The sequence below is a fragment of the Lynx rufus genome, unplaced genomic scaffold, assembly GCF_022079265.1.
Source record: "Lynx rufus isolate CCGP_SWC_20201006 ecotype Redwood Valley unplaced genomic scaffold, mLynRuf1.p SCAF_11, whole genome shotgun sequence".
Lineage (NCBI taxonomy): Eukaryota > Metazoa > Chordata > Mammalia > Carnivora > Felidae > Lynx > Lynx rufus.
The window spans coordinates 57,138,490-57,209,673 of NW_025814825.1; the positions used below are offsets into that span (position 1 = coordinate 57,138,490).

General features: G+C 46.9%; 2 protein-coding genes across 7 annotated transcripts in view; both read right to left on the bottom strand.

The window, feature by feature from the left end:
* Positions 1–1,959: 1,959 nt before the first annotated feature.
* On the bottom strand, positions 1,960–43,875 carry RGS10 (regulator of G protein signaling 10). Of its 2 annotated transcripts, none has more exons than XM_047073521.1 (5): positions 43,767–43,875; positions 30,863–30,981; positions 29,294–29,380; positions 17,497–17,640; positions 1,960–2,417 (listed from the first exon to the last, which is right to left on the bottom strand). In XM_047073521.1, exons 1-5 carry the CDS (start codon positions 43,813–43,815, stop codon positions 2,271–2,273), a joined length of 546 nt encoding a protein of 181 aa, XP_046929477.1. In that variant the 5' UTR covers positions 43,816–43,875; the 3' UTR covers positions 1,960–2,270. The 2 variants fall into 2 exon arrangements, with proteins under 2 accessions (XP_046929477.1, XP_046929478.1); XM_047073522.1 differs by lacking the exon at positions 43,767–43,875 and adding an exon at positions 37,731–37,752.
* A 19,355-nt stretch (positions 43,876–63,230) lies between these two features.
* TIAL1 (TIA1 cytotoxic granule associated RNA binding protein like 1) overlaps positions 63,231–71,184 on the bottom strand; it is a 21,611-nt gene continuing 13,657 nt past the window's right edge. For 4 of the 5 annotated variants that reach the window (XM_047073523.1, XM_047073524.1, XM_047073525.1 and 1 more), the window contains 7 exons: positions 69,799–69,874; positions 68,529–68,637; positions 68,120–68,215; positions 67,935–68,019; positions 67,577–67,700; positions 67,095–67,234; positions 63,231–66,038 (listed from right to left, as the gene is read on the bottom strand). In XM_047073523.1, coding sequence (XP_046929479.1) covers positions 65,912–66,038; positions 67,095–67,234; positions 67,577–67,700; positions 67,935–68,019; positions 68,120–68,215; positions 68,529–68,637; positions 69,799–69,874 — 757 coding nt within the window. In that variant the 3' untranslated portion in view covers positions 63,231–65,911. Of the gene's footprint in view, positions 66,039–67,094; positions 67,235–67,576; positions 67,701–67,934; positions 68,020–68,119; positions 68,216–68,528; positions 68,638–69,798; positions 69,875–70,335; positions 70,404–71,184 lie in introns of all 5 variants that reach the window. The other variant, XM_047073527.1, reaches the window with a different exon arrangement.

Genomic DNA, 71,184 nt, shown 5'->3' on the forward strand with positions numbered 1-71,184 from the left:
GCAGGAGCAAAGCCAGAGGAAGTGGCGTGAGTTCATGCTGGTAGGAGTGATCTGTGGTTAAACGTACGTGGCTCACATCCCACTGGCGCTCAGTTTTCCGGGCAACTCCTACGTGATAGGCTTTTCTTTTGGTAGATAATCTTCTGGCTAACTCGAGCTGTTTCCTTTAGTCAAGCACTTACAAAGAGACCACCACTCTTAAGGGGTTCTGAGCCCAGTGGTAAAAGGGTAAAAAGCCAGAAAGAGGGTTCCCAGCCCACCTGCAGTGCCTAGGACCAGCTCTGAAGGGAGCACCGAGCTGGTTGCTCAGCTCTCTGATGCTCCCCAATTACCTTACATCAGCAACGGTGGGGTGGGGTGGGCTCGCGTCCCTGCACCTTTCTGGTTAAGAAACTGCTCGTTGAGGGGCGCCTGGGTGGCACAGTCGGTTAAGCGTCCGACTTCAGCCAGGTCACGATCTCGCGGTCCGTGAGCTGGAGCCCCGCGTCGGGCTCTGGGCTGATGGCTCGGAGCCTGGAGCCTGTTTCCGATTCTGTGTCTCCCTCTCTCTCTGCCCCTCCCCCGTTCATGCTCTGTCTCTCTCTGTCCCAAAAAAAATAAATAAACGTTGAAAAAAAAATTAAAAAAAAAAAAAAGAAACTGCTCGTTGAGGATGGCCTGTCCCTTGGGTGTCTATCTCAGTGTCACTACCTCGTCCCAGGCAGAGAGAAGGCCTGTCTGGGATGTCCCGGGGAAGGCAGAGAACCCCATGTAAGGGGATCAAGCATTTGCTGTTTCTGATGAATGCTGAATGCTCGGACTTCGTTCTCAGCAGTGAATGACTCCCTGAAGGCATCCCTTCCCCAGGCCTGAGATGGAAGGACAGGAAACTTTCCGACCACAGTGAATGGACAATGATATGAGGGAATCTGGGGAAGAGCAGAGAGGTCACACTAGGGGAGGGTCACCATTGCAAACTGGTTCAATCAGAAGAGAACCACTCTATGTCTATTATCCCAGGCAACTGCTAAACTGACTTCCCTTCTCTCTCAAAGTTTCCTGGTTTGCTTAATAAACTACACAGCCACCCTCGACATCAGGGAATTTTGCAAATGGAAAAGTCTGAGTCGGAAAGCTCACAAGTAACAGTGTCTGGTCGCTCTGTTTGTACAAACATGAGTTTAAGGTTTGGCAAACATGCTGGAGAGGCCTGACAGCAGCAGATGGCAGGAGCAAGTAGCAGAAGGGAACTGTGTCTGACCTTGGGCTTTGTGGGCTCTGCCTGCAAAAGCGGGGGTGGGGGGGGTGGGAGGGGAACCTGGGCTCACTGGGACAACCCCAGCCAAGCAAGATTTCACTCAAGCTTCTCTACCCAAGAAGAAACTTTCAAAGAGGACTTCTTTCCTCTCGTTGAAGTGTCAAGCCCAGAGTCAACAAGTCCAGCAAGAGGGTAGGCACAGAGAAGCAAGGGTTCCAATGTGTCCTCACATGGGCTATGGGAGAACAGAATATCCGTATCCCACCAACTCCATCATCGGCACGGGCCACGGGCCACGAGCCCATTCAACACCACCTTGTGGTGTCACGGGGACCCTGAACAATTTCCCATTTGTCTTTCTTCCTGGTCGAGATCTTGTTTCTGTCAAGATGAACTATTTACCTGTGTGGCATGAAATGTCACGGATTATAGGCAAAACCGGGACAAATCCCCACACAAGGAGCAAGAACCCTCTGAGGATGCTCACATACAGCTCCCCAAATCTGTATAGGCTGTCAGTGATGAATTTTCTTTTCCCAGCACTGAACTCGTTCCCGAGAAGTATTTAACCACAAAGGTACCTGACCACCAACACCCCCGGGGGCCTGAGTTTGTCAGATCAATTCCTTCTTGAGCTGATTTGCCCAAGTGAATCTGTGGACATGCATGACCCTTCCCACAGAGGCCGGGCAATGACTTAAAATGTAAGAGGTGGCTCTAAGTTCACCTGGTGGCCTCGCAGGACGTTTAATCAAGATGCTCAAGGTGTCCGGTGTTTAAGGATTCTTCTGCGCGCGCGCGTGTGTGTGTGTGTGTGTATGTGAACTAAAACTTCAAAGCTATTTGTTTTTTTATGTAAGATTAGCCATCATGCAAAACTTACTGGTCAAGCAGTTAATAAAATACACATATCCCACGGAGGGGTTTTGCTCATTTCAGTCCTTACAGATAACAAAGCAATTATAAACCCTGCATGGTCCTGAGAGCAAGTTCCTTCGCTTCTGAAAGCCAGTCCTGCCAGCTCTTTGGGGACTCATGTGTTATAAATTCTCGAAGCCCTTTTAGCTGCAGTTTGGGCATCGGGCGGATCTTCTTCCTCTTCCTCGGTTCGCTTGTGTTTTAAAAACAAGTCAGACTTCAAGAAGCGGCTGTAGCTGTCATACTTCATGAGGTTGAAGATCTAAGGGGAAAATGAAAAAGAGTCTAAAGGAGGAGGCCAATCGGGCCGCGAATCATCCTATCAAGTGTTTATTTCGTACCTATCGGGTGCCAAAGAAGACACATTCGTACAAGACGCACAAAGCAAGTAAGTCGTGTCCTAGACCAGGAGGATTTCCGGGGTGGTTTTGGTCATTTTCAAATAGTCTCAATGGACGCTTAAATAACCACACGAACAAATCTACCCTTATTTTCCACGGAAGTGTAAATGCACACAGCATTGACTCACACCCTTGTAGCAGGAGGTCCGTTAAGAACTTCCACTTTATTTGGATAGGTAACACAGGGATGCCTTTTTCCAGAAACCTGAGATGGCAGAGCACAAACCGTTTCTGTAGAGACGGTCATATTGTAAAGGCCGCTGTCCTGTCAGATGATGCCAATATGGCAAGACCCCCAGAAGTCTGGAATCCAGGATCTCAAACAAACCTATTATTGTGCCAAGAAGCAAAATGGGGCTTGTTTAATGCAAGCAGGGGAGTGAAACCACAGCCCTAGCAAGGAGAGGCTCTGGGAACAGGCTCTAATTTAAAAAAGCAACAGCTGGCTGCAGCCTGCGGCCACCTGCACACTCACACAGGCCCAGGAGCCTGTCTCTGGGAAAGAAACAACTCTCAGGACCCCTGATAGAGCCCAAGTCCTCGGATTAGAGTGCTGCCTCCTGCACCCCAGGGCAGAAAGTTGCCCCCTCTTCTTAGCCACGGCCCCTACTCCTGGTATCCCCTCTCCCACCCTCCCACCTGATCTTTCCCCATCCTCCACCCTTGCCCTACAAAAACCAGTGGGGAAGAGAGAAGCACACACAAAAGCATTTTCCGGCTGTCGAGGAGTACAGTCTCTTCAGAAATCTCCCTCATCATCTCTCTCTCAAACCTTTCAACCAAATTTTCAGGACATTCTGCCGATGAAAAATCCACACCACGTACCCTGGTGTCTTCACTGACTGCATTACCATGGGCTCAACAAGTGGAAAGTTCCAGAGGCGTCTAGAATGTCGCTCGCTGCCAGGCGGGGTTATAAAGTGGGTGGTAAAACCCTGACATCTTTTAAATTCGACCTCCCCCAACACACACACACACACACACACACACACACACACACACGAACTATTTTGAAAACTAAATGTCTGATGGAGTCTTGGGACTCAGAACATCTGCCTGGAGATGGGAGAACTGGACCCTTCCACCTTTACACGTTCATCTTTCCAAGATGGCTTCGCTCACAGGAGAAGCGCCTAAATCATTCTTGCGATCCTCAGAGGCCATGATTCGGGCAAGATTTAGGACTTTGTGTTTTCCCAAAACTCTTACACTATTGCCTGCCCTTCCCTGGGTGTCCCCTCTGGTCTTGCCTCGGATCTGCAGCTGTTGAGGAAGAGCACGCCTCCCGTAGGTCCCCACCTGGTGCCTCTCCATAGCCGTCACCTATTTTAGAGCGATCTTGCAACCCTGGACTGATTTTGCCAAGGTTTGGAGAAATTACTCGTTTTAAAACAACAACGACAACAAAATAGCTCCCAGAAAACATAAAAATCATAGCCAAGGGCAAGGCAGGGGATGAGGAATGCCGCTATCTATTCGTGGCCTCTCACAAAGGCGCCTAGCAGGTGTTACCATCCCTCACCACCTGCATTATTCAGCTTTTCCAGGCACGGAGCTCCCAGAGGGAACCCTGTCATGCCCACCTTGCTGGAATTCTGGAATGAGGCTCAGAGTGACTAGCGAGAACCCCTTCGTGAGTACCCCTCCTGGCACCCAGCCCTGCACCCCCTCCCACACCAGGTCCGCGGCAGATGGGACCCACCACTGCCAGCAGGATGCGGTTCGACCCAAGTGTCTCGTCTGAAGTCTCTGCGTGTGGGAGGCGAGCATCCTGTTTGCCTGTCGTGCCTCTGAGGCTCACACTTCAAAGAAGAGAAGAAAAAAGGCCACGGCTGGAGGCACCCAGGGATGGAGGAGGCGGGGGCAGAGGGCAGGAGGTCGCTGCAGCTGAGGGGAGTGCTCAGGGGCTGGCAGGACTCAGCCTCCAGGAGAGGCCGCGGGCTCCTGGCACTCCACCGGTGCCCACAAGCTCGAAGGGAGGGGAGGCCGCAAACTATTTAACAGGAGCATAATGGCCACTCCCTGACATGGGCAGGTGTGAAATGCCCCTGAAGGCTTTCGGGCGAGGGCTTCCTCTGCCAAGAGCCTCCGCCTGCCTCCTGGTGCCGCTCCTGGTGCCGTAAAGTCACCAGGTGGCGGCTGCGGCCATCAGACCCTGGACGGGTTTGAAAAAGGAAAGGGACGTCGCTCCCAATGACAACATTTTCCGGGCGTGTGAGCTGCCTAATGGTTCATCACTGCCACCGGCAAATGGGTCCCCTGGGCACTGGCCTAGGAGCGCAGGGCAACAGGCTGCTCCCATCACAGGGCCCCCCATGGGAGGTGCTCAGTGAAAATAGCTTGGAGGATAGAGCAAGCACCTAAAAATCCCTTCCAGGGGCACCTGGGTGGCTCAGTCAGTGGAGCGTCTCTTGGTTTCATCTCAGGTCATGATCTCAAGGTCTTTGAGATCGAGCCCCACGTCGGGCTCCGCACGGCACACAGAGCCTGCTTGGGACTCTCTCTGTCTCTCCCTCTGCCCCTCCCCTGCTCACACTCTCTCTGTCTCTCTCAAAATAAATAAATAAACGTTAAAAAAAAACATCCTTCCCAAGAAAGTAGCCAAAAACAGTGTGCTCAGCTGCTGACCACAGGCCACAGCCTCATTTATCACAGGGCAAATGGCCATGACCGGGGTCCAGTAAATATTCGCCCCGTGCATGGACAGACAGCACCCAACGTGCAACCACAGAGGGCGGGCAAAATCCACCAGGGCGGTACCAACTCTGCCTGGAGCACCTTCCAACCAGCCCCAGGGAGCACGCAGAGTTATTCTCTCATATACTCCTCACGAGCCCCTAGGAGGACCTGACTGTAGAGAGAAGGAAAGAGGCCTCAGAGGTTCGGGGCTTTGCCCCAGCGGTCAGGGTACCCATCTGCCGGGGCTGTGACGCAGACCGCGGGGCTGAAACAACAGAACTTTCTCTCCTCATGGTTCTGGAGGCCAGGAGTTTAGACGACTTCTCTAGATGGCCTCAACTTAATGATTTTTTGACTTCACACGCTGGGCAGTGGCCACCACAGCTTGCAGTCATGCCCGGGACCACGAGAGCCGACAGCTCCTGTGCCGACAACCATCCTACAGCCGTGCAGCTGTCCCGTTTTCACTTTCGGCACAGTCTTCGATGCACAACATGTGACATCTAATACCGCATTGTAAAATGGGCTTTGTGTTCCATGACTTTGCCCAGCTGGCGGCTCCTGTAAGTGTTCAGAGCACGTTCAAGGGAGGCTGGGCCAAGCTACAAGGTTCGGTACGTTAGATGTACTAAATGCCATCTTCAACTTGCAATATTTTCAACTTACTGTCAGGAGGTACCTCCATATCGAGTCGAGGAAGATCTGTACGTGGCCGTCTCTCCCCTGTGTCCCCACACAGCCTTCTCTCTGTGTGTGGCTGTGTCCTCGTCACCTCTTCTTAGAAGGACACCAGTCATATTGGATTAGGGCCCACCCAATGACCTCATTTCACATTAATTACCTCCCCATCGTTAAACGCAGTCACATTCTGAGGTACTGGGGCTTAGGCCTCCAACGTCGGATTCTGGAGGGGGCCGTAGCCCTTCACAGCCCAAGACAGACGTGGGGGATGCAAACGCTGGCCACCTCAATCTCCAGCCCGCACTCCTAACCACTAGGCTGTCCTGCCACTCACCTGGCAGACCAATAGGACAGTCACTGAAAATGAAGTCTGTAAAGAGTTAAACATGAAAAAAATGTAATAATACGTGAATGTTATGTGACTGAACACTGAATTTTAAAAATTCAATAAAACAAAACACAGTGACCCCAAATATGTTCTTCAAGAGTGAATTTGTGGGGGAGTGGGGGGCACATGGGTGGCTCTGTCAGTTAAGCATCCAACTTTGGCTCAGGTCACGGTCTCACGGCGCGTGAGTTCAAACCCCACGTCAGGCTCTCCGTCCTCAGCACAAAGCCCACTTCAGATCCTCTGTCTCCCTCTCTCTCTGCCTATCCCCAGCTCGTGCTCTCTCTCTCTCTGTCTCTGTCAAAAAATAAATAAACATTTTTTAAAAAAGAGTATTTGTGGGGCGCCTGGGTGGCGCAGTCGGTTAAGCGTCCGACTTCAGCCAGGTCACGATCTCGCGGTCCGGGAGTTCGAGCCCCGCGTCAGGCTCTGGGCTGATGGCTCAGAGCCTGGAGCCTGTTTCCGATTCTGTGTCTCCCTCTCTCTCTGCCCCTCCCCCGTTCATGCTCTGTCTCTCTCTGTCCCAAAAATAAATAAAAACATTGAAAAAAAAAAAACTTTAAAAAAAAAAAGAGTATTTGTGGGGGCACCTGACTGGCTCAGTCAGAAGAGCATGTGACTCTTAATCTCAGGGCTATGAGTCCAAGCCCTATGCTGGGTGTAGAGATTACTTTAAAAAAATTAAAAATGTTTAACAAAAGACATGTATTTGTGTATATAAATGGGAAACAAATATCCCTAAAAGTCAGTGCGGTGGGTTGAATGGTGTACCCCCAAAGTGCACATCCACCTGGAACCTCAGAATGTGACCTTATTTGGAATAAGGTTAGTTGAGGATCTTGAGATGACATCATCATTCAAGGAGTGGTATCTTCATGAGAAGGAAGGACACCACAGAGGGACACAGAGGGAAGAGACCATAGGTCTGAAGACAGAAGCATAGATCTGAGTGATGCTGCTATAAGCCAGGAACACCAAGGAATGCTAGCCCCCGCCAGGAGGAGGCAGGAAAAGATTCCTCTGTAGAACCTTCCAGAGGGGCACAGCCTTGCCGACACCTTGATTTTGGATTTCTGACCTCCTGAACTTAGAAAATAGATTTCTGTTGTTTTAAGTGACTCAGTTCGAGATAGCTTGTTAAGATGGCCCTTGGAAACTAACAGTTGGCTTACTGATTTCAGCTCACTCCTACTTGAGCACGGAAAAGGAGATGGCCCGAGGTGTTCCAGAAGGTTCTACAAAACAAGGACTCTCAGATGGGGAGAACCGGCCTCACCGGGCCTGAACTGACAGCACACCTCAAGTTGTCTACAGGGAAGAGAAAGGAAGAAGGTGGAGACAAATCGAGCAGGCGGGGTGGGGAGGGCTCCAGGTAGGCAGACGGCATCAGAGCAGAGCTGGACAGCAGACAGACGGTCCTTCTGAGAGACAGGCGGCCGATGAAGCAGAAAACTTGAGTTGGCAGCTAAACTGCATTCCGTCCTTTTTTTTTTTTTTGGCCAAGGCAGCTGTGGCTCAGCAGGTTTCAGGTTTTGGCTGCCCCACATCTGTAAGTGGCATGCCTGGACTGTAAACTATTTAGCGTCGTCGTCTTGGGATCCATTCCTGCAGGCGACTGGAGGTGGAACTCTCGGTGATAAAGGCAAGGGAGGCTTCCCACCCGTGGGCATCCTTGCACAAGGTCCAACTACACAGCCACGCCCCCCCCCTCCAGATCCCAGGGCGATGACTGATTAGGATTTGCCTTTCTGCAAGGGAAAATATCCACGCGGTGCTCCAACTGTAGGTTGTGCCGAATCTGCGGCTCCAGGAAAGGACACGTTCCCCGAGGCACCCTCATCTGTGCAGAAAATGGGACGCTTAACTAGGCTTGAAGGCTTCTCAGTGAAGATTACGTCCCTGTGTCGATTAAGTGGGTTTCAAGCCTAATCTTTTAACGCTTCTCAGACGATAGGAACATTAAAAGACCAAAACAAGCATCCTCCCTCCTTTTCAAACCGCTCTGCCGTGTTATTTCAACTGGGTCCTTTAATGCAGCAGAGAGTTTTAGTAATGAGTTTTCATGTTTGCTTCAGGAGCTGGGTTCAAGAAGGTGGCCAGTGCTACGGTCTCTGAGCAGCACTTCTAGAATGTGCTGTCTCCCCCCACACCCAGACCCTCAGACATGCCTTCCTACCTACACGTACAAAGTGTGAAAAAAGCAAGCCCCCTCCCTCCAGCCCTCAAGCCATGAAACGATGCAGAATCAGCTGGGCGTTGCAGATGCTGTCGGGCAGGGCACACACAGAGATGTCCCACCCCCCAAGTTCAAGACCATCTCCCCATCTTCTGAGTGGGAATGGGGTGAAATCAAGAGAAGGTCTGAGGGCAGCCTGCAGACAGCAGCTCAGGTCAGCCCTCGTCCCAACGTGCCAGGCTGGGCCATGGAAGTTTCTTGTCACCCTGGACAGTGCTTCCTGGACAGGCTGCCAAAGACGGATGCCATGCTGGGTGGGATCAGAACTCCAGAAAGAGGGTGGACATGGACGGAAAAGGAGGGAGGCCTGCCCTCACAGGCCCACGGGGCTGTGCTGTCTCACTGAGCAGGGGACAATTGGTCAAATGCTCAAATCCTAGGCCCAAATGACATGCTTTCTACATGAGGTGAAAGTATTTCACTTTTGCCTTTTGCCATAAGGAAGAGAGTTAAAAGCTATTCTAGCACCCACCCACCTTCTTCCCCTAAATACCTTTTTAAAGTTACTAAAAAAAAATTTTTTTTAAATCTCAAAGTATTTAAATACTACCCTTCCGGCCCCTGCCCCGCCCCTCATAAGGCAAACGGCTGTGGTGGACGCAGGGAGCCAACTTTTCTTCCATTTGAATGAAAACCCACGACCTGCCCTCTCTGGCTTTGCACACTGGAAAATGCCGATTTCGGGAGTGGACAAATCTTAATCTTTGGGGGCAGAGGTCAGCTGGCACCCACATGACGGAGGCGCCCAGAATCCCCGGCTCCAGCCACCACCGCAGACTTGGAGCCGCAGGGGGGTGGGGGAGGGAGCAGACCCCCTATGACCCCGAGGCATGGCGGCCCCTCCCTCACTGCTGGGTCCCCACCAGCCGGTCCACCCCTTCTTCTTGATGTCTAAAAAGGAAGTGTTTCTCTCTACTTGGGTTCTGGGGAAACTCAAAGAAACGACACTGCTAAAAAGGCGCCAGACGCACACGGTTCCTTTCTCTGTCAAGGATGTGGCAGGGAGCACTGACATCTCGGTGAAGCCTTTTCTACATTGTTTTTAAACATCAGAGGCTGAGGGCTTCCTTTTCCGTGGAGGAGGCTGCCTCCATTGTGCCTTCCCCAGACAGACTTAGCACCAAGCCTGGGCGAGATTTAAGGAAGAAGAATGAGCAGCCTTGCGACCCCCCCACCCCAAACCTCCATCATGGTCCAAGAAAGCCATGGTCTCAAGTTGCCATGTGGAATGACCTTGGTCCTTCCATCGTCTCCAGTCATGCTCTTCTGTGGAATTCAAACAAGAGGCTTCAGAGCAAGACAGGTATATAAATAAGGTGGCGCTGAGAAACTTACAGGAGCAGAGTTTTGTTTTAAATCACTGACATGGCGCAATCTCAAGTCACTGAGCAGATTTCAAAGCGTTCCATTCTTACACGTTCGGGGAAGGGTCTGGAAGGATCCGAAACATGCAAGAGTTCCCACCAGGGAGTGAGAGGGAAGGCACGCCCTGGGGGGTTTTAGCTTCTTACTTCAGACCCCCTGGGTTACCTGAATTTTCTTTTCTTCTCAGCAGTGAACATGCACAGTTAAAAATAATTTTTAAGATTAACCTGCTCAGCATCGTGAGTGACACGGTAACAGGGTATGCTCACGGCTAGTGCTGGCTCAGTGGGCCCCTGGGCCGGCCTTGCTCCCTGGAGTTCCTAGCCCTGCGGGCGAGCAGGACACATGCGTCCAGCCCACTGAGCTGACAAGACCAGCACAGACGGACGTTGTCATTTCTTGTACAGAGATACGCTTGCTAGGCTGCTGTGACCGGTTTGATCCCTTCATGTTGTAACTGGCTCTGGGTACCTGAGTAACTGAGGTTACTAGGGAGGTTCTAGAATCAGCCAGGCTGGAGGTGCAAAAGAGCACAAGTGAGCCAGGGAGACAAAGTGGGAATGGAGAAGGTGAGAGCCCTGGCAGGTCTTTCAATGCCAAAGGCAGTGTCACTGTAAAGCAAGTGTGAAAGGAAAATGGCGGCCCAGACCAGGAGGAGCTAAGAACAAATACCACTGCTTTGCGCGAGGCGGGTTCCCATGGGGTGATGGGGAGGTGGGAAGAGTCCGGCTGAGCCAGAAGCCCTGAGCCCAAGCTGTTTCCCCCTCTCCCAGCACTGTGACCTCAGGCTAGTCACATCACCTTCCCATGGAGCAAACTCTCTCACTGGTAAACTGAGGTGCCGGGTGCCACCTTCCCCAAGACTCCTCCAGAGTCAAATGAGAGGTACCCACGAAAGCACTGTGTAAACTGTGTAAACTTAATGTTTTCCCAGAATTCCAGTGTAGAAACCAGACATATACATTATTTGCCGCTTTTTAGTTGGGGACCTGCGGCACATTGAGGGGAAGGTTGCGTGAACTCTGCTATGGTTCTGGAAGTCACATTATATCAGGATTTCTCCACCTCAGCACCACTGATACCTTGGGCCAGAGAACTCTGTGTCCTATGTGGGGCTGTCCTGTGCACATATTTAGCAGCATCCTGGCCTCTACCCGCTAGGTGCCAATGGAGCCCCCACCCCAGTTGTGACAGCCAGAAAGGTCTCCACACACTACCCAGTATCCCTAGGGGGCAAAATCATCCCCAGTTAAGAACGACTGCATGAAATTAGAGGCGCCTGGGTGGCTCAGTCGGGTAAGCGTCCAGCTCTTGGTTTCGGCCCAGGTCATGATCTCATGGTTTGTGAGTTTGAGCCCCACGTCGGGCTCCGTGCTGACTGTGTGGAGCCTGCTTGGGATTCTCTCTCCCTCTCTCTGTTGCTCCCATGCGCGCGCGCTCTCTCTCTCTCTCTAAATAAATAAATAAATAAACTTAAAAAAAAAAAAAAGAACTGCCTGAAATTAAAGTTATCTTCATGTGACGTTCTAAAGGACACATGCAGTTAATAACTTACGGAGTAAGTAAGCACTAAGTAAGCACTTCACGGATACGACTGCGTTTCATCCTCACAACTGCCTTATCATAACCTCTGTTTCAAAACAAATGAGGAAACTGAGGTATACAGAGGGATTGCATCTTGCCCAATGTTTCACAGCTACTAAATTCTAAAGTCGAAGAAAAGGCGGACAAAATCAGGTCTAAGGAAATCAGGTGGTGGCTAGCAGCAGCCACTTTTTAACATCAGGTTAAAAAGGTTTATGGACATTGAAGGTTTGTAGACTGCTTCGCTGTGCAGCTCCAAGAGGGAACAGAGCTTGCCAAAACCCCATGTTACAGATGAGGACACAGAGGCCACACTAAGAAAGGGACTCACCGGGGGCCAGACAGAGGCCAGACTGGAACATGAGCTCCCCCTTCCCCATCCTGGCTAACCCAACATACAGTGACAATGACAGTAAATCTGAGCTCAGCACCCAGGAAGCGATGGGCAGTGGGGGAGGGGAAGACGGCAGGTGTCAGGCCATCGGGGTACAGATGATGAGCCTCGGTGAGGAGGCTGCAGGTTCACAGCTGGTAGAGATGGCCCTGCACCGAGGTACCATCACTCTCTTGCACGGGCTGGTGAGGGACGGGTACAGCTGGAGCCGGGATCACAGCCAACGTGCCCAGCTTTTAAGAGGCCCAAATCTTATTAGCCTAACTGGCACATTCTATAAATAGTGACCGTTCAAGAGGCAGCTTGGATGGTTGGCTCAGTTGGTTAAGCCTTCAACTTCGGCTCAGTTCATGATCTCACGGTTTGTGGGTTCGAGCCCCATGTCAGGCTCTGTACTGACGGCTAAGAGCCTGGAGCCTGCTTCGGACTCTGTGTCTCCCTCTCCCTCTTCCCCTCCCTGGGCTCATGCTCTGTCTGTCTGTCTGTCTCTCTCTCTCAGAAATAAATAAACATAAAAAAAATTTTTTTGAGGGGTGCCTGGGTGGCTCAGTCAGTTAAGCATCCGATCAGCTCAGGTCATGGGTTTGTGGGTTTGAGTCCTGCATCGGGCTCTGTGCTAACAGCTTGGAGCCTGGAGCCTGCTTCACATTCTGTGTCTCCCTCTCCCTCTCTGCCCCTCCCCTGCTCACACTCTGTCTCTCTCTCTCTCTCTCTCCAAAAATGATTAAACTTTAAAAATTTTGTAAATAATTTTTTTAAATAAATAAATAAATAAATAAATAAATAAATAAATAGTTACCATTCAAAATCCTTGGAAGTAAACTGGTTACCGCAGCCTCGGGGCCTAACCCCTGCCAGTCGCTCCTGACTTACTTCCAGCCACACTGACCTCCTCCAACACACCTAGTGGATCCCCACCCCAGGGCCTTTGTACTTGCTATTGCCTCTCCTTGGAAGGTCCTGCCGCCTTTTCACCTGTCTTCCCCTGACCACTCAGGTCTCAATCACCTCTTCAGGGAGCCCTCCCTGACCACTAGCTCCAAAGTAGGCCCCTCCCAGTCTCTCTTAGCCCATCACCTGTAGTCTTTCCTTCATAGCACCTGTTCTCCTCTGTCCTCACGGTCAGACGGGTGCCGATTTCCTTGCTGCACACACAGTTCCTAACACGGTGCCCGGCACATAGCGGGGCTCTCCCTCAATATTGCAGCATAAGGGAGTGAAGGAAAGAACAAATAACCAGCAAACCAACCACAACTGAAATAGACCTGCTAGTAGTGCATTTTTAAGAGAAAAAAAAAAAAAAGACACTGCAGGAAATAGCACTTCATTGAAAAAAACCAACTCTTTGTAAGGTTGCCTCCTCCTTCCTGCTTCCCACAACTTAAATTTGTCCAACAGCAGCCTTTGATTCTAGGCTGAGGTTCCAAGGAAACAGCCACAGAACTACCCCCATCTCTCCTGGCCTTACCAGCATGTGCTGAGTACACGACTGGGCCATGTTTGCAGAACTGAGTTAAATCAGAGAAGGAGGGGCACCTGGGTGGCTCAGTAGGTTTAATGTCCGACTCCTGGTTCCGGCTCAGGTCATGATCTCACAGTCTGTGAGTTCGAGCCCCATGTCAGGCTCCTCGCTGACGGCATGGAGTCTGCTTGGGATTTCTCTCTCCCTCTGCCCCTCCCTGGTTTGCTCTCTCTCTCTCAAAAAATAAATTAATAAACATTGAAAATAAATAAAATAAATCAGAGAAGGATCTCTCCACTTCCATAGGTTTTCAAAGTAATTGTTTAAAGTTTAATTATTTGAGAAAGAGAGAGAGCACATTCGCAAGCAAGTGGGGGAGGGTAGAGACAGACAGAGGGAGAGAATCCCAAGCAGGCTCTGCAGTGCCAGCGCGGAGCACGATGTGGGGCTCGAAACCACAAATCTCGAGATCATGACCTAAGCAGAAGCTGGACATTCAATTGCTTAAGCCACCCACGCGCCCCTCAGAGTAACAGAGTTTTATGCCCCAAACTTCTCTTAAGATCTCAAACTTAAGATATTCAAATGTCTAACCTGTTCTTCACAGAATACGCTGACCACAATTTAAGTTTTGCCTGACGCTCTGGGGTATCAGGATCACTCATGGTGTCACCATCCCGTAGCACAGGGATGCCCCCGGGGCGGTGCGTGGGGCTGAGGGCCCCCGCGCTTGGTGGCTCCAGATATCGCTGTGCTGTGGTTTTGTGCTGACTTTCGCTTTTCTGTCTCCTCCCTGCCTGTCAGCTGTCGCCTCTTGCTGTCCAATCCGCCGTGACCTGAGGACCAGAGCCCGCTAGAACTGTGTGTAAACCAAGAGTAAATAGGACTTGAATGAAGACCCGAGAAGATGCACGGATGTCAGGTCTGCTCAGGGAGGATTTGCCCCCCTTCCAGGTTCCAGCTGCGCCCTAAAGCCCACGCTGCCCTATCAGCACCTCCAGGGCTGGAGTGCTGCTGCCGTGACAAGGGGCTGAGGTTCCCTGGAGTCTTCCTGGTGAACGGGGTGCCCGGGGGCACGAGGCAGGCTGCTCAGACGGCACTGCAATGAAGCCAACAGCGTGGAAGGAAGCCAGAGCCGCTGAGGGGATGGGGGGGGTTAAGTTAGGTGAAATCTTGTGGTTCTGAATGCGCTCCTCCCAGCTTCCAACTCCTTCACTCGGAAAAACAGGGCCTTCCTGGGGGCCTTCTAGGAGCAGAGAACCACAGGCCATGCTGAGCACACATGTTGAGGGTTACCAGCAAGGCCCCTGAGAGGGAGTTTTCTGAAGTGAAACAGAACCCAAAGCCCTTCCCAGGGACTCACTGTGGAATCAGCTCAGAGTCCAAATACTTTGTTTTCACCCCGTTGTACCTTTGGAAGATAGTTAATGCCTCTTTCTACCTCTCAAATAAATAAAAATTTTTAATGTTTATTTTTGAGAGAGAGAGAGAGTGCGCGAGTGAGCACGAGTGGGGGCGGGGCAGAGAGAGAGGGAGACACAGAATCCAAAGCAGGATCCAGGCTCTGAGCCATCAGCACGGAGCCCGACGCGGGGCTCGAACTCACAGACTGAGAGATCATGACCTGAGCCGAAGTGGGACGCTTAACCAACTGAGCCACCCAGACGCCCCTCAAATAAATGAATTTTAACAACAGCGTACAAAAATACTTTCTTTACATTAAGAACTCTGAACTGCATTGTGGCACAACAGTTACATGCACGTGCATGTACGTACTTATAGGAAAGAAAAGGAGGAAAAAATCTAGAGATCAGATGTTATTTGTGGGTTTTTTTCCAGGTATGGAATTATGAATTTTTTTCATCTTTATATTTTGATTTCCCAAGCTTCTTTGGTTAAGCATGCATGCCTTTTATAGTTAAGTAAATAAAAGTAACCTTAAAACATCTTTTTGTCACTTAAAAAAATCTGCCTCTGTCCCTTGTGGCTCCTCCCAACGTATGCCCGGTTCGCAGAAGCCCAGCCCCATTTTGAGACGTGCTGCAGACCTAACTGTAGGAGGTCTGGGTCCTTGGGAGCCCGAGATCCCACCGTGTGGAGGGACGTCAGCCTGGTGCATTCCTCACTGCTACCTTGGCTCCTGCAGTCCCAGGAAATGGGATTGTCTATTCACACAGCCTCCAATCTGTCTGCATCAGTTGGTCTGTTGGGGCTTTGAGGAGCTGGGAGAGCCCTCCAGGCTGTGAGCCCGCCACAGAGAGTGCGGTCTTTGAAGGCAGGTGGACCAGAATGAATCTGGCCTCCAGCACTTCCTGCTACCTGCAGGACTTTGGAATAACAAACCACTCAGTCTCCCTGAACCTCGCTTTTCGCATCATCAAAATGGGAATAATAATAATACTCACTGGAGATTAACGAGAGAATACATGCCAAGTGGGCATCAGGCACTGACAGGCACCCCTGAACAGTAGATACTGTTAGTACTGACAATACCTAGAACATGGGGCGTTCAGCACAGGTTCTCAACCCTGGCTGTACTTTAAGGTTTATTTATTTATTTTGAGAGAGAGAGAAAGTGCGGGCAGGGGCAGGGCAGAGAGAGAGAGGGTGAGAGAGAGAATCCCAAGCAGGCTCTGTAAGCACGGAGCCCAATTCCAGGCTTGAACTCATCAACCGTGAGATCATGACCCGAGCCAAAAGCAAGAGTCGGGTGCTCAACCGACTGAGCCACCCAGGTGCCCCTTTAGCTGTACTTTAAAGTACCCTAGGGAGTTTTAAAAGACTCTGAGGTCCAGGTAGGATAGATATCCTTAGACGGCTACAGCCACAAATTGCCTTTTCACTATATACTCTGCTTCCTTTCCCTCCATAAATCCATGTCCGTGGCATCCTTCCCATTGGTTCCAAACCACCACCTCCAGGAAGCCCTCAGCACGGCTCCCACACTCACTGGAATTCCTTCAATGCCAAAATTTGATTCAGGATTCACGCAGAATTTGCACCTGCCACTGTGTCGGTTGGAAAACACTGTCAAACCACTTGTCATATTTGTATTTTCTACCTGTATACTTGTTTCCTAATCTGATGCTGAGGAAAGATGGGGCGTCCTGGGTGCTGGGACATGCTCTGGGCTTGTGCACACTCCAGGCGATCAAAAAAGGGCCAACCAATGCATTGCACAGTTCTTAGATTGCAGTCCCAGGACCTGGAGCATCAGAGACCTTGTTAGGAAGGCAAAGTCTCAGGCCACCTGGGAACCACGAAAGTTGAAGATTACCTCTGGGGGTGGGGCCCAGGGTCTGTTTTAGCAAGCCCTCCAGACGGGCTTGCTCACCTTTGAGGGCTGCTGAATTAAGCTAAAAGCTAATTTCCAACTGTGTGCCAAGGAAGGCCTTCGCCCCCTCAGTAAGGCTAGGGTCAGCAGAAGTTGGATGTTCGTCTGCGTTCCATCATCTACAAGTGTGCAGATAACATTTTATAAGAACAGAGCACCCTCTAAATAGTCACATCTGCAAATTCCCGTCTAAGAAATCTCCGGAGTGTATTTTCATCCCTTTTCCTATTACCACTGGCGTATCTCATAAAAAAAACCTTGCCAGAAAACTAATTTAGCCCTCAGAGGTCCATTTTTTAAACTCAATTTTTCCTGCTTTAAATGGAATAACGTGCCAAACATTAACCTTTTCATTATAACTCATTATGAACTAGCTTATGGTCTTGGGCCACCAGAAATAGGCGGCAATGTGCAGATATTTGCATAAAAACAGCCTCAGGTCCCCTACCGCTTTGAGTGTTGCTTTCTAGATTTTTCTGTCTGTTCCTACCTTCAGCAGTTACATGCTGCTTCCTCAGTGTGGGCTCCTCAGATAGCTCAACCTCCCTTCTAATCTGGGTTGAGAAGACAGATAACCCTGTTGGTTCAAACTGTGTGTAGACCAAAAATAAGCAGGCCTGAGGGAGGTTCCTACGGATCAGATTCTGAGCCTGGCATTCTAGTCCCCTCTCGTTCACCGACCATGGCCCTTCAGTGTGCCTCAGTTTACCCAGCTGGAGGGGGCAGCTTCTGGGGTGTCTAACATTTAGTTTTAACTGAACTCTTCCAGCCTGGGAATAAATGTCAAATCAAGATGCAGGTAGGAAAGTTAGGTTACCTGGTCCTGGAGTTTCTGGAACATCAGTGGGTGTGGTTCTTCCAGTATCTTCTCATTGAGCCGGGACTGCCCCTCAACGTTGACTTGCGATGAGGCCTTACTGGACAGAAAGGTCATGTAGATCTCTTTTGCCTTTTCCTGCATCTGGAGGAGACACAGGGAGCCTGTTATCTGAGAGCCCAGCCCTTCCCACCCAGCCCGGTTCTCTACTCTGGCCAGGCCCAGAAGTTGCCGTTGCTGCAAGAGAAGCAGCTTTGTAGCCCCTGGAGGCTCTGGCTGCTGCCTCGGAGCTAAGCTCTACCTGGGAGGGCTCAGGCTTGGCCTAGCCCCTTCCCTCCCTCCTTCCATGCATCTGTACCCACACCTCCTGTCCGGAAATTGCTACACTATCCATTCGGAAATGAAGACAGAAAGAATCCTGGCCCAGAGTGAATGACAATTCTACACCATTCAGGACCGACCTGTGAAGTCTCCAAATTAAGGACTCAATCATTCATATATTGTTCAACCATAAAAAGAAATGAAGTTCTGATACAGGATACAGCACGGAATAACCTTGGAAACATTATGCCGAGTGAAAGAAGCCAGTGACTAAAGGCCATATACTACACGGTTCCATGTGTATTAAATAGCCAGAACAGGCAAATCCATAGGGACAGAAAGATGAGTGGTTGTCCAGGGCTGGGGGAAGGGGGAGATGGGAAGTGACTGCAAATGGGTAAGAGGTTTCTCTTTAGGGTGATAAAAAAGTTCTGGAACTGGATGGTGGTGACGGCTCTACCACATTGAGAATGTACTTAATGCTGCTGAATGGTATACTTTAAGATGATTAAAACAGCAAAAACGAGGGGCGCCGGGGTGGCGCAGTCGGTTAAGCGTCCGACTTCAGCCAGGTCACGATCTCGCGGTCCGGGAGTTCGAGCCCCGCGTCAGGCTCTGGGCTGATGGCTCGGAGCCTGGAGCCTGTTTCCGATTCTGTGTCTCCCTCTCTCTCTGCCCCTCCCCCGTTCATGCTCTGTCTCTCTCTGTCCCAAAAAAAATAAATAAACGTTGAAAAAAAAATTAAAAAAAAAAAACAGCAAAAACGAGAGCCCTAAAAAGCGATTAAGTGGTAAGATTTATGCTGTGTATATTTTACCACAATTTAAAAGCAAGTTAAACCATGCACACAGATTCCCAATCGGTTATCCAGCACCTACTATGCCCCAGACACATGCTAGGGGTTTTACATCCCTGAGCATCCAGCACAGTGTCATTTCCTGTTGGAGCCACTTCCGTGATGAGGACACAGAGGAGAGGTTATGTGGCTTATTCACACAGAGGGGAGGTTATGTGGCTTATTTGAGGAGCCTGCAGGGAGACTGGGGGCTATTTGGCTCCAAAGCCTTGCATCCCCCCAATTCCACGCCTGGTGAGATACATCACCCCCTCCAGGTATACAGTCTGTCACATTCCAGGACACGGATTCTTTGGTACTGGGATGTGGGCATAAGCAAAGGGGAGAATGCTCGCTGCTCACACTGAGAGCAGTCCCTCTGGAAAGCATCAGTCCTAAGTAGATGCAGGCCCTTAAAAGGCTTGTGAGCACAGCTGGACGAGGGGCACCCATCGGCACTCACGTTGCAGTGAAAACCTACGTGGCTGGAGCAAACAAAAACACGGTAAGTGCTCTGTCTTGAAAACAGCAGGGCGTCCCCAGAGGGTTCTATTTTCTCCCAAAGAAAGGAGGCACCTCGCTGGCAGCAAAGATGGGGCTTGGTTCTCTGAACATTACAGCCTGACTAGTACTTCATCCCCCAGAGCTGGAAACAAATGCTTTGGACATGCAGCCACGGAGCCATGATGGGGGCGGGGGAGGAGGGGCCACGGGGGCTTCGTGGGGCCTAAAAAACTGCCATTCTCTCCAGAGAGCCCATCTGGGATCCCACATAGGCTGCAGAGCTTGGCTCAGAAAGCCCAGGCTCTGGAAACCTTTGGCCTTATAGAAACCACCAGAAGGCTTCACTGCCTGGTGCTTGAAAGGAGGGGGAAGGCAGTTCTGTAACCCATTTTGGTTCCAGGCACTAGTTGACAAAAGACGCCATGGGGCCGAGGCCTGACCATCCTGTCCTCCAGAAAGAAAGTCTGGACCGTATATGCAGGAAGACTACCCATGTGGGGGCCAACGCCCAAGGCCATGGTGTCATTTCTCGATCAACTATTACTGTGAACAATTAATTGATGCCAAACTCAATGACGCAGCTTAAGTTAACCATGGCTATTCCGAGGGACAGGCCTGGAGATGATCAGAGACCCAGATAGGGCAGCACTTTGGAGTTGCTTGCCTTTCAAAGACCCCCCACTCCACAAAGTCGTGAGCTTCACTCCCACCCCACCCTCTGTCAGGGAGGAACATTCTTGGAAAACCACTTCCTGCTTGAACAATACTTTGAGAAAGTACACGAAATTTCAGCTAGTCTGGTGAACTCCATGCAGAGCTCTGGAAATAGAAATCTCTTTGGGTCTCCCCTCCCCCTTGAACATTCACACATATACACACACACGTTTTCCAGATGAGTCCAGGCTATCCTGGGTCTTCTGCAAAGGAGAAGTGCAATGAGTAGCCTGAGGCTTGGAGGGGCGGGGGGCGGGAGAGGTGGTGGAATTGGGAGAGGAGGCGGGTTGGGGGGCCTGTAGGTATCCAAGCCTCTGGGTGGCTCAGCACCACCCTGAGGTCCCCAGCCACCCCTCCTGAGTCTGGCTGGGAACGATGTGGGGTCCCCGAGGCACCCAGCCCAGGGCTGACCCGGCCCATGGCTGCCCCCACCTCCGACTGAACACATACAGGGGACCGGCTGCAGTAGCAGAGCTTATCTGGGCCAGGATAGGAAGCGTGACTGAAAAGGGAAACCCTCAGACTGCAGACCACAAGCCAGTCACGGGAAGGCCTGGTGTCCATGCTGAGAATCTTAACAAAAAAGAAGAACCAGGTCTCTCGAGTTATTCTGGTAGATGTTCCATAGCTTTGTTAACCCTATCCTAGCTCCTGTTGGAACAGGAACAGAACTTCCACCCCTGGGGAGCCGCCCGGGCCTACGGCTCTGGTTGTGATGGCCAGCTTCTCTTCTCCAGCCTTTACGGCCTCCGCCACAGCACCTGCCCTGCAGACAGCACCCCTGCCCAGCATCTGGCCCTGCCCCACCTGGGCCCCTCTGATGACTCCTGGCATCAACCTGAGGACTGCCTGTGGGCACGTCTATACTCACAGGAGCTTCTCCCAGCCACCCCGAGAGTCTGGGGCCCTTCTTCCTGCCTGGCAATGCGTCAGCCATAACAGTGCTCGGGCAGAAGTCAGCAGTCAAACGCCACTCCCCACAAATGCATGGTTAGGAGAAGCAAGTTCGCTTTAACGTCAGCCCCAGAAATCTAGCCAGAAGAAGGACAAGGCAGCAGCACTGCGAAGCTCAGAAGATTGTTGCTTCGTATGTTCTGGCTCCTCGTCCTCATCCATTAAGTGAGCTGAAACTTTTTCCATTGGGAAAATAAAACAAAACCTCCTTCTACTCCACGTGCCCCTGGAGTCGATGACTTCCCCACTCATGACTTCTGGTTGAAACATCTCCAAGGAAGAGCGTGCATTTTGTGTCTCCATTTTCTCTGTGCCGCCCCTCCCTCCTCAACCCACTCAGCCTGGCTTCCTCCCACCTGCCAGCTGGGCCTCCCAGCAGCTCACTGATGGCACCGGTGCCTAAGCCCCTCAGACCTTCTTCTGGTTCGCTCTCTGGCCGCTGGCCACCCTCTCGGGATCCTCTAACACCTTCCTGTTTCTATCTGTCTCCTTTGTAGGCTCCTGTCTCTCTGTTCCCCCATAAATTCCAGGGTTCCCGGACTTCTGCCCTAGGAAGACTGCTTTCCTAACCACATGCTCTCCCAAGATTTCAGCCCACCCTCTCCCCTCAACCTACTGACCATATAGAGCCAACTGACCTCTAGAAACGTGGGGCTGGATGTCCCGCAGACACCTCCAGCTTAACAGCAAGGAATGAAGTGGCCCATCCTGGCCAGCGGGTCCTGCAGTCTCTATTCCCAGAAGCTGGGACCCACGGTCCCCAACACCTGTCACCAAGATCCATTCGCTCTGCCTCATGCACATATCCACCTGGCCCGTTCTCCACTCCCGGGAGATGCAGACGAAGGGAGAGGCCACCCGAGAGAAATAAAGGGTCGAGCCACTACCTTCAGTCATAGCAGCTTCAGACAAAGAATGAGGCGAAGAAAATATCAAGCAGATGATTCGAGAATATTTCCGAGAACTGGCTCAGGAAATGGAAAGCAGTTGGAGGGACAGCAGATGACTCTGCAGAAAGCAACAAGAACAAATCTTTACCTGCAGGCGTGGGGAGGGAGTGCCGGCAAGGAAAGTCTGAAAATGGCAGGAACTCGGGGCATCAGGTAACCCAGACGGGAGGGATGAGGAGGACAGCAGAAAGAAGCCACTAAACTCCCAAGTCTCTGAGCCCCCAACCCTGAGCTGTTATCCCCGTCCCTTCTCCATGGGAGGCTAGACTTTTCTCCTCTACAGAAATTGACTCAGGGTGGGTGGGGGTTGTGGGGGTTGCCTGGGTGGCTCAGTCAGTTGAGTGTCTGACTCTTGATATCAGCTCAGGTCTTGATCTCAGGGTTGTGTGTTCAAGCCCCCCCACTGGGCTCCACATCCAGCATGGAACCTACTGGAAAGAAGGAAGGAAGGAAGGAAGGAAGGAAGGAAGGAAGAAAGAAAGAAAAATATTGACTCAGGAAAGCTGCAGAACAGAGGCATGAAGAGGACAAAAATGAGACACCAAACAGTTAAATGGAATTCTACCATAGGCCTACCAGCAAAATCGTCCCAACCCAATGCACTGGAGATACACATGGTTTGTAAGCATATCAGGCTTGTGGCCACCAGGAAGAGACTACGGGGCCCCAGTCTAGAGAAAATAAAAGTAGAAAAAAATTCTACAGAAGGATGTGGAAATGAAGTTGAAATCTCCAAAAGAGAAGTAGGAACAAAGAGCCAAAGAGATTAAAAAAAAATAGGAGGGGGAAAAAAGATAAAATGAAGGGCTCAGTCCAGGCGGGGGAGAACCATCATTGGGAAAGAGGCCAAAGAAAGTGGAGGGAAAGGAGTCACAAAAGGTAACGATAAACATAATAACACAGCATTCCCCAGAACTGCACACTGCCAGATTAAAAGGCTCCACCAAGTACCCACACGGTAAAGGAACCCCACCCCACCCCACCCCCAAGCCTCTGACTGTACAGTTTTAGGATATTGGTGACGGGAGTGCCTGACTGGCTCAGTTGGTGGAGCACGTGACTCTTGATTTCAGGGTTCTGAGTTTGAGCCCCACGTTGGGTGTGGAGATTACTTAAAAATAAAATCTTAAAAAAAAAAAAAAAAGAATATCAGTGATGAAAAGAGCCTATACTATTCCCGAGGAGAGAAAAGCAAAAGAAACCAAACAGGTTACATATAAAATTCTAACTCCTGACAAAAACGGAAGACAAAGGGACAGTGTTTTCGAAGTTCTGAGGGACTTTCAACCTAGAATTCAATGCTGTGTTCTATCACATTATCAGTGAATGGGGAAAGTAGAAAAAAATTCACTCAACCGGATCTATAAATGTCCACCTGTCACGTCCCCTGTCTCGAGATGCTACTGCTGGCCGTGCTGCACCAGCATGAGGGAGTGACTCAGGATGGAGGAGGGTCTGGGTCCCCAAAGCAGGCAAGGGGCCAGGGGATGCTGGTGGCGGCTAAGGAAGACCCGGGGATGCCTGGGTGGGAGCTGTGGTCAGAAGAGGATGGCCCTGGGTGAACTCCAGCTGCAGAGATAAACCAAGAGGCCCGAGCCCATGCAACACTGTTGAGAAGCGTTTCAGAGGGCTACTGGAGATTATGATGTTTTTCACGTTTATTTATTTTTGAGAGAGAGAGAGAGAGAGAGAGAGAGTGAGAGCATGAACAGGGGAGGGGCAGAGAGGGGAGGGACAGAACCCGAAGCAGGCTCCAGGCTCTAGGCTCTGAGCTGTCAGCACAGAGCCCCACGCAGGGCTCAAACCCACGAACCGTGAGATCATGACCTGAGCCCTTCGGCTCAGCAGCAGGCAAGAAAGAATAGTCTTAACCGTGAAAATACAGTCAACAGCGATGTGAGTAAGTGAAAGCTTAGCTATAGCAAGAGGAAGCTGGTAGATAGCATCTAAAAGTGCTGAGTTAGCTCAGAAGGAACAGGGGCGCAGGGCAGGCCAACGCCAGACCTAAACCACACCGGGAGCAGCTGAGCTCCGGTCAGACCAGCCTGGACCCAGCCAAGTTCATGCTGAAAGGCACAGCCCGAACCACAGGGAGAATGAAATCTGAGGGAGTACTGTGGGGTAAAGGGAATCAGCCCATCTTACTCCTGAAGGAACATGGGTCACTTTTGAATTTTTATTTAGTTTTTTTTTTAAGTCTGTTTATTTATTTTGAGAGAGAGAGAGAGGAAGCAAGCGCAGGGGAGGGGAGAGAGAGAGAGGGAGAAAGAGAATCCCAAGCAGGCTCCGTGCTGTCAGCTCGGAGCACAACTTGGGGCTTGATCCCATGAATCATGAGACCATGACCTGAGCTGAAACCAAGAGTCGAATGCTCAACCGCCCAAGCCAGCCAGGCGTCCCCACTTTTGGATTTTTAAATATTTTTTTTTATTTTTTTAATGTGTATTTATTTTTGAGAGAAAGAGAGAGACAGAGCATGAACAGCGGAGGGGCAGAGAGAGAGGGAGATACAGAATCTGAAGCAGGCTCCAGGCTCTGAGCTGTCAGCACAGAGCCTAATGCGGGGCTCAAACTCACGAGCCGTGAGATCATGCCCTGAGCCGAAGTTGGACGCCCAACCGACGGAGCCACCCAGGCGCCCCCAATAATTTCTTTTTTAATAAAGAATATGGCATTTAGCCTTTTAGAAAAACCTTCACTGGTACTTTAAATAAGAAGCTCAAACACTCTGAACCCTGGATCAAATTTTAGTGCTAAATAATATACGATAAAAATCATAAATACCATAGGCCCCTCTCCCCATAACTCTGTAATTCTAAAACACTGTAAAAATGCAAGGCATCATTATACTTAATTGCCAGTGCAAGTTGCTCTTGGAGCAATGGCTTTTATAAATCTGTACAAACCGCCATATCCATCTCAATCTCTGTCAGTGAACAAGCCCAGTATGCACATGCTGCCAGATGAATGAATGAGTGAAGGAATGAATGAAGGAAGGAACGAATTCAGGGATACCCAAAGAATGAACACTTGGTTGGAGCTTTTCCTGAAGTTTTATAACTCATAAATGCTGCCTGTTTTTTTTTAAATTTCTTTTAAATGTTCATTTATTTTTGAGAGAGAGAGAAAGACACAGAGTGTGAGCAGGAGAGGGTCAGAGAGAGAGGGAGACACAGAATCCGAAACAGGCTCCAGGCTCTGAGCTGTCAGCACAGAGCCCGACGCGGGGCTCGAACTCATGAACTGCAAGATCATGACCCGAGCCAAAATTGGATGCTTAACCGACTGAGCCACCCAGGCGCCCCAGTGCTGCTCAGTTTTAGAAGACAGACCCATCTCTCATGATAATTCATGGGGAAGAGGCACTTGATAGAAAAATTTCAAGCCATAAAGACATTGGGAAGGGAGAGAAGTGCTTTAAACGCTGCCTGAGTATGAACACCCCAAAAGGTACAACCACCCCAGGAACCCCAAGGAGGGCAGGGGTGTGGGGCGTCACCCTCCCAACTTCCTAAAGCCCAGCATCCCTGCCACACATGCACAGTGTCAAGACCGTCCCGATCTAAGGGGCCTGCCAGGAGGCGAAGCACAGGCCAGGGAAGACAGAGGGAGCACAGCACTATTCCACTGTTTGGAGTTCTGAGAACACATGTCCGTCCCTAAGGCTGTAACTGCAGTGTGAGGGGAGGGGAGGGGGGTGGGCTCCCATCCCTGGTGGGTCCTCAGGTGCCAGCTGACCTGAGTGGGGAGAACCAGAAGTCCACACTGCACCAGGCTGCTCTGGGTACTTGGAGACAGTGGGGAGAAAACAGACAACCATCTCAGACCCACAGAGCCTGCATGATAGAGGGACGAGAAGACACTATCGAAAGGAAATAAAGAAATAAAGATGCCAAATAAGTTGGTAACTGCTCTGGAGAGTTCTAGCTGGATAATCCTAGTAAAAGCATGAAAAAACAAGCCAGCACGGGTCCTATTTAAAATAATGGGGCAGGGGCACCTGGGCGGCTCAGTCACTTGAACGTCCAATTCTTGATTTCGGCTCAGGTCATGATCCTAGGGGCATGAGATCAAGCCCCACATTGGGCTGAACATGGAGCCTGCTTGGGATTCTCCCTCCCTCTCTTTCTCTCTCCTCCTGCCCCTCACTCCAACTTGTGCTCTCTCTCAAAATAAATACACATTAAAAATAAATAAATAAAATAACAGAGGCAAAGTAAGATTCACATCCATCCTGCCACCACCTTGGCTCACTGTAGAGTTACCCCCTCCACAGACTCCCCGCTGGACCAGACGTGACAAGTCTTGTGAAATTCGCTTGGGCCCACTTCCCACCCTCCACTTTTTAAAATTAGTGATTTAGAGTTGACTCCTGGTTTTACTTCCCCTGTAGCCAGACGCACTAGAGAATACCCAGGCCCTGCAGTCGGAGACCTGGGTCTGCACCAAGCTGGGCAGCCTCGGCAACTTCTGTGTAACCTCCCAAACCACAGCCCACACATCTGGAAGGATGGGGCCAGTCATGAGGCTCAGTGTGATAACCCAGACTGACGACTGAGCCACACGGGCCTCACCGATGCTTCCTCTCTCCCTCCCTCCCTCCCTCCCTCCCTTCCTTCCTTCCCAACACCATCTGCATTCACTGCCCCAGACCAATCGCCAGGCACGTTCCAGGCTTAAGGACACTAAACCTCCAAGGGGTTTTAGGCTGGGCACCAGGAGAGGGAGTGCGGCGAGGGGCTCCCAGATTCTGGAAGCTCTGTCCGTAGGGTGTGGATGTGCAACCCGACACCGGGGCTTTCCAGTGTCCACCTTGGCCCCAGGCTCTCCAGGTGTGGGCTCCCCTCCCTCCCCAGCCTCACACACAGCAGAACCACCCTGCTCCTCAAGCACCACTGTCCCGCCACCCATTCTTCCTTCGCCCTTCTCGCCAGGCATTCCTCCTCACATGCTGGCCCCTCTTCCAGGAACACTACCCCCACCAAAGTCCACTTCGGTGTTACCTTCCCCACCGACCCCCACCTGTGTTCCCACAGAACCCACACTTCCCATTTCTCTGCTCAGCACACTTGGCAAGACTTATTTAACAAGTCGCTTCGCCAATCGATGCCTGTTCCCTAAAGTAGCTCATCTGTCGTGTCCCTGGGTGTCTCTTCACAAGGCCTGGCCCTGAGCGGGCATTCCACAAAGATCAGGTCAACTCGGCTGAACCAAAGGACAGACCAGCCCGGTGTGCAGGGAGAGCGGCTTGGGGGACCTCAGAATGCTGGTCCAAGTCCCAGCTCAGCTGCAGGGGGATCTCAGCCTCCCGATGAGGACAACGTGGCAGGGGGGCCGGGGGAGAGGGCTGGCTGATCTGTAGGCCCCCCTCACCCTCAACACACAAAGAATATGGCAGAAAAAATGAACATCATCTGTTTGCCTGCTTGACTGTCACCCCGGGTTTTAGACTGAGGCTGGGCAAATCAATTACACGGTGCAGCATTTATGAACAGTGGTACCTGGGCCCTGTCCTGGATATGGGGCCAAAGGGAAACTGAGTGCTTCTGCCTCCAGGGTGGCATCCTAGCTTTCCAAGGCAGGCCAGGCCATCTGCTCCCTTTTCCCCAGAGGCCATTCAACACCCGGGAGGCTCAGACAAAGTCATCCAAGGAGAAGAAGAAGCTTGAAAGAAGCAAATGCCAAGAGTCCTTCCTGGGAAGGCTTTCTAGGCTGACCTAAGAAATTTGAGCTAAAGAGAACAAATCTTAGCACCCGTCCTTGCCCCCACTGAGAGGAAAGCAGCGGAAAGAAGGCCCCTTTGCTCCATCTTGGGAGACGTGTGTCTGAGTCAGGAAAAGGCTTTGAATAAACCAATGATGAACACTTTCCAAGTTGTCGTCTACAAACACATAACGGCTGCCGGCCTCGTGGAGCCCGGCTTTTGGAGACAGAGGCTCAAGACCGGTAGCCCACAGGCTGCATCTGCCCAGGGATGTGTTTCGTTTGGCAGGCAAGGTTTTCCATCTTTTGAAAATCAGTTCCAACATTTATAGAATCGAGTGGTTTCATAAGAATCCGAACGCCCAATTTCTCTGGAAAACCAGGCCGTACCGGGCTGAAGAAGGTAGAAGGGGCCTCAGGAAGAAAGGCCCGCCCCTCAGGGTTCTGGGGGCAAGGGTGGGCAAGTAAAAACGTAGGTGGGCAGAACTCGAAGCATGGGGAAGCCCAGAGAGCCACAGACCCCCAAGCGCTCACTGCCAAAGTCAGCTACACTCAGCCGCAGCCGCTGGAGGCAATGCTGGCTGCCCACAGTGGCCCCAGTCCCCACTACTCCCTATAGCCTCACACCAAAAGCCTTGCGGATGCGTGTTCCTCACCAGCCCCTGTAGGCATTTAGCTGGGAGCCTCTTAGACATACACAGGCACAGGCTTCACAAACACACCCGATCCACAGGCCTCCTTCCCCGTAATCTCCTTCACCTTCCCTCGCACTCAACCTTCAAGGACAGAAAATCCAGTGACGTCAGAATTAAAGGCGACCTCCTGCAAAGAGCACACATATACCCAGGAGGACAGTCAGAAACTTTCTCTGTGGGACCCCTGCCAATGGCAGGATGTTTTGTAAAGATACGTTGAATAATTGACAATCTCTCTGATTCGAGTAGCACTTTTATTGCCACACATCTGCTTATCGTTTTACTACATCCGTACAAAATGCCAACACGTCAAACTCTGGGGAAGCATCCTCGTAACTTATTCATGAAGAAAAAAATCGTGTGTGATGATGAACTTGAAACGACATAAATTGTCATTTTTGCTTTAAATATTTGTCCATCTGAACTACTCCATTTAAAAATTAACACACTTTTTAAAACTATTAATATTTGATCCACCCAAGAGACCTAATCTGAAGCTTCAGTCTTTCCCCAAATCCAATATAGATCTGATTTCTTTAGGCAATTTCTTTTCTTTTTAAACAATTTTTTAATGTTTATTATTTTTGAGAGAGAGAGCATGTTGTACGCGCATGTGTGCACTCGAGTGGGGCAGGGGCAGAGAGAGAGGCAGAATCCGAAGCAGGCTCCAGGCTCTGAGCTGTCAGCACAGAGCCCAACACGGGGCTGGAACTCACGAACCATTAAGATCATGACCTGAGCTGAAGTTGGACACTTAACCGACTGAGCCACCCAGGCAGGCACCCCTCTTTAGGCAATTTCAAAGCCTATTGGCAAGGCAGCTGAACTATTTTTTTTTTATTCTTTTTTAACGTTTATTCATTTTTGAGAGACAGAGGGAAACAGAGCGCAAGCAGGGGAGGGGCAGAGAGAGAGGGAGACACAGAATCTGAAACAGACTCCAGGCTCTGAACTATCAGCACAGAGCCCGACGCACGGTTTGAACCCATGAACCGTGAGATCATGACCTGAGCCAAAGTCGAACGCTTAACTGACTGAGCCACCCAGGCACCCCAAGGCAGCTGAACTTTATAAGGAGAGAAAAAATTATCAAGAATGTGATTACAGACTGGAAGAAATACCTGCTTCTTATCCTGTGTTTTCTTAAAATCTTCACACGCTAGCCAAAATAAAACATTTTCTTCACTGAATTCCTTTTTTAAAAATTCCTGTGGATAAAAAGAAGGAACAACATCAAGCAGTATTCCACTTTAACAACAAACAAACAAACAAACAAACAAATAATGTGTTTCTCTCCAAGGACTGGTTTGGCAAAATTCAACAAATGACTATGGTGCAGTCACCCTGCGAAAAACTCCATCCTGAAAAACAAAGTGCATGTTTAATGTTAAAGCTAGAATTTCATACGCATTTGAACTTAATGACTTTGACATTGTGAGGAAGAGTAAAAATGAGGCAAGAATCTACTCACTAAGGCTAAGCTGGCAATAAATTACCAAAGAGTAAATTAAAGTGGGAGATATATTAGTTCCTTCCAGACAGTGTTTAAACAAAGTACATTCCTCTAAAATCAGCCCCATTTTTTTAAACAAAAGGAAAGAAAACCTATTAAGCATGTCTGCAAATGCCACGATGAAAACGATTTTAAGTTGGAGGTGAGTTTTCGTTTGGCAGACGCTGGGGAGTTAGCAGTACACCCTGTTATCCCGCTGTGCGCAGGAAAGCGTCCTCCGTGAGATCCAGACAGGGCTCGCAATGGCCTGGTGTCCGGGAATGGCAGTAGACCAGCCGTCACCCCTCCCTCGGCACCAAATCAGGGACCGACAGCATCAGGGCTTGCCCTGACCTGGCCCAAGACTTAAAGACAGGAGTTGGTGGGGGGTGCCTGGGTGGCGCAGTCGGTTAAGCGTCTGACTTCAGCCAGGTCACGATCTCGCGGTCCATGAGTTCGAGCCCCGCGTCAGGCTCTGGGCTGATGGCTCGGAGCCTGGAGCCTGTTTCTGATTCTGTGTCTCCCTCTCTCTCTGCCCCTCCCCCGTTCATGCTCTGTCTCTCTCTGTCCCAAAAATAAATAAAAAAATGTTGAAAAAAAAATTTTAAAAAAAAGACAGTAGTTGGTGGGACTCAGGCAGATACCGGGCATTCTCAGAAGTCACACGCGGTTCTTCTGACACCTGGGGTTTCTGCGAGCCAGAGCAGCTCTTTGTCGGCAGGACTGACACTTCCCATCCATCCACCCTCCTCTCTGGGTTCAACCTCACTTTTCTAGCTGTTGTCCACCCCTCTCACTCTATTAATAATGAGTCCTGGGAATCCCCAATGCACAAGGGAAAAAACCTTCACATCAGAGAGACCCAGACCACCCCCTCCCAGGTGTCACAGAGCTGGAAATTCTTTGTAGATTCTGCCAGCGAGCATGGTACCTCGTCCCCATCACCCCTACCCGCTCCCATCCAGCCAGATGAAAACCAGAAACAGTCTGTGTATGCCCCTCAGTTCTGGTCCATGGCCATCCAGGAAAGCCATCTCGGCCATGACAACTGAGAAGTCCTTATTCTCAGTGTTAAACAGTGTTTAACATTTTCAGTGTTAAAAAAAAAAAAAAACAAAAACATCCTGTGTTTCCCCCACAGACATCTAAACTTCTTCGTGGGTTGCATCAATCCCGGTCAACAATGAAAAAGGCAAACCCTAAATCTTTTCACGCCTTCTGGGTCTTCAAGCAGATTCTCCAGAGAGGCTGCCCATTTGGCTGTGCTCTTGGGGTTCTGGTGGCTGCTGCTGGGACTCCCATCACTGCTGTGGATGTCTGCAAAGCAAAGTTCAGGATGTGTTTGTGGCTCAAAGATACTTTCATTTTAAAATATCTGCATATAATGGTCATCAAAATCATCATCATCATCAACATCATCATCATCAAATATATATTATGTGCCAGGATAATTATATTCTAGGCACTTAACCCAGGGAAATCATTCCAGTCCTGATAACGACCTTATGAAGTAGGCACTGCCATTTTCTCCATGTTACAGGTTAGGGAAACTGAGGCTCAGAGCAATGACAAAAGGGCCTTGCCATTTTCTACCACTCTCCACCCATCCTTCCTCCATCCACATGACCACTGGCCAACCCTCAGGCAGCCCTCAAGTCTCATTCAAGCCATCTCCCCAGGGACCCCGACTCAATGGCTACTCCTTCCCCATTACACTTTGTGCACAGTCTTGTAATTATCGTGCTGTGTTGTGATTATTTGTATGACTGACTCAATCGTCTGAAAGCTTCTGTATATCTTTACCTTGAATCTGCAACATGTGGCTCATTGCCTGACACATAAATAAAAGTATGTACCAGGGCTGGGATGGAGTGGGAAAAGGGAGCACTGGCTGCAGGTGCAAAATTTCAGGGGGTTGCCCCCCCCCAGAAAAAAACCTCAGGCATGAACACAAATGGTATTTTCATGCATGATTTTGAAAAATCAAAATTAATGGAAAGAATTCCATCATGAGCAAAATATCAAAATTTTAAATAAAGACAGGATGGGTATTACTGATTTTTCGTTTTGCCTCAGGCTCCAATATGGCTCAGCATCACACTGTTCCTCTGTGTGTAGACTGAATGAATGAATGACTGCACCTGCACATCTGATGCATTCTCTTCCTCAAGACACCTGCAAAGTCCCTTGACTGAAGGAAAGGGGACGGGGGACCTCCAGCTAACACACTGTGGCTACTCGCCTGAGAGGAAGTGACAGCACAAACATGCCTCGTTCTCCAGAGTTTGGCCCCTTCCTGGAGTCAAGGAAAAAACCATGGAATGCCACTTCGGATGGGCCCAGGTTCCAAACCCAGTTCGGCCAATTCAAACTGTGTGGTAAGGGGCAACATTCTGTGTGGAAGGTAAAGATAATCCTCCTATCTCTCCCATTATCCAAGGACTAAAAGAGGAAGCACACCAGCCATCTAGAAGCTCACGCTGCACTCTCAACAAACGTTAGTTCCTCTCTCCTCTTCCCTAAAATAATGATCTATCAAGTGAACTATTTTTATACCTAATATTTTTTTTCTCCATTGCCTTTTTGTTTTCAAAGTAGAAACATGTTTCTTTTTTTTTTTTAATTTTTTTTTTCAGCGTTTATTTATTTTTGAGAAAGAGAGAGACAGAGCATGAACGGGGGGAGGGGCAGAGAGAGAGGGAGACACAGAATCGGAAACAGGCTCCAGGCTCTGAGCCATCAGCCCAGAGCCCGACGCGGGGCTCGAACTCACGGACCGCGAGACTGTGACCTGGCTGAAGTCGGACGCTTAACCGACTGCGCCACCCAGGCGCCCCAGAAACATGTTTCTATAAAGAAAAGTTTGAACGTAGGAGAAAATAAGCTTTTAACTAAAATATCGGCAAAGCAAACCATTCGGAAAGGATAAATGAAAAAAAGTCTTATGAATATTAATTGCTGCAAATAGCCAGGATGCCATACAGTTTAAAATGTTTTTGCTTTTGTTACTGTTTTTTTTAATGTTTATTTATTTATTTTGAGAAAGAGAGAGACAGAGAGCGCACAAGCAGGGGAGGGACAGAGAGAGAGGGAGACACATCTGAAGCAGGCCCCAGGTTCCAAGTTGTCAGCACAGAGCCTGAGGCGGGGCTCGAACTCACGGAGCTGTGAAATCATGACCTGAACGGAAGCTGGATGCTTAACCAACTGAGCCACCCAGGTGCCCCTCAAATGTTTTTGGAGGGAAGTCATATCATGATACATTGTACTTAATAGTAACTCAACTTCCATGATCTTCATGTTCTATTGGGGATCAACACACGTGTTAATTTCTCAAGCAGCTGAGACTGTCTCCCAGCATCTGGGAAAACTACCTGGATTTATTTTATTTATTTATTTTTAAAGTTTATTTTTATTTATTTTAAGAGAGAGAGAGCAAACAGGGGAAGGTGGGGGGGGGGTGGACAGACCCCAAGCAGGCTCCTCACTGTCCATGCAGAGCCTGATGCAGGGCTTGAACTCACAAACTGTGAGATCATAACCTGAGCCGAAATCACGAGTCAGATGCTTAACGACTAAGCCACCCAGGCGCCCAACCACCTGGATTTTAGACATTCACTGGCTGACTCCGGCTGAACAAAACAGAAGCCAGAAACCCCAGCTGGGCGCTGTGTTTCAATACGCATTGGTGATGGAGCACATAAGAGAATTATTTGGGACAAATCTATTCCTCTAATCGCGAAGCAAACTCACTCGAACACATCACAAATGGACCCGACGCTTCTCTAAAGTGAATCTTCAGTTCGTGGATATTAAATTAGTCCCCTGCTCTCTTTGCAAATGCTAGAATGGCAAGCTTCTAAACACCGAGTTTCTTCCCCACAAAGTATAAATCAAGTTAAAAGGTCATTATTATAAGAAAGTTCTGCAAGAGGGTTCATTCTGCCAAGCATTTCACCAATTTACGGTCCTGTCCTTGAATACAGCTTGACAATTTACTCCATTTCCTCAGCAGACCTTCTCTTAAGTAAATAAATGCAGAGACACAAGTGGGCTATTCCGGGAACAGTCTTAGGCAGCCACAAATTCCTCTCCGTGTCGCAGAACACCTACTTTGCCCATAAGTTTTCAACCTAGGTCTGAAAGGATTCCAAGACTCCTGGCATTCTTTTCAATAATAAACCAAACCACCCTTGGGCTTTTGCTGCCACACTGTCTTGAAAATAAATACACTTGGATTCTCATGTAGCCAAAAGAGTTAACCAGATTGTCTGGTTAACTGAGAGAGAGGATATCTGGCCCCACCATGAGATAATTGTACCTCCCCTACCCTTTATTTCATACTCTAATCATTTGGCATATTAGGCTTCTGTGCCAGCTTTCACTTGAACAAAAAGTCTTAGAATTCAATGCCCACTAGTCTGGTCTAGTCCCCTTATTTTCCTTACTGGGAAATAAAGGTTCAGGGGGTAAAATGAACTAGAACTCCTTGATGGAACCAGTATTGGGACTTACGTGTGAAGGCGACTGTCCCTATAAGGACCACCTCCACAGAACCCCAGACTGCTCCAGAACCCGGAGACTTTGCAAAATAAATGGCCCTTCCTCTCAGTTCTCTGTGGGGCTACCACCTCCGTGCCACCAAAAGTAAAGGAATACATCTCCCACGACACTGTTACAGAAGGGCACGGAATTTCCAGAGCTGGCTCAGAAAGGACACCAAGATATAGCTCACTACTCTCCTTGGCCGTGGTTACTAGTGTCTGGGTTTGCTGCCGTGGTTACTAGTGTCTGGGTTTGCTGCCCTGGACAGAGACAAAATCCAGGGCACCCAGGGAGCTCAGTCAGTTAAGTGTCAGACTTCAGCTCAGGTCATGATCTCAAGATTCGTGGGTTCGAGCCCCACATGGGCTCTGTGCTGACAGCTCGGAGCCTGGAGCCTGCTTTGGATTCTGTGCGTCTCCCTCTCTCTCTCTCTCTGCCCCTCCCCAACTCGTGCTGTCTCCCTCTCTGTCTCTCTGTCTCTCTCTCAAAAATAAACATACACTATGAAAACCAATTTGACAATAAATTATATTTTAAAAAAACAACAAAAAAGAAACAAATAATAAACATGCATTAAAAAACAAACAAACAAACAAGTTCCTTCTTGCCTTTCTGCCCACCTTCTGCCCCAACCACCCTGACCATAGGAATCTTCTACCCACACTCTGTCTGCCATGTTTTCTCACTTTCCCCAGAAATATTGGTTTGAATTTTTCCAAGACTTCCTGATTGTCTTTCAAAAGCCTGATGGAGGCTTCTGGCTACGCCTGTTTTTCTTAATCCTTCTTGATTGGTAGCAACATGCATAGATAGCTCTGGAGAGAGCAGCATTTGCACACTCCATTCATTTAATGATGTATCTCTTTTCCAAGTCATTATCCTGACCTCCAGCGAGACTGAGCAGAGGCCCACCCTATTTGGTACTACTCTAGAGATTGCCCCTTAACTCAGGGTATTTCTACTCAGGGTCCCCTGCTCAGGAGACTTCCGCTACTTCCCAATGCACATATGTAAAGGCGTCCTAAGATAAGTTCACCTTCAATGTTACAATCAGTCCAATAATTATAAGAAAAAGAAATAACCTCTCTCCATAGCAAGCAGGTTTACATCTGAACTTAAGAATAAAACAAAATCAAGAGTTCCCAGCTTCTCAACTCCCGGCACTTGGAGCCATAAAGGTGTAATATTCCCCCTTTGCTTTTTCATTGACAAAAGTTGCCGGTTGGGGTGGATTACACAAGAAAGCAAGCTTGGAATGCACAGGTGGGAAAAAACAGTCAAACATATTTTTCTAGCAGCTTTAAGATCACTCAAGCTAGTAACGAATTATTGCTGATAACATTTGTTTGTTTCAATTTTGTCCAGATCTGTTTATCTTTTCTTATTGTTTTTAGTTCACCTATAAAATATTTTCGCAATGGAAAAAAATTTTTTTTAATTTTTTAACCTTATTTATTTTTAGAAAGAGAGACAGAGAGCAAGAAGGGGAGGGACAGAGAGAGGGAGAGAGAGAGAATCCCAAATAGGCTCCAGGCCGTCAGTGTGGGGCTTGAACTCACAAACCGTGAGATCATGACCTGAGCTGAAATCAAGGGTCAGACACTTTACTGACTGGGCCACCCAGGCACCCCTGGAAAAAAATTTTTTTAATCTCCTGGGCTCTTCAAAGCATTTCAGATCGGGGCGCCTGGGTGGTTCAGTCAGTTGAGCATCCGGCTCCCACTCAGGTCACGATCTCACAATTCGTGGGTTCAAGCCCTGCATCAGGCTCTCTGCAGACAGCTCAGAGCCTGAAGCCTGCTTTGGATTCTGTATCTCCCTCTCTCTCTGCCCCTCCCCTGCTCGCTCTCTGTCTCTTAAAAAAAAAAGAAAAGTTAAAGCATTTTAAATCAAATTTTTGTAGGCATAATACTTATTTCTCAACAAATTTATCTTCACACTAATGTATCATCAGCTAATAACAACAGTGAACACTTATAAATTGCTTATAGGGCGCTGGGTACTGTTCCAAGCTTTTTCTGTGAGTTAAATCATCCACTTCTCACAAGGACCCTGTGGTGTGATTAATATTATCCCCACTTCACAGATGAGGAAACACAGATGAAGCGTGGTAACTTGCAAGGGTCACCCAGCTAGGAAAGGGGCGGGGGGTGGGGGTGTCAGGGTCCAAGCACGACCTTCACCATGAGACTCGAGTGCCATTTTTAGTTTTGACATCTGCCGGTCCTCACACTCACCAAGGCCAGAACATAGCAGCCTTGAAGAGAAAGATACCATCTGCACCGCGGGGAAAGCCTGAGAAAACTGAGAAGGAATTCTACGTAGACAAAAACCCACACGAGACCGGGCCAGCATCATCTAACACTCAAACACAGTGTCCATACACTCTCCATTTACATTTATGCGGTTCTCTGTGGTTTCTGGCTTCAGTAAAAGCCAGTATTTCAAAGATACAGATGGCGGAGGCTGGTTGCTTGCAGCGTATTTCGTAATGCATTATTTATAGATGCTATGATGTCATATCTATCAGGGGCTTTCGCCAGACATTAACTCCTTGGAAATCCATACTCAAAAGGCATCCGTAACACTCATCGAAACTGAATGCTTGCAGCCTGGATTCCTGCTATTAGTCTGCAGGAAGGTCTGGGTAATTATCCTGCCTAGACAGTTTTCCCCAGTCAAATAATGTTCTAATAAAATCTCAATACCAACTTCCTCAAAGCAGAGTCAACGTCCAACATCAAAGAGTCTATCCTAAGTAACCCCCAAAACTTACAGCATCATTAAAGAAAACAAGCCAAACATTCAAGCCTAGGAAGAGGCAGAAATGTTCACTCCAAAATTCTAAGTGGTTTGGTACAACACACACACACACACACACACACACACACACGCACACTCACACGCCATACTCCCATAAATATTCAAGGAAAGTGCACCCCCAAGAAGCTTATTTAAAACTTCATATCAACTATGCCACATCAAACATATTACATTTAAAAAAAAAAAAAAAGACTTTTTCTTTTTTCCAAACTTAGAAGCAGAGAATCAGTTTGTTACAACTGGTGATCTATGTAAGGCTCCAGAGAAACTGGGTCATGGAAACACTCTATCTAAATATTACTTAAGTGTTTTTCGGCTCCAGTATCTAACTTCTGAGAATAACTATCCTTCAAGCATGCAATTCCCTTGGTGCGGAGGTCTGCATGAATGGCAATTAGCAGAATATAATAACAAAAATGAAAAAGCTTAAAAATAATCCTACTAATAGCAAGCATCAAAGACCAGAGAGGGTGAGAGGGCTGCAGAGGGTTGGCTGGGCTCAGAAAAGGCATCATGGCATTTTTCACGTGAAGCCAGAGACCTCAGAGAAAGCTGACTGCTCAGGCAGTGCCTCCAAAGGTCACCTGTGCACCTGTGCCTGCACTCCTCGCTCCCCCCAGCCCCTGCCCTGCCCCGCTGTCACCCGGGCAACACACAAGCTGAGGTCATCACCAAAGGAGGTGGGGGTCACTCCTTACGTTCCATGCTCCAGGGTCCACTTGAGGAGCTTCACACAGCCCAAAAACCCACTGCCTTCTCAGAGACGCTTCGTGGGAGACAGGCCAGGGGGCTGCGGGTCTCCTGAACACCCTTGGGTCTGGAGGAAAAACAAGCCTCCACATCCTCTTTTGAGTGGACTAAACAACAGATGGCCACTGGTTTCCAGTTTCTACCAGAGGGAAGGAAATAAGAACGCCAGACTGTTATTTGTAGACTCCCTAGAATCTTCACTTTCTAGGCAAAGACCCAGAAAAAATAAAATTACCCAGGAGCCCTATCCTGGGGGTGAAAATGAAGACCCTGTCATTATTTTCTTCACTTCCCAGAAGCCCCTGTGCTTCCCCTGGGGGCCTGACAGTCATGCATAAATGTGCCCTCACTCCCCCGCCGCCCCCCCGCCCCTGCTGCCCCCGGCCCCTATCGAGAGGCAAGTAAATGACATCCCCCCCTCCAGGATCAGAGAGACTGTGCATTTCTTGAGTAAGAGCTGCGTCGTCCTCAGGGTCAGCAGTGCCTGGCGTTCATGGTCATGTTTACATTGATGAACGTTTTCTGATAGATTGGGGGCGAGACAGTGAGGATGACAGCTGTAAAAATAGCTGCTTGACTGAGCACTTACTATATCCTGTCTCAACTTCCCAGTGACCCGTAGAAGTCGGGCTCATCTTTGGCCCATTTTACAGAGAAGGAAACAGAGGCACAACGAGGTTCAATAAACCGGCTCCAAGGAGCAAGCGAAGAAGGAGACGAGGTAGGATTCAACCCTAAGTTGGCATCAGAGCCTGGAAAGGGAAGGGCAGTGACAGACGCAAGAAGTAAAAGGCGGGGCCCTCTTTCTCACGGAACTTAAAATTAATTGAGAAGGTGAGACCAGGAGTTCCCAGATGGCCATCTGCCCACAATGCCACAGGCTGGCACGGAGTTCATTTCACTGGTTCGTGAAGAAATGAGAAGAAGGATAAGGAAATATTTACCAAGTGAGCTGTCTTGATGCAGTAAGGACAGCCCTGGGTTATTCTTAGGAAAGAGATCATTATATTTATTTACATGGTACAAAATTCAAGAGGCCGAAGAGGGAGCACAGTAGAACAGGGCTTCCTCTCAGCTCTGTCCCTTGCGTATCCAGGGCCTCTCCCTAGATGCAACAACTTCTAGAAGATTCCTGAGTATCAGGACATTTCTTTTTAAAGTTTATTTATGTATGTAAGTATGCATGCATGTATGTATGTATGTATTATGAGAGAGACAAAGAGAGTGTGAGCAGGGGAGGGGCAGAGAGAGAGAGAGGAGATGGAGAATCCCAAGCAGGCCCCATGCAATCAGTGCACACAGCCCAACGCAGGGCTCGAACCTATGAACCGTGAGATCATGACCTGAACCAAAATCAAGAGTCGGATGCTCACCGGACTGAGTCACCCAGGCGTCCCCAGGACATTTCTTTACACAAGATTATATCTTTACTATTCAGGGTGTTAAAATGCCCTTTTGTTCATGGGATGATAAAGATGACTGATGATGGCTTTGTTTATAATGTCCTGACTGGAGAAAGGAAGAAAGGGAAAAAAGGAAGAAGGGAGACAGGAAAGAAAATTCAGCAGCTCCCCATTATATATATATATATATATATATATATATGTAATATATGTATTTCATATTACATACATATTTCAGCTCTAAATATATATTTTTTAATGTTTACTTATTTTTGAGAGAGAGAGAGAGACAGAGTGTGAGCAGGTGAGGGGTAGAGAGAGGGAGACACAGGATCCGAAGCAGGCTCCAGGCTTCAAACTGTCAGCACAGAGCCCGATGCAGGGCTCGTACTCATGAACTCTAAGATCATGACCTGAGCCCAATGCTTAACCGATGGAGCCACCCAGGTGCCCCACCCCAAATATATTTGAACAAAATGACCAAGTGGATCCTGAGCGAGGCCATGCAGATAGCTCCGGACTTGGGTCAGGGAGCTGAGTTCTCTGGTCTGTCCCCTCCTAAATGGGCTGCTCCTGTCAAGTCCCTGCCCCTTGGTGGCCTCCACAGCTGTCCAGGAAAAGACAAAGTGGACAGGCTGCATTTCGGGGGCAGAGAGGGAGGGAGGCATGAGGCTAGAGAGAGTGGCAGGGAGCAGGGAGACCCAGCTTTGGGAGAAGACTTAGGACAGAGGACACCCTCGGGAAGCAAAGGGGCAGAAGTGGGAATGCCCAGCCGCCCAAGGGCACAGCAAGAACGGGGAAACGGGGCCAGGAGAGAAGGCGGGCCAGATGAGGGGTCCCCGAGCACCGCGCAGAGGGGGCAGCACAGCTGACCCACGGGCACTCGGCAAGGCCTGGAGGGATGCGAACTGGCTTAGAAGGGAAATGAGTCCCCAGGAGCCTGCGTGGGGCTGTTTCCTCCCAGTGGACGCCTCCTGACAGCTCTTATCAGGGAGCTGCTGCTGTCGCCTGCCCAGGCCCCCTCCGCCCCCACCGTCCCTCCCGGGGCCTGCTGCAGCGGAGAGCTATCTGAGGGAAGCAGAAGATACCAAGGAGAGTAAATTTAGTACAATTTAAACAGCAAGCTTCCGAGCCCAGCGCCTGAGGCGGAGGGCATTACTCAAGCCCAGCGGGGGGAAGTGGCTCAGTTCATCCAGGAAGTCCCAGGAAGTGGCCCCCCCAGGCACCTGCTTAGGTTCCCCAAATGCCTAACAGTGACAAAAGGAGACATCCGTCCCACACAAAGTCAATGAAGGCATAAAAAAAAAAAAAAAAAAAAAAAAAAAAAGAGCATCATTAGCACCCGACCCCCACCGTCTACAGGCTGCTCTCCGAGGCATTCAGAGCTGGCGCCGACCACGTGGCTGACCACACTGGTTTAAATCAACACCCCTTCCGCGGCCCAGCCCCGCCACTCTGCCCCTGCGTTGCTCTCCCTGAACCCACAGTCCTGGGCCAGTGATGTTCTGCAGGGAAAGTTTCCCTGGGGGGCCAAGACTGCCCGGCTGCTGGGTTGTTAAAACAAAGACGTTAAATTGCGATGCTGACTGTCACCTCTAAGTGAAAACTTAAGCCCAGCAATAAATCTGAAACTGGTCCCAAGGGTTTAATGGGATCATGTACAACAGGCCCCCCGCCCTGGGGAGGGCCATGGTCTGCCTGGCAGGGTGGGGATTCCCTCAACGGGTCACCCCTCAATCTGCTGGCAGACGGAAGGCTGTGGCTTTGGCTTTGCTTTTCAGGTGAGTAGCGTCATCAACAGCATAAGTGGTTGTGAGGGGCAAAGGGTGGTCAGAGTCCCTCAAGGGGTCCTTGCACTTCAGTGGCATCAGAATCACTGGGGGCACTTGTTGAAAATGCAGCCTCCTCTCCCTCCCACCTTGGGTTCCCAAGACTAAACCAGTGGGCCCAGGGTGTGGCCTGGGAAGCTGCATTTTATCGATGCCCTCCCCACCCCCAGGTGGCTCACGAACACACTTTGAGAAATCTCAGAAAGCAGAATAAGGAACAGCATTTTGAGCCTAGGAATTAGGGGTTAGGAACTCCAAATCCTCCGCTTGAAGAGCCTGTCTCCAATACGGTTTTGCTGAAAAGCAGGAAAAGTCTATAGTAGAAGGTTCTGGGAGGCAGGAGTGTAGCCGGGTCCATATCAGGGGTCTGCAGGAGTGGATCCAGCACTTGTGGGGCTGGAAGCTTATACAATTTGGAGAGCCACTTTAGGAAAAACAATTCAAAATGACCAAATAAAAATGTTGCACAGGGTCTCAAGGATCACTTGGCTGGCTTCCCGGAACCTCCCCCCCAGGCCCACAGTCCCCCCTTCTCACTTGACTCCTTCTTTTCTCACTGCTGGATGGTGATGCCCAAACGGCAGGGCCTCATTTGCCCTTTCCCATCAGTGGGGCATACTTTCAACCTAAACATCCTAAGGACATTGGGCTCTTAGAGGTCAGGCATCAAATACCCATCCATGATGCTTAGCTACTAATCTCTGTATTTGTGACCGAACCCTATTTCATAAGGCTGAAAAGCTGCCGCCCTAAAAGAGGTACACTCCACTGGTATCCCTAACACTGCCCCAGTCTTTCTGGAGTGAACCTACACACATATAACACCCTGTCTCCAAAACCATGTATGCCCCCAAATGAGAGCAAAGCAAGGAATAACTCAGGCAGAGAAGTTCAGAGCAGCTCTGTTTATCATAGGAAAGGGGGAAGCTAACCATTATTATTCATTTATTACGTGCCAGGCAATGCACTGGGGACTTCATATGTTTTAGTGTGTTTGATCCCACAACTCTATGAAACCCACTTTACAGGCGGGAAAACAGACACAGAGGTGTGCTAGGAAACCAGCTCTCCTGCGGGGGGAGGGCAAGCTTGATTTTTAACATTTGTCGATTTCCATGGTATAAATACCCACCAACAGTCAATTTCAAGCTATCCATGACTTAGCAGACAGTTCTCAGATTTCCCGATAATTTAGCAATTGGCTCAGAGGTCAAGTAACTTGCCCAAGATCACTAAATGATAGAGTCAGGGCGGGAACCAGGAGTTTAACTCCAGAGTCCAGGCTCTGACTACCACTCCCCAGGCCTGTGAATACTCAACAACAGGGATCGGCTGAAATGAACCCCCACAAAGGAATCCTTTGACCCTCAGACAACACGGCAAGATTTACGTGACCACTAACACCAATACAAGCTCTTTACCATGACCCTGTGAAGTCCTACTTTATAAGGATTGTCCTGACTATGAATGCAATGATTTGCATAATGGACGGGAAACCAGCTCCATGTAAGTGCTCAAAGAGGGATAGCTATTTTATTCCCATTTTGCAGATCCTTATCTGCACAGACACAAAGTTTCCACAGCAGTGGAGGTGGGATTTGGTCCCAGCCTGTCTGGTCCCAGTTCATCCTCTTACCTGCAATGTCCCTCATAAAATATGATAGTCAGTGAGAAGAGGACACGGACCAACCAGCACAGACTCTTAGCACCATGAAGAAGTCAGTTTGGGAGTGGAACACTGCAGAAAAGCCTCCCAACTCCAGAATCAGGCAAACCTGGGTTTCAGATTCTCCATCGCCTCCTAAGTGTGACTTGGGGCGAGTTACCTAACGACTCTTGGCTTCCGTTCCCTCCTCTGGAACGTGGCCAATACCAGGAGACAGTACCTGTCTCATGAGGTCGTCCTACGGGTGGAGAGACAACACAGAACTGGGTGAACTGAGACCCGGGCCCACATGACGAGCTCAGAGGGGCACAGCTATTATGCTGCACAAAAACGGTAAGATGGTTGGAATCAAAGGCATGGTCCCGTCTCCACCGTGGATTCTTTGCCCTATCAAATTGCTCCGAATTGTGGCTCAGGCTGGTCCGTTGGGACAGCCAAGCCCAGTGCACGGTAATGTCAGCGCTCCCCGGCGCCAACTACAGATGTGCATTCTCCACCCTGCTGTTCACCCTCCTCGGCGCGCCCACATTTGGGCTCCGCAGCGCAGAACTGAAGGCGCCGGGCAGCCCAGGCCCCGCTGCCAGTCCGGTGCCCCGGGGTCCGGTCGTGCCTCCTCTGGGCGCCGCGCGGGCATCATTCGCAACGACGCCCGCAGCGGACAGAGAGGCAGAGAACTCCAGGGGAGAAGGGCCCCGCGCGACGTTCTGCTTTCGGATCTAGAGCCCACACTCCCTCCAAAGTTTGGGGTGTTTGGGATCTCCTTTCTCCTCGCAGACCATCACTAAAAAGAAAACTGCTGTTGTTCCCCCTTTTGTCCAAACTTCCTCCCCGCAGCGCCTCTCAGGGGGTGGAGGTGGGGGGGGGGGGGAGAACTTTGCGCTCCCGCAGCGGCGGCTGCCGCAGGGACGCTGGAAGGAGCGAGGAGAAGTGGCGCGGTCCGCGGCGACTCTCGTCGGGTGGCATCGCCAAGCCGCGCCCGAACACAGGAGGGAGGGAAGGATGCCCGGGACCCCGGGCGGGCAGCGGCGGCCGGGGCGGCTCCTCGGGGGCCCCGAACCCCAGCCCGCCGGCCCGGGAGCCGCTTACCTGACGGCGGCCGCTTCCTGCTGAGCCGGCTCACGGCGCGGTTAAACATCGCCGCGGTCGCCCGGGGAGGAAGGAGGAGCGGCCGGGCGGCGCGGCGGCTGAGCCTGAGGACGGAGGGGAGGTGGAGGCCGAGGAGGAGGAGGAGCCGGCTCGGCACCGCCCCGGCGCGCCCGCCCCCGCCCCGCCGCCCTCCTCCCAGCCAGGCGCCGCGTGGCGCGCTCGGTGCGCCCTGCCCGTCCGCCCCGGTGGGGGCCCCGCGGTCCCGCCTCGGGGTCCCGGGAGGGCCAGGGCGGCCCCCGGGCGATCAAACGCCGGGACCCGACCCCGTGCGCGGGGTGGGGCTCACTGCCCCGAAGGGAGCCCGCGCCGCCCGTGGCTTAGGAGCTCTGTCCTGGCGCCCGTGCGCCTCGGGGCCCCCCGCCGCCCAGCGGAGCTCGCCGAGGAGGTCGCCCCGGGCCCCGCCCCGCCCGCCTCGCGACTCCGCGTCCAAACCGGTCTCCCGCCCTCTTCCTGCAGCCGCGGGAAACGGGCACGGCGCCGCGGGCGCACAGCGCTCCGCGGCTCCGCGCGCCTTGGCCGGGCGGTAGTCGGGGGTCCCCTCTCGCTACACGGACCCGGAAGCCTCGGCTTCACGGTTCTGCAAAACCCGGGCGCGGCCCACGGCCTTCGCCTTCTCGCCCCCGGGATCCAGGATCCCCGAGGGCCCGGGCCTGCCCGCCCCGCGACTCCGCGGGTGCCGGGCCCTCCCACGGCCGCGAAGCCGGTGGCGCGTCGCCAGGGTCCCGGCCGCCGGGCCGCGCGCGCAGCGAGCCCAGCCGAGCTGCGCTGCGCGGGCGCCGGAACTTGGGCGCCTTCTGCCCGTGGCCTGGAGGTTCCAGGAGCGGGCCTCGGCGGAATTCTGCAGGAACCCTCCGGGTTCCAGCGCCGCGTGATGCCTCTGCCCCCACAGCGCGGCCGGCCGGGGACACATCTCTAACTTTGGGGACACGTGCTGCAGCTTCCGGCAGGGCCTTTCGCTCAGAGCTCGGGATCACTCCGGTCCACGCTGCGCTCCGGTTCCGATTTCTCCTCTCCCACCACCAATCACCTGCTCAGCACCCCCCCACCCCCCCCCACCCCCGCTCTATCTATTGTCTCCTTCCCCTGCAAAACAGCCCCAAAGGGAGTGTCGTTAGCCTCATTTTCTTGAGCGTTCCGTTTGCGAAGCACTGTCTTTCTGGCGAGTCTTATTTTTCTCCTTGTGTATCTGGCTTTGTCTCCAAATTGGTCTTTATTTTTAGCTGTGCTAATTGCTATTTTTCTAAACCGCTCCCCAGTCGCCGGGCCCTGCCACCCGTCCGTTTGCAGTGTTTTCACTAGCTGGCACTTTTCTTTTGTATCTTCTATTCTGAGCTGCCCGGTGCGCTCATTTTTCCTCCCGCCTTCTACCCACCCGTTCGGTCCCAGTTCTACCCCATCCCGGGCCTCCTGTGGTTGTTTTCTCATGTCTGTCCTCACTCTTGAAGCCTCTCAAAGCCACTTTCTTCGGAGTGTTTCTGAGCACCCCCTGTCCCCGGCTGCCAGGAGAGATCGTGAAGACGACTTGGGTTTTGAGCTGCGCTGGAGGATGGAGGAGATTATGGTGACCAGGAACCAGCTCAGAACCAGAAGAGCTTATTATAAAAACCCGCCTCCTCCTGTTGTTGGCCTCCTCTGGGGCTGCCCTCCCCGCAGGCTTCCAGACCCTGGTAACATACTTCAAGCCCAGGAACGCCTGGGGGGGCTCAGTGGGTTCCGTGGGATCCTGATCTCATGGTCTGTGAGTTCCAGCCCCGAGTGGGGCTCTGTGCTCACCGCTGGGATCCTGGAGCCTGCTTCGGATTCTGTGTCTCCCTCTCTCTCTGCCCCTCCCCCGTTCAGGCTCTCTCTCTCTCTCTGTCTCAAAAATAAGTAAACATTTAAAAAAAAAACAAAAAACATACTTCAAGCCCAGGCAGACACTTCCCTCTTTGTAAGAGCAGGACTTTTGAACTCTGGCAGAATCCTGGATCTGAACGAGGCAGCTGTATTCTCACAGCAGTGACAAGGGCATTTGTGCAGCACATGTCCCCCAGAAAACTGCTCTGGAGGCCAAATTACAGGTAACATAACAGGTCATTGTAACACAGGAAATACGGAGACGGGCACAATGGGTGAGCATAGCTAAATATGCCAGGTGCCAGGCCCAGCCCCACAGTGTCCTGAAATGCCCTGGTGTGGCGTAGGACATGCTCATGAATGCCTCCTGAGCTACGAGGGCAGCCAGGCCTTCCTGAGATAAGGGGAAAATAGCACAGCTTCAAATCTCTTTCCCTGTCCTGTTGGCGAATCAAATGATGAGTACAAAAATAAAGACCACGGGACCATGGGGGTGCCTGGGTGGCCGAGTCGGTTAAGGCACGGACTCTTGGTTTCAGCTCAGGTCATGATCTCATAGTTTGTGAGATCGAGCCCTATGTGGCACTGTGCGTCAGCACGGAGCCCTATTGGGATGCTCTCTTTCTCCCTCTTTCTCTGTCCCTCCCCCCTGTCATGCTCACTTGTTCTCTGTCTCAAAATAAATAAATAAACTTAAAAAAAAAAAAAAAAGACCACGGTCAATGTTTAATGTACACACTTTAAAACTTCTCTTTGGGGACATGAAAAGACTGTCTTAGTGAAGTTGCTTTAAATATCTGTTTTAATCGGGGCGCCTGGGTGGCTCAGTCGGTTAAGCGTCCGACTTCGGCTCAGGTCACGATCTCGCGGTCCGTGAGTTCGAGCCCGCGTCGGGCTCTGGGCTGACGGCTCAGAGCCTGGAGCCTGCTTCCGGTTCTGTGTCTCCCTCTCTCTCTGCCCCTCCCCCGTTCATGCTCTGTCTCTCTCTGTCTCAAAAATAAATAAACGTTAAAAATTAATAAATAAATAAATAAATAAATAAATATCTGTCTTAAGTGTCTAAAGATCCCAAAGCCGGTTTTCAAGGTGCACATACTGTATAGAAGACCAAGAATACAAGTATAGAGCCTCATGATTCCTAAAGCTTACCAAAAGAAAACACACACACACATACACACACACGATGAAGTTCTGCCCGCGGTCTGCATGCGGGCTGAAGGGGCCCACCATCCAGACAGCATCACTCACTGTCTGTAGCTCGTCTCAAGGCTTCTCAAATCTGGCCAAGAAGAGGACAAGAGGTTTGGCCCCTCCCTACCCCCACTGGTCCCACCTTTGGTTGAATCCTCATTTGGCCAGGCACGGAGAAGAGCCTAGGATCAGAGTGATCATTGACTTCAGAGTTCAATGTGATTTCTTGTTCTACTCAGAAACTTAAAAAAAGTAGTAAGCTGTGAGTGTATTGTAGCATCTCGTCTATTTTACTAGATAGGTTATATTTTAGAGTCTCTCATAAAGAGTATATACTAGGCCATATGAGGCAGGTGAGGTACATAGTATGATAAATAGATTAGTACCCCACTTGGAGTCAAGAGACCTGGGTACCAGTCCTGGGCATGTTGCCAACCAGCTGTGTGTCTTCAAACACGGCCTCATGGGATTGGACAAGGGAAGGATGCCACCTACATTCTAAGGGTGTGGCGTTCGCTAGCAATAAACAAGAAAGCACCTGGCAAAGTGCCCAGCGCATGTAGGCACAAGAATTTACTGGAATCTGAATTACTCTTGCTCCCCCTTACAGTGCTGCTTTAGTAAACTTTAGCCTATACACAGTGAAAAGTGGCATTTTCTAAAGAAATTATGGGGAATCCGCAGGGTTAGTAACAGTGTCATGCAAGTGACAGGCACAGAGAATGGAGGAAAGTAAATTGTTACAACCTCTCTGGAAGGCAAGAGAGGCAGATGTGTTAAGATGCATATTTGGCAACATGTACAAAAGCTTTCAAAATGTTTATGCCCACGGGACCAGTGAATAATTCTACAACTGATAATTTATGCCAAAGAAAGACTAAGAGGTGCAAAGATTATGTGTACAGTTGAACATCCTCTTTTTTTTTTTTTTTATCAATGCTATTTGTAGTGCCCTAAATGCTCATTAACAGAGTGACTAAGTTACAGTACATTCGTACATTCCTATGACGGGATATTTAACAGTTGTAAGTACTGGTTTTTTGGCTTTTGGTTTTTTTTTTTTTTTTCATTGAAAAAAATCAGGATACAAATATAGAGAAAATTTTCAGCAGGGAAGAGGAGGAAATACAGTCCAGTTATGGATAGAAAGCTTGCAGAAAACTATGCCAAAATGTTACTAGCATTTAAAAAAAATTTGTTTTAATGGTTATATTTATTTTTGAGACAGAGAGAGACAGAGCATGAGCGGGGGAGGGGCAGAGGGAGAGAGGGAGACACAGAATCAGAAGCAGGCTCCAGGCCCTGAGCTGTCAGCACAGACCCAACGCGGGGCTCAAACTCATCAACCGTGAGATCATGACCTGACCTGAACTCAGACGCTCAACCGACTGAGCCACCCAGGCACCCCGAAAATGTTACTAGCATTTATCTCTAGATAGGCTAAGTGGTGGTTTTAATTTTCACGTTACATTTTCTAGTTTTGCAAAATTTCTGCAGTGTATATGCTTTCAAATCAGGGAGAAAAATCAGCAGTTGGAAACTGGTCCAAATCTCTACGGGGTTGAATCTACCAGTGTTTAAACCCACATTTTTACAGTGTCAGTGTTGCTGTCTTTAAACTCTGCATTCCCCACGGAGGAGCAAGCAGACGCCAACGGCCTTTCCCATGTTTGATCTCCCTTGCATTTCAAGTCACACGTTCATGGCATATCACAGCCAGAGGGATCCTTGGAGGTCAGGGTATTTACCCTGCAGATCAGGAAACTGAGGCCCAGAGAGCCTCAGCGAGGATGTGGTGCTACGTCTCCTGAGAGATTGGAGCCTGTTCCCCCCTACGCCCCTCTTGGGCCACTCTCCTGGTTTTCCTTCTGCCACATTTGCTGCTCCCACAGCCCCCTCCCCTCCTTCTTACAAGTGGGCACCGTACCCTTAGTCTTTGGAGCTCTTCTCTTGCACACTTACTCCCTTGATCATCCCACCGAGTCTCATGGCTTTTAATACCATTTTTGTTTTAAATAGACTTTTTTAAGAGTAGTTTTAGGTTGACAGCAAAACTGAACAGGACATACAGAAGAGTTCCCATATATGTCTTGACCCTCCATGTGCACAGCCCCCCCTTATCAACCTCCCCCTACCAGAGTGATACATCTGTCACCACTGATGAACCTACGCAACGCATCATAATCACCCAAGTCCACAGGAAATTCCATTTTCTAAAAAGTTTATTTAGGGGCGCCTGGGTGGCGCAGTCGGTTGAGCGTCCGACTTCAGCCAGGTCACGATCTCGCGGTCCGTGAGTTCGAGCCCCGCGTCAGGCTCTGGGCTGATGGCTCGGAGCCTGGAGCCTGTTTCCGATTCTGTGTCTCCCTCTCTCTCTGCCCCTCCCCCGTTCATGCTCTGTCTCTCTCTCTGTCCCAAAAATAAATAAACGTTGAAAAAAAAAAGTTTATTTAATCTCTATATCCAACATGGGGCTCAAACTCATGACCCGAGGTCAAGAGTTGCATGCTCTTCTGACTGAGCCAGCCAGGCGCCCCAAATCCCATTTTTATACCACAGAACTCCCACACTGGCCTGGACTTGCCTGCGTGGCATCTTCCCTCGGATGCCTAGTGAGACCTCTCGAACTGAGCGTGTCCAGAATGGATCTTCCCCTTCCAGCCCACACCTGCTCCACCCTACAGCCTTCTCATCTCAATTCAGGGCAACTTCATCCTTCCAGTTACTCAGACCCACTATGTGGGAGTCATGTCTGATTCCACCTCCCAAAGACACCGGGAAGTCTATGCTTTCACCCTTTCCATCTCCATGGAAGCGCCTTGTCCGGGGCAGGACCGCTGTGGGATCGGAGCAGCGGCTGCCACAGGGCTCCCTGCCTCCGCCTCCCTGTCGTCTGTTACAAACCCAGCAACCAGAGGGATCACTGAAACAAAGGAAGTCTCACGACGTTGACCCTCTGCTCAAACTGCACTGGGGCCCCTCCTGTTGCCCCAAGAGAAAGCCCAAGACCTTATTAAGACCGACAAGGCCCCACGTGACCAAGACCTCCATTCCTTCCTGACCTCCTTTCCAGGTCTCCCTGGCTGCCTCCTGACTCCTCTGCTCCCACCTGACCTCCTCCGTATCCCTCAAAGGCCTCTGCATACTCCCACCACATGACCTTTGCATTGGCTGTTTTCTTCTGTCTGGAATACACCGCCCTGGGTATGTGCGTGGCACACACCCCCTCAGTTTCCTCATGTCCAGATGTTGCCTCATCAGTGTTTAAAATGGCAACTCCACCCCCTGTACTTCCACACCCCCTTTCCTCCATCCCTGCCATGGGTTTCTGCAAGGTGTGTATCACCTTCTAGCATACCACGGGTTTGTTTTTTTTTTTTTTTGGGAGACAGAGTTTTATTTTTTATTTTTATTTTATTCTATTGTATTGGGGGGGAGGGGCAAGGGGAGAGGGAGAGAGAGAGAATCTGAAGCAGGGTCCACATTCAGCACAGAGCCCAACACAGGGCTCAATCCCATGACCCTGGGATCACGGACTAAGCCGAAATCACGAGTCGGACGCTCAACCGACTGAGCCACCCAGGTGCCCCTGGTGTACTACGTTTTACTTATTATGTTTGCTGTCTGTTTCTCCGTACAGCACACAATAAGCCTTTCACACAATAAGCACTCAACGAAACATGTTAATGAACCAAGAGAATCCTGATCTCCTCCCTCCCAAAATTCCACTAAGGTGACAGAAAAGCCATTGAAAACAGGAAGCTATATTTTTATAGTAAGGTATAAACTCACCTGGACAAGGTGCATGGGAAAGGAGGCTATAAGGGAAGAGAGATTTCGGTCAATCTGATAGCAGATGGAAATGCAGAAACTATTAACTCAGAAATTCCATTTCTTAAGCATCTGCCCAAGAGAAATGGAAACAAATGTCCACACGAAAACTTGTGTATGAATGTTCATAGCAACACTATTGATAACAGCCCCAAAGTGGAAGCAACCCAAATGTGCATCGACTGACAAATGCACAAGCAAAGGTACTTCGGCTCAGGTCACAATCTCGCAGTCCGTGAGTTCGAGCCCCGCAGCGGGCTCTGTGCTGACAGCTCAGAGCCTGGAGCCTGCTTTGGACTCTGTGTCTCCCTCTCTCTCTGCTCCTCCCCAGCGCACACTCTGTCTCTCTCTCCCTCAAAAGTAAATATTAAAAAAAAATAAAAATAAAAAGGGAATGATGTCCTGATGCATGCTACAACATGGATGAAACTTGAGAATGTTACATTGGGTGAAAGAACCATCAAAGAATAGCACACATTTCATAAATCCTAAGTGGGTACGATCCCATTTATATAAAGTCCAAAATAGGCAAATCAGTGGAGACAGAAAGCAGATTAGTGATTACCTAAACCCAAGGCAAGGAGAGAGTAGGCAGGGACTGTTGATAAGTACAAGCTTGCTTTTGGGGATGATGAGTGTGAGCTGGGGAGGAGCAGAGAGAGAGGGAGACGCAGAATCCGAAGCAGGCTCCAGGCTCTGAGCTGTCAGCACAGGGCCTGATGTGGGGCTTGAACCCACGAACCGGGAGATCATGACCTGAGCCGAAGGCGGATGCTTCACCAACTGAGCCACCCAGGCGCCTCTTAAGTATATGTTTAAATAGGTGAAGTCTGTGGTATACAAATTATATTTCAATAAAATGTTTAATCTTTTTTTAATTTATGCAGACGAAAAGAAGGGTCACATACAACGGTTCAGAACTCAAACCACCACTGGCCTTCTTGGAAAGCTACTGGAAGATGTGCTGCAACAAAAATGGGTAAATGCAAAAACAGAGGAAAACAGGCTCCTGGGATCAAGGGACCCAACATGAGAGAGTGGCAAAATCCCTGTTGGTGTATCGGGTATGCAGCAGAGCAAGGCAACCAATCTAGATGGAAGCATCACAGTGAAGACTCCAGGAGCCTCATTTGATGAGTTTGAATGTTTAGAAATAGTATTGAGATGCATATGGTAAACCTGCTGCTGGATTTGGTTAAAATTAGTGGCAAGTATATTGAAAACTAAGCAAAGAAACATCAGGCAATTATTAACTCCAGAGAAAAAAACCAAAAAGCACAAAAGAGAAAAATCAATAAACACTATTCTCTGAAGACTTTTATATATTTGGGGGAGGGAAATGAAGAGAATAAAAAGTAAGATGGCTAAATCCTCATCTACCCTAAGGGGAAGTCAGTAGAAAATTCTAAGGTTTTTGTATTAAAAAACAGCATCACTGTATATTGTTCATAACATATGGAGGTAAAGTATCACAAGAAACCATTCAAAAAAGGGTAGCCTCTGAGGACTAAGCCTGGGAAGGGATGATGAAGGGGAGTGCTATTTTTCATTGGCTGTTAGTACCATTTGACTTTTTAAACTCATACATATACATCATTTTAATGAAAATAAAATCAGCTTTAAAAAGTTCTAGCAATCACCACCTGCCTCATACATAAGGAAAGAGGTAAGGCTTGGTGATATCAGGGTGCCTGGGTGGCTCAGTCAGTTAAGCATCTGACTCTTGATTTCAGATCAGGTCATGATCTCATGGTTCATGAGTTTGAGCCCCACATCAGGCTCCACATTGACAGTGCAGAGCCTGCTTGGGATTCTCTCTCTCTCTGTCTCTCTCTCTCTCTCACACACACACACACACACACACACACACACACACACACTGTCTCAAAATTAACAAATAAACTTAAAATATAAAGACTTGGTGATATCACTAATAATGGTAACAGCTAGATTTCACTGAGCACTTACTACGTGCTCAGCACCATTCTAAGTGCTGTTTGAAATACTGCTTACATTTAATGACCCCTTGGAGGGGTCTTAATTCTAGACTGCCTCTAAGGGTGGTTAGATCACCAACTGCAAGTACAAGTGTGGCTCTTTGTGGATAAAAAGCGCACATATTTTCATTTGATAATGTTCACACATACTTTCATTCGATCTTCACTAACATGGTGATATGGGAGCTTATCGATGTAGAAACCATCTCTGAGAGGTCTGGAGAACTGCTCAATGTCACGGGTACAAGTGAAAAAGCAGGGCTAGACTACACGTCTCTTGGCTCCCGGTACTCTCCATGACTGCCTCCCATCCCCTAAAAAATGATTTTAAAAGATCCCTGTTCCAGGTGTCCACTTTGTAACACTGTGCCCTCCGGTTATTTTTAAATATTAAGGGAAAAAGAGCTTGGCATTTCCGAAATTCTTAACCTGGACCTTCAAATCTAGATTCAAAAAACGTCCTCTGAGGGGCACCTGGGTGGCTCAGTCAGTTAAGCCTCCAACTTCTGCTCCGGTCATGATCTTGAGATTTGCGGGGTCGAGCCCCGCATCGGGCTCTGTGCTGACAGCTCGGAGCCTGGAGCCTGCTTCGGATTCTGGGTCTCCCTCTCTCTGCCCCTCCACCCACCCTCTCTCTCTCTCAAAAATAAACATTAAAAAACAAAAACAAAAATAAAACATCCTCTGAAAAGCAAAACAACCCCCCCCCCCGCCAGAAGCGCATGGGTACACACACACTCACATATACATATAAGGCATGACCATACATAATACTATTCTGGGGTTTCCTGAACAATCGCACTGCGACACACATCTACGGAGGCAACTGGGTCACTGCCACTGTTGAGACCCTTCCAAAAACTTTCCCTTTGCAGTGTCACATTCTCCTGGATATAGTGAACAATAGCTTGTGGACCTAACTGGTCTGGGGAAACTGCCAAATGCTATTTGATGAAAATCAGAAGAACGCGGCGAGTGATACGGCGGCGAGGTGTTAGCGTGGGGACAGAAGACACAGTCGTAGAATCGCTGGGCCAACTGACCGGTATGGCTTATAAACCAAGCCCAAGAGTGGCTTCAAAAGAATCAGCATTTGGGAAGAGAATTACAGTTGATTCCTTTTAAAGACAAAACCACATATTTCACATCTTGGATATATAAAATCAGGCATGGTTAAAGGAGAATGAATTTATAAAAGCAAAAAGTTACATTAGTAAAGTTTATGGCCAATATGTAATACACCCACAAATGTTCCTTATTAAACTTAATTTAAAAAATGGACATTTTAGGGGCGCCTGGGTGGCACAGTCGGTTAAGCGTCCGACTTCAGCCAGGTCACGATCTCGCGGTCCGTGAGTTCGAGCCCCGCGTCGGGCTCTGGGCTGATGGCTCGGAGCCTGGAGCCTGTTTCCGATTCTGTGTCTCCCTCTCTCTCTGCCCCTCCCCCGTTCATGCTCTGTCTCTCTCTGTCCCAAAATAAATAAAAAAACGTTGAAAAAAAAAATTAAAAAAAAAAATGGACATTTTATGAACTAATCAACCCCATAAGATAGAGTTCAGTAAAAATCATATTAAAAATCATTTTCAACCCAAGCCTAATTGATATGAAAAATGCAAAAGTTTTAATGATTTTTATTGTCTTCTGGTTATTCATTATGCTTATAAATTAATCTCTAAAACTCTTGAAAATGCTTTTTAAAATCATAAAACCCACCCAAGATACTGTTAGAAAGCAATCTAAAAGATGTTAAAATGTTTCCATTTGATTTCCAAGTACCTTTTGATCAGCCATCGAATTTCACCTAAAAGCTATTTTATGCCTGCTTTACATGTGATTGTAGAAAATATGTCAGAAAAGGTAGTAAACACATAAGAAAACCATCTGCCAAAAACACAGGGACTGCAGATCTATGTCGTTGTTTCATAAATTTTAGCCACATGGAAACTTCCCTGAATCACCTCTTCCTAGATATACAGTGGCCAAGTTCTCTGGAAATGTTGACCATGTTCTTAGGTGCACAAGTTTGGTATTTTTATCAGTGTTAAAGCACATTACATGTGAATTTTTGCACCCTAAAGAAAACAAAAAGCTGAAATAATATACAAAGCCATAATTCAGATTAAAAAAAATTTTTTTAAGTTTATTTATTTTGAGAGAGAGTTTGTGTGAGTAGGGGAGGGGCAGTGAGAGGGAGAGAGAGATTCCCAAGCAGGCTCTGTGCTGATAGCACAGAACTCAATGCAGGGCTCAATCTCAAGAACCATTAGATCATGACCTGATTTGAAACCAAGAGTCAGACGCTCAACCAACTGAGCCACCCAGGCGCCCCTATAACTCAGATTTTGGGAATATACTTAGGGTGGAAAAATACATGTGTCTATATGTGTATAGGTGTGTATACACAAATGAACACATATAGATACGTGTATATATATGTATGTATATGCATATATATGTATACATACTTAAATGAGGTTGTAAGCAAGCTGAAAAACAAGTTGGCACAGCAGCGAAATGCATTTTTTAAAGTTTATTTATTTTTTTAGTAATTTTTTTTTTTTTTAGTAATTTTCCCACCCAAAGTGGGAATCAAACTCACAACCCTGAGATCAAGAGTTGCATGCTCTTCTGACTGGGCCAGCCAGGCGCCCCACAGCTAAATGCATTTTAGAGACAACCTATACAGCTTACATCTTTCAAGAGTAGGCATCAATTCCACACAGAGATCTGACAATCGTCAGATCCCAAGTTTAAGCCCAAAGATCTTTCCATAAAGAGGAGTTACCTGTATAGGGAGGCAATACCACAAATTTCTGGTTATCAGTATCATTAGATGATCTCTATTGATAAAGACAGAAGATTCCATTAATGGCACTTAGTTTTATATGCTTCCAGTCACAGATACCAAAACACTTTCTTTAATAACTAAATCCCACACATTTACCAAACAGGCTATAAAGTGCCATTTTGGATCCAGTCCATATTTTGAAGAGATTTATAGATACAGGTAAAATTTGTTGCCAGGCACTACTTACAACCTTCAACAATCTTTTCCAGCTGAGGCCAAGTCTGTTCTCAGCCACCACTATCCTCAACCTTTTTTAGTCATGGTCACCAGAAAGTTTTTTCACCCTTAACATAAACAGCGGTAAATCCTCCGAGTGCAAACATACCACTCTTGACTTTATAGGCTAAATGGAGACTGAGCAGTTGAGGAATAAAGGCCGTTATCTGCTACATTTTTGCAGGCATTTAGAACTTTGTAGTATTGGATCCACCTTATTTCTTCATGTCTAATGTTTTTATGCATTTAGATTAAAAATACCAGTAGATTAAAAGTCAAGAGGATATCCACTCATACGTTGGGAGACTAGCTGAGGTCTTAACTCTCCTAATGTCAAATACCTAAGTTCTGTCATCTAAAATGGACACTTCACAAGCAAAGATAGGGAAGAGTAGCGTTTTTCAAGAGGAAAGGGATCTAAGAACACTCACCTAACAAAAGGAAAGCTGAGTAAGTTTGCACGGGGATCCAGATTTGGAGAGCAGTGGACGAACCTGAAAAGTAAACAGTATCTAGACAGAAGCAGCAATGGCTCTTCTACTTTATTAACTACTTTTAAATGTGATCCATAAAATCTAAAAACCGTATACTTTACTCTGGTGTAAATACACAACACAAAATTCACCATCGTGGCCATTTTTAAATGTACAGTTCAATATAGTTATTATTTACATTCACATTGTCGTGAAACAGATCTCCAGAACATTTTCATCCTGCAAATCGTTAACTATGCCTGTGAAACAATCTCCTTTCCCCCTTTGCTTCCGCCCCTGGTAACCACCATTCAATTTTGTTTCTATGAATTTGACTACCTGAGAAACTTCATATAAGTGGAATCATTCAGGTTTTTTTGTTTGTTTGTTTTTTTGGTGACTGGCTTATTTCATTTAGCTAATGTCTTCAAGGTTCACCCAGGTTGTAGCAGGTGCCAGCATTTCCTTGCACTTAAGCCTGAATAATATTCCACTGTCTGTATATCCATTTTGTCTCTCCATTCATCCACTGATGGGCATTTAAGTGGCTTTTACCTCTTGGCTGTTGTGAACAGTCCTGCTGTGAACATAGGTGTACAAGTATCTCTTTGAAAATCTGCTTCCAATTCTTTTGGATATACACCCAGAAGTGGAATTGCTGGATCTTATGGGAATTCTATTTTTAATTTTTTGATGAAGTTCCATGCTATTTTTCACCGCGGCTGTACCATTTTACATCCCCACCAACGGTGCACGAGGGTTCTAATTTCTCTACAGCCGCACCAACACCTGTTAGGTTTTTTCCCCCTTTAAATATATATAGACAGTTTTTACATCCATGGTAAAGTTTTCGATTTAAGTTACTGAATGTTGAAAAAAACTGGAAATAACTGTCCAAAACTTTTCAAGTATTTCAAAATGTATGTAGTTGACTAACTCATTGCTCCCACATCTTTTAAACATTTTAACTTCAAGGTCTTTTTTCTTAATTTTAGATTTCTACTTATTCTTTCCTTAGAACACCCTGCCTCATTCTAGCCCATCGGGAAGATGAAGAAGGACCATTCAATAGTCAACTCAGTAACGGCTGACAGTGACAGAGAAGGGGAGGAGAGGGCACCGGTGTGACAGAGGTGGAGGGGACGGATGAATCTGTACCCAGACTGGCCTCTCCTGGAGATTTCCTTTCCAACCACTGCCACAGCACCTTCAGGGACACCAGTAGGAGCTCTTAGGAAGCAGCAGACTTGCCTGTTCCCCAGGATCGCTAAGAACTGCGGCTCCTGTCCCCAGTGGTCACCACCCAGGCTGCCCGAGGAAGCTCTCAGGGGCCTACAGTAGACTTCGGGACATATCCAAGAGACATGGTGGGAGGTGCAGGAACTAGGTCTTGGAAAACAGAATGGCCAGTACTGCTCCCTTTATCAATACATTTGCCTGATTCTAACAGATACAGTTAGACCACTGCTCCAAATTTGTACACAGGAATCTACTTCCCTTCTGTCCCAGGTCCTGCTTTATTACTTGCCATTAAGCCCTTTAAATAACAGTTTGCAAATTTGCCTCACATAAACCCATTTATTCACCCAACAACTGTTAATTAAGCACCTGACACCAGGCCACGAGTGCTAAACAAGAGACAAAATGCCTACCCCTGCGGAATTTATAATCTAGAATATCATTAAGCAAATAATCACATAAATACGTGCCTAGCGTCTCAAGGATCATAAAGAAAAATACAGGGATAATGAAAGCACAACTGAGGGACGGTTAAATTACACGTAGGTGCGTAGGGCTGAGGCGCCGTCAGAGACTTCTGAGAACAATGACTGGCCGATGGAAACAGCCAGGTAGGCAGTGGCAGAAGAGCCTTCTAGGTCAAGAAGGCATATGCAAAGGCCCTGAGGTGGGAGGGCTCAGTGAATAACGGAAATGAAAGGTAGCAGGGGTGACTGGAGCTTGCTAACAGAGAGAGGGGGGTGGAGAGAGGCTGGACGGGCAGGTAGGCGCCTGGTTGTAAACAGCTGTAAAGAGACTGCAAAGCTCTTGGGATTTTATGCTAAGTGCAATGGGAAGTTATTGAGGCATTTTCAGGCTACATGTTAGTAGGTGTTTTTTAAATAATAATGCGACGGTTACAGAATAATCTCTAAGATTTTTTTTTGCAGTAAATAAAGAAAGGTGCAGTACAGGGTACGCAACATGCTATCGTTTCTAGGGAAAAGGAAGAATAAACGATATGTAAGTGTGTATCTCTGGAAAAATACAGGGCACCAGTAACACTACAGGCGCCTCTTGAGATGGGAACTAGATGGCTAGGAGAGAGCGGGAGGAACGGTTTTTACTGTGTATCTTTTTGCATCTTTGAATTATGTACCACGCCTAAAAATTACCTACGGAGCAGTAAATTAAATTAAAAATTAAAAAAGTCATTCTGGCTATTGTGCCGAAAAGACTACAAGGGTTAAAACTTAGGAAAGATACCAGAAGAGTTAAAAGGAAAAAGACTGATGCTATCTACCGGTGGCAACGTTAGGAGTAAGTGCAATTTTCACATGCTGCAACTGATGCAACCATTTCGGGAAACTGTGGGGCAGCACCTCCTGAAACTCGCCAGACACATATGGCAGAACGCCGAATTCCATCCCCAGGAATCTACTCAACAGAAACAAGTATGTGTGTCTCCCCAAGGCAGGTATAAAAATTCATTACAGCACTAAACATTAATCCCAAATGGAAAGCCAAGTGTTTTAATGAAGAGTAGAAGGGATAAATTGTGGCACAAACACTACAGCACTGAAAAACGCGGCTGCATGCAGCAGCTCACAGCATTAAGATTGAAATCCGATACAAAAGGATACATACTGCTTAATTCCGGGCTTATATAGTTTGACAATAAGCAAAGTCATCTATGGTCACACAGACCAGGCTACCAGTTATGTGCGGGGGAGAGTGGAGCTAGCCAGAAGGGCAAGCAGGCTTCTTGGCTCTGGCAACGTCGTTGCCCAATTTCGGTGACACTCAACTGTTCGCTTGGTGAGAGTTCGGAGCTCTCCGGTGGGATGTTCTGATACATACGTATGTCTAGGAGGTAGAAAGCTCCTGCAGACGAGCAGAGGGAAGACGGCAGCTGGGCTGGGGGAAGAACAGGGAGTGGGTGAAGAGAAGACCTATAAATGACAGGCTTTTGTTGTTTCCGCTTTTGCATTTTGTCACCCATCTAGTTAAGTCTAACAAAATCATCGGCAAATTCAATGTCAACACAAAGCATTTGCTTGAAAGAGGCAATAAATTGGAGTAAGGTTATAAATACCTGTGGGTAAATGCAAGCAATTTCCAGGTATGAGGGCTTACAACCTTTGACAGCACAGCTACACTCAGGGCACATTTAAAACCCAGCCAAAAACCAAGAACATAGAATATAAGGTCTTCGATAAACATTTACTCTTCAGGATAGAAGAGCAAACCAAATTTTAAATAAAACGCTAGTTTAATCGTGCACTCACTCGGTGGACACCATGCCATCAAGGGCCAACGCTATTCAGATGGCTTGTGTTCCTGCACGAGTCTTTCGTAACTTGTTTTCTCATCCTGTTTTTAAACGACTAAGAAATTGCCTCGTGCTCTAACCAGTTTGATCAGTCGGTCCGCGGCAGCACACCGGACTTTCGAAGTCTATGTGCTATATATATACTTGCCACTTTCAGAATCTCAACTGTGTCACTTCCTATGGTTATTTCCAGGTTGTCTGTTCTACCCAGATGCTGCCTGTCCAGGAACCCAATTCTGCCCTGCTGGTTGCCTCTCTTCCTAAAAGTAATCCTCCCTAAATTATCTGGCACCACGGCCCAGTTACCATTCTTGGAAGAGTGCTACGCTGGGGCAGCTATGGTTCCTGCCTGGTGCACCCAAGTACATTACCATCGGGAATACATCCTAATCACCTGGAAAGATGCTTGGCAAGCTATACTGGGTAGTGATTACAGAGATCACGGACTCCCAAGAAACTAGTTTTTCAGGAAAATACGTGACCATGGCCATTAGGGTTTTCTTTCCTAGACAAGAGTTAGAAGGGGAAAGAAGGAACCCGTGCCAATTAACTTTCAGATTACATTCATCCACCACCGTGGAGCCGCAGAATCTGCATTTTGACAAGCTCCCAACTTGATTCCGACCAAGTTCTACTCCAGTGGAACACCAGCTGGCGTCTGGTTTTAAGAGGGAGACTAGAACACGTTTACCTCCACTTCCTCAATCGCACTCACGGCATTCCACACTGACTTAACATCTACCACGTGCCAAGCACTGTTTCGTAAGCCCCAGGGCTCGGGTAGTTACCAACAGAAAATCCCTGCCCCCGTGGAGCTTACATTCTAATGGAGGACAACAGACAGAACCAAAGATACAAAAATGGCAATCTGGAAATGGAAGTTACCTATTTTTAAAAATAAAAGATTCCCAGTTGTAATACTAAGTGTGGGTTTTTAATGGTATCTTAGTCCCATTTTACTAAAAATGCTCAAAGGCAGTATTCCAACACCACAGCGTGTGCCCAACATTCTAATAGACACGTAGATACATCAATAAATACACATGTATTTAGGGACCTGAAAAATGATCAGGACCCATAAAATAAGACAAAGTGTTGGTAATATTTTATTTTTGAAAACCTGGTAAGTCTCTTAAGTCTTCCTGGTAAAATGTGCATATGGTCTTAAACGATTTAAGTATCAACACTGAAGCCCTGATCACAATGGTTTGCTCCTGCCCAGGGCTGTCCATTCCCACGTCAATACTCTTCCCAATCAAGGACCTCTGCCCCCTTTATTATCCTAGTCACCACTCCTGTCCCAGTCCAAATCCTCAGTAAACAGATAACCAAGTATGAGCCATGCCATATGCTAAAAATATGTGTGACCATATGCTAAAAATATAACCTAGCCAAAGGAAACTAATTGTTTTTACAAGTTTAGTCTGTTTCAAAAAGAAGCAAACTAAGATTAGACGGGCATTCTCAATTTTGTTTAGCTATGTGAAGATTTATGAATTAGCTTTATTTCTATGAGCAAAAGTAATCATATAAAGCCACACATGAAACAATTCAACTCACAACCCTTTAACCAGTAAAATGAACTGTGAAAATCTAAAATGTACACACTGTTAGTATCAACTTTCAGAACAAGGTCAGCTGCATATGGCTACATTATTTCATGCATTGTGTCCAGATGGTTTTGGACTTTTCTTCACTGGTATACCAAAACCCAAGGAAGAAAGATTGGAGAAACACATAGAGGAGGGAAAACCAAAAAAAAAACTCACAGCTGTGCAAGTTATGATACCAGCTGGCTGTTTATATCAAAACCTGAGTTACCTCAAAATGCAATTTCCTGGGGCGCTTGGGTGGCTCAGTCAGTTAAGTGTCTGGCTCAGGTCATGATCCTGAGGTTCGTGAGTTCAAGCCCCATGTCGGGCTCTGTGCCGACAGCTTAGAACCTGGAACCTGCTTCAGATTCTGTCTCCCTCTCTGTCCCTCCCCCATTCACTCTCTCTCTCTCTCTCAAAAATAAACAAACATTTAAAAAACAATAAAAGCAATTTCCCAGTATCCTGATAACTAGGTTCTCTGCAAATACTGGCCAGTTCACCAGCACAAAGCAAAGTCCCAACAGGAGATGTGCAGGTGAGCGGAGCCCAGGTGCAGGATCAAGTGGACGGCTGTCCCCCATGCCATTACTTTCCGACAAGCAGCTACCCTGCCTTCCCCAAACAGCCAGCCCAGAGCACTCCAGTCACATTTGTCTGGCAGACTTTCCAGCTGACCGCAAAATATTAGATGGATATCACTTTCCCAGAGGAACAACTCAGAGAAACAATGGTTAGTGAATTACAAGAATACAATTTGGAAAAGTTAAAATTCAGCATCTGCAGTAGAGCTGGGAACACTGAGGAAACCATTTCATACATACCTTTTGTCAGCCATTACCCTCATTGACATTGTTTAAAAACCAAACTGTGAATGCCATGTGGATTAAGCTCTCTTCCCTCGAATAAAATCCTTACCAGATCAAAAGGCCAATTCCCATTAGTGCCTCCACTCTTTTGCCCAAGATTACCAAAAAAACCCAACTACACATACTGCCCCCTTCATTTCCTAGATATAAATTGAACTTCCTTCGCATTTAGGCAATTCTAAAACCAGTCATTCTTGCCCCAAATGAGATGTTTACACAAAGTACCTTGTGAATTATTTTCTAGCCTATCTGCATTAATTGTCAAAATAGTCCCGATTTAAGTAGACTAGAGCCCGGGTTTCATACTAACCTGTACTAATTAACCACAATCTGGAATAACACATTTCTTTGAAGTCGTAATTATTCACATAATTTTCTTGTTTCAAAATAGAATAGATGGCAATCTAATTCATAGTAACCTATTTGGACACGGTAAGTAGGACACTTCATTACTACACATAGAATTCGTTATTTAACAAAACCTGCTCGTTTGGGCCACTTAAGAGAAGGCTTATATAAGCTAAAGTCTAAATCATTTTTGCATCTTTCCAATGCATACTAAAAAGATGTAAAATGTATTCAGTGGAAGCCCAAATGCTGATTTTTAACTAAGAGGTAAGATTTAATTTGAGCATACTTGCTGGAAAAGTGTCTATAGACATTTTTTTTCCCCCATTTTTTTCTGTTTGTTGAGTGCAACCTTTACTCGTGGTAAAACAATGGTTTCCATTGTCTGGGGATTCTAAATTAATGGAACTTTATTAATATTCAGTAGAGCACACATTTTTAGAAAAATGCAAATTTCTATTACTCCATATCCAGAAATTAAATTTTAATTCAACAAAGCTAATGGGACTTTTGACACTTACACGGAACACAGAAATAGATCCTGAATATATGTGTATTCCATACACCTTACTAATAACTTAAAACAAAATTTCTTATTTCATGGCAGCCTGGAAGGAATAATTAAGTAATAAACGACAATAAGAAAAGCCACTTATCATAGAGTCTAGTCTTTATTGAAAGACTTACTTCAACTGTGGTTTACAGCTTTGGCTTATGTTGGCCAGTCATTTTAGCCTCTCACTGCCAGCAACATAAAAATCACGTGGGAATGGCATGGGGGAAGTGCTAGGAGAGAGCTTATTAGAGCAAAGAAGATGGCAGTCAGAAACACATCACCAAAATAAATCTCAGAATCATTAAGAAATAAACATTTTCTTGCACGCCAAAGAATCTCTGCATTTTAATGAACATGGAAAAGGCAACGATTCTTAGGCTTAAACTGATCAAGATAGCACTGACTTCACTTTGTTATAAAATAGACTTGAGTCTGTGTTAGCTTGACAGTTGTGTTTTAAAATGGTGCGTTTCATTTGGATAAGTAGCTTTGTATTTTAAAAACCATTTAATATGAAATAACTTCCATTAAGTGAACTGATCATGAAATCTTTCTCTCTTTTGGACTGAGACGAAGGACACTTCAGTAATATGTTTACTATGGCGATGTAACTAGTCTGGGTAATTTTATTAAATCAGAATATACAACCAGGAAACACTGCAGCTACATGGGAGCTGCTATTGCAAAAAGGTATTTAATTTACTGGCAGACCAAAAAAGGCGAACTGAGAATATTGGTATATAAAAAAAAGTCTTTAGTTGTTCAAGTTTCACATATATTCAAGAAACTTTAAACTAGGAAGCATAATTGATATAATGTGAGTGTTCTCCTTATAAAATATAAAGTAACTTTTCCATAACATCCCCCAAGGACACTAGCCATAAACAAATAATAAGGGTAGATTTTATACAGAAGAGTGTCACAGGACTCCTGTGGTTAACACTAAAGTGCCGTAACAAATCTGGCCCAACGATGAGCTTCAGACCCTGCAAATATTCACGTTCAATACATTTGACTGTTCTCCTAAATGGGGGAAGAAGAAAAATAATACCAAAAGTATTGTGGTCACCAATTTATAAAACCATTGTTATTTTAAAGCTAATTGTAAGACTTCAAAAGTTTAAAAAATAGTCATTTGTGGGTATTAATTGCATCTTACCACGTAACTGGTAAGGGTTTTCTCATCTTGGTGCCCAGGCCTCAAAGCAGCATTTCAAACACACTGCCTAAACATTTGCACCCTCTAGCTGTCAGAAGTCAAATACATACGATTTTACCTTGGGATAGAACTTTGAGGCTGATTTTATCCACATAGTCTGAAAAACACCCCAGAAGCAAACTTCAGTCTTCCATATCTACCTAACTGGTTCGTTTACAAGCTCTGCACACATACAACTCAGCCTCTGCTCAGGCTTGTCATCCCATGCACACGACCCACAAGGAAAACAAGTTAAATAAAAATAAAAGTCACAACTCTGTGTACTACTTAAGCTGAATATCCAATTATAAATTGGTACATCAAACTGTCTAAATAAGATGTTTTAGCAATCTTGTTAAAAAAATTCTTGGGCAAAATATATCTAGTTTTAAAAAACACCCCAAGATCTTTTTAAAAACACTTGTACTATACAACTTATAGGAACCTTGAAATAGGTTTACAAGGTTTTAATCAAGGTATTTACATACCAAGTGATGTAAAGAAAAAGAAAAAAAAAAAGAAATCTAATTTCCAATGACATTTTAAAATGTACTAATGCATCAAAGATCAAAGATTTGTATGAAATTAAAATTAAGGCCTTTTCTGTATAGTAATTTGTATAATTTTAATTTTACATAGTAGCCAACCTTGGAAGTGTCAGTCTTAAACATTCTTATCAATCCATTGCATTCAATGCAGTGGAGAGTGTGAAGTGTTACTTCAAATAATTACATTGCTGCTACTTCTATGTTGAAGCATGCTTTTTAAACACTGTAGTTATTCAAATATTTACAATGTATATCATTTTAACTTCATGTAAAAGCACAAGTATGACTGTCTGATTTTAATACAAACACCATACTTGGAATTTCCCCCCAAAATGAAATGTAATTTACTACAATTTTAATAATCAACACTTTTTAAAGTTTTAAAAATATGTCTTAAATGTGGACCACCAACATTTGCTCAAGTAACTCAGATAATGCTGTTCCTTATTTAGCTTGAAAATTTCTTTATCAGTCTGGCTTCGGTTTCTTTAGGCATAAAGTATTTCCTCCAAAGCGACTCCAAAATCATGCAATTTCTTCCAATTTCACACTTTTTTCCTGCTGACTTCAAATGTGGTCCACCTCAAGGGAGGGGAGGGGAGTATCAAGGTTCAGGATGAACTTATGTGTGATTCCCAGTTTTTCACGATCCTCCCTTTTTTTGCTCTTTTAAAAACACAGTGAGTTAAAATACTGAACAGCAAGATAAAAATGGAATAGTATCTAAGAATCAAAACGTATTACCCATTTCTCCTATTATATCAAAATTTGTAGTCAGAATTGTCTTTATTGACTTTATTTTAGTTTTTGTACACAAAGAAAAATCATGTTCATATCCATCATGAACAAAAACTTAAAAAGGCAGAACTAGAAGACATGTGTCCTTCACCAAAGCAAAGCTGTGCTAAAGGTTCCAAACATTTCAATTTTTAAAATAAATATTTTCATTTTCCGATGTCTACTTTCATGTCTTCAGAGTGTCACAGGAAACTGAAGCTATCATGAATTACAATTTTGTTTAGAGTCCCAGCTCACTGTGTTTGGTAACTTGCCATACCATATCCAGCTTGGTTAGGAGGAGGTATTACAGGGGGAGGAGCTTGTCCTTGGGGAGGCTGAGCACCAAATCCACCCATCCAAGCAGCAGAAGGTGATTGACTTGGGGGAAACAAAAACAAAAACATCTTGAGCAAACAAAAGAAAAACTTATCTATACATTTATACAAAAGTCAAGCAGAGCCTAATCACAGAATAGACAACAGGAAATCAACACACCTACAACAAAGAGCAAAGAAAAAGTGACACGCATCCACATATATAGAATACATATCCCAGGATTAGTCTTAAACTTTTGTTAAGATAATCACAACTTAACACAGTAACTTCTCTGAAGAATATCTCAAAACTGGTATTTATAAACTGACAGATCATCTACCTACCCTGTACTACAAACATGGGACATCAATTTAAGAAATTTAAAAAACACAAGTTCATGTCAGAAAGAGAAGAAGGAACCAGTCAAAAAAAGATCTGGGCTGGCCTGGGAAAAGGTGCAAAGGACCAACCTACTCTACGAACAAACAGGGGACAAAAAGGAAACTACTTTGTATCACATAAACCTCTTAAGACTTCTCACACAAGCCAACAGACATAAATCATTAAATTTCTGAACACATCTAGGCAAAGACCTTTCCACGCAAAAATTAACAAGGAGATAAAATAGATTAGAAACGTCAGTGAAGTTCTACCAACTGCTGATAGAGATGGTAGGACACACCAAATGTTACCCCAACCTTCCCTCTCACCTACACAATAAAAAAGCAAATGTTTAGCACCATAATCACTACTCGTAAGGTTCCTATAAGGCTTATAATGTCAAACAGTCTGATGAATTTACTTTAAATAGATTCTCCCTAGAAAAAGACACTTTTTGGGGTGCCTGGGTGGCGCAGTCAGTTAAGCGTCCGACTTCAGCCAGGTCACAATCTCGCGGTCCGGGAGTTCGAGCCCCGCGTCGGGCTCTGGGCTGATGGCTCAGAGCCTGGAGCCTGTTTCCGATTCTGTGTCTCCCTCTCTCTCTGCCCCTCCCCTGTTCATGCTCTGTCTCTCTCTGTCCCAAAAATAAATAAACGTTGAAAAAAAAGAAAAAGACACTTTTTATCTCTTTTGTCAAAACCGGATCTGTTTCTACACTGGAAAAACCCAACAACTCACTCTACTCCGAATCCTTGCTGGTTCCATGGTTGCCCGTATACTCCGTAAGGCGGGACTTGCCACCCATTTGCCATATACTGTCCGTACTGCTGTGGGTTTCCATAAACCTGGCTCCACTGGCCCCACTGGCTATAGTCGACCTAGGAAAAAGCAGAGCACTGTTTCAGGGGCTAAGTAAGAAACACAGGATTTGAAGAAAGTGGGAGACAAGGAAGAGAAAAACTAAGTAAGCACCCTTATGTGAATAGGACTCTGTTATTTATCATTGTCTAAGTTTATTGGGGTGGTGACACCTGTGGAAAGAAAGTATTAAGATTCAGTTAATACCGCAAAATAATCACTTTCGAAAAAGCATTAATAAAATCAACTGAAAGCAGCTATAGGCTTTTATTTTCTGTTTGTTTATTTTACAGAGTTTCTAAAGCTTTTATGTAGATATGTAAGACGGAAACCTTAAAGAGTGCTGTGAAAAATCGAATTACCTGTTGGAAGTTTTTAGTCATATCAGGAGATTCTTTACCCCAATAGCATTTAACAACATGTCCTTCAATAGTAGTGCCATTCACCGAAACAATGGCGTGGGCCGCACTTTCATGGGTTGAAAATCTAAAAGAGGAGGATATGAGGTTTTTGTCTTTTTTTTAAAGAACTTATTTAACACAGTAAATAACAGAAAGTCATTAGTTCCTATCTGTCAACACTTGGTGTAGACAGAGCTTGAAATAAGTTCTACATTGCAAAGAAGTACTAAAGTAACAAACACTGACGCCTGAGGGGATCAAAGCATGTAACTGAAAGGAACGGGTCAAACAGAAGAGTACCCTGTAGGTAGGATTTTACCTGACAAACGAATAGCCTTTCTCTGGAAAAACTCTTATTTCCATAATTTGTCCAAATGGCGAAAAAGTCTGTCTCATAAGCTGATCTGAGAAACAAAAACACACAAATAAAATACTTAAGGCTCAGGACCCCGGTATGATGATGCAGCCCCGCAGAGAAGGGGAGGCGACAATCACACACTGTACCTGTTAACCCAGAGGCAATTCCCCCACAGTACACAGTACAATTTTTTGGACTTGACTGGTTTACTACATCTTCAAATCTCAACTGCTTAGTGTTATCTATATGCAGAAAGGAAACAAAAATGTTGATTGTACATGGAGTATAAAACGGATTACGACATACTGTTAAGATACGCCTCACTGGGCGAGAAAATACAATTTTTTTTCTTGACACTATGATTTGATCTATAACATCAGCTGGTTCACTGCTCCAAATATACTAATTACCAAAGCCCAGTCACTATCAGAAAATTAAATTCAAGATGAAATGAGGCTTACAGTACTAATTTAAATTTTAAGAAATGAAGACCACGCTAATTCATGATTTTGTGACATATCCGTAATCTTAACATACGTAGTAGACAAATCTTACTTTCTTGTGTACTTTTAGGTGCAGGTGGTTTACGTGTGGCCCAGTTGGTTCTGATCTGACGACCACCCAACCACTGACCTCCCATATGCACAATTGCATTTTCTGCATCCTATAGAGAAAGAACGGAAAGAAAGAGTAATTACAGACACAGAAAACTGTGGTATATAAGACTCAGTAAGATGAAATAAAATGCTGGCACTGCTGGATCCAATAAATCTTTTCAGTAAATGAATTCGCTAAGCATCCTAAGTACACAAACCTGAACTAGTATCACAAAACAATGATCTGAACTTGGGTGAATACATAAAAACTATCTTTATTCACAGCTTTCAAATTACAGCATTTTTCAGCATTAAGGGAGCATAATTGAAGCATCATAATTCAATTACACGAGGAAAAATCATAATCGCACGGACTACCAAAACAGGAGAAAGCAGGAATCCCACAACACAGAGCTGTTCACAAATATCTTAATTTAGTGGTTGATCTGAAATGTAACTTCTACCGAAGAATATACAGAAACTCTAATACTATGGTCTAAATTACCTACCCCCAAAAAATCTACATTCTAGTAACAACAGATTATGGCTGTGACACAAGCCTGAAAACTCATTTTCAAACAGAAGATTTCTGCATTATGATCCAGAATGCTGCCAATAAAGCTGAGTTTAATTATCACAACTAATGTGAATATGAATCTAAGAAAGAATGCAACTCCTATTCTCTGTCTTGCTGCTTCAGCCACTTTGATAAAACGTAGGTAATTTAAGTTGCTGAAACGTCTAAAATGTTAATACCAAAGCCTGCTTTATTATTTGATCTTACACTTAGTGCAAATGCTTAGATATTTTGGTAACTCTTTCTTAAAGAATTTAGTTTTCTTTTCCATAATCTGCTATAGTCATTAATATCCTAGCTACAAAAGGATGAATAATTTAAAAGTTAAAATGAAGATTTTCATGGTTCAGACTGTATATAATTGAACTTCCCTCCAAATTCTGAGATGAGCTCATATGTCCTAGTCTTGAGCCTGACTTCCAACACGTCTTACCTTTACCAATACATAAATGCAACTGCAGTAATACTCTTCCTTAAAATCAGTCTATCTTTTTCCAGTATTTATTTCCAAGAAAAAAATTATTCTCTACTACTAAAACATACAAAATTACACCAAAAAAACCTATGGCAGTCAACATCTAAAAATATTCAAGATTCAGAATAATTAACGACTAAATTTTTTATTAAATTTACATTAAGTTGAAAAACATACCAGTTTGTTATAAAAAGATACAAAACCATAGCCTTTGGATTTTCCAGTTGCCATGTCTTTAACTACTCGGGCATCCCTGTGAAAAGAAGCACAGCTAAATGAGGGAAGTAAGAGTCATCCTCAAAATAAAAACTAAAAGGAACCACACACACTGTATTGTGAGCATTTTTTTAAATAAAATTCCAGTTAGCCCTAATTAACTACTGCCATTCCTGAACTCTCCCTAACGCTTCTTTACCTGTTAGAAAAAAGCAGTAAGACAAAAACATGTAATAAACATGCAACCTAATCAAATAGCCTGCACTTTCTAAACTAAATGCTCAAATTTGAAGATTAATAGGAACAATAGTTTCCTTTTCTAATATTCTATTGGCTAGTGTCCTCTAAGGTTTACTGGCTCTATAAATTACTGTAACAATGCTAACTACTTTACCATGCAATCTCTAAATAGTTAAATGTCTTCTGCCTAGTGATACAAAATATATGAAATATTAAAAAATTGAAAAAGAGGTAAAAATAGGAATTAAAAAGGCATACATGGCCTGTTAACAGATTTCTTTATTTTTCTTGGTCAATTCTCTATCATCATTTTGGAGTTTGGGCAGCTGTAAATTTTGAAAAATTGACATTTTCAGAAATTTAAGAAAGGAGAATAAAAAACTAACAACAATGCTAAGCACACCAGTACGAAAACAACAAATTTACACAGAAATTTTAGTGAGTAAGTTAAAATGATTGGAAATATAGAACTCCACTGAATATAGAATGTTAAAATGTAAATACTAAAATATGTATATATAAATAATGTATAATAAGAATAAATAGAAATGAGAAAAAAATCTACAACTGAGTTCCAGTGTGCACAGTTCCTTGCAGTTAGCCTTCAAGATCCTGTCCATTCTTATGAGCAATTCTGCAAAATAACCAGAATGCTATTACTTTTAATTGTGACTTGGACTTTAGAAAAACTGCAGGTCTCAGGTATAAATAAAGATTGAAAAACAGCAACCTGTATTATTTTTTATACTGATTTTTAAAACAGTACTACTTACCACATTTAAAGATTAAAAAGCAAAGCAAATATCAAAATAGAAAATTAAGAATTAAATCTTTCTTTCAAATAAATCTATAGAACAACAAATTGTATACAGAAAAGTATTGTTGTTCTGAGTTGAAACACATTCCTGTAAAGTAGTACTACAAAGTTTAATTTAAATCTACAGGAAGTACATAAACATTACACGAATTTTAATCAGAAAGATAAATTGTGATAAACATTTTATAAAACTTATAAAACCACTTTTAATTTTCCAATATATTTGATCATGTAACACATAGTGAAATTTGAGCGTTAACTTTGCTAAAAATCAAACCACATTTGGGCCC

What these genes read in the sequence shown, in the direction of transcription:
- RGS10 (XM_047073521.1), bottom strand. Translation starts at nt 43,815, where the DNA reads ATGTTTAACCGCGCCGTGAGCCGGCTCAGCAGGAAGCGGCCGCCGTCA. An exon ending in CAGGAAGCGGCCGCCGTCAG is followed by an intron (nt 30,982 to 43,766) that starts GTAAGCGGCTCC and finishes TTTGCTTTGCAG; the next exon opens with ACATCCACAGCAGTGATGGG. An exon ending in AAGGCGTGAAAAGATTTAGG is followed by an intron (nt 29,381 to 30,862) that starts GTTTGCCTTTTT and finishes TTTTATCCACAG; the next exon opens with GAATTTTTAAAAAAGGAATT.